Source organism: Marmota monax, unplaced genomic scaffold (genome assembly GCF_021218885.2).
Source record: "Marmota monax isolate L192 unplaced genomic scaffold, Marmota_monax_Labrador192_F-V1.1 WCK01_AAM20220418_F8-fsc00082, whole genome shotgun sequence".
NCBI classification, from domain to species: domain Eukaryota; kingdom Metazoa; phylum Chordata; class Mammalia; order Rodentia; family Sciuridae; genus Marmota; species Marmota monax.
Window position 1 is genome coordinate 732,099 of NW_026695207.1, and position 72,089 is coordinate 804,187.

General features: G+C 44.9%; 2 long non-coding RNA genes across 5 annotated transcripts; one reads left to right on the forward strand and one right to left on the reverse strand.

Annotated features, from left to right (window-relative positions):
- Nucleotides 1–31,383: 31,383 nt before the first annotated feature.
- Nucleotides 31,384–41,884, reverse strand: LOC124083654 (uncharacterized). 2 transcript variants are annotated; one of them, XR_006848855.1, is made up of 3 exons: nt 41,514–41,884; nt 32,095–32,219; nt 31,384–32,013 (listed from the first exon to the last, which is right to left on the reverse strand). It is a non-coding gene; the product is annotated as an uncharacterized LOC124083654 (long non-coding RNA). The 2 variants fall into 2 exon arrangements; XR_006848854.1 differs by lacking the exon at nt 41,514–41,884 and adding an exon at nt 35,563–35,937.
- LOC124083653 (uncharacterized) lies at nt 36,037–39,359 on the forward strand. 3 transcript variants are annotated; one of them, XR_006848852.2, is made up of 4 exons: nt 36,037–36,216; nt 37,543–37,680; nt 37,766–38,235; nt 38,933–39,359. It is a non-coding gene; the product is annotated as an uncharacterized LOC124083653 (long non-coding RNA). The 3 variants fall into 3 exon arrangements; XR_006848853.2 differs by having other exon boundaries at nt 37,766–38,195; XR_006848851.2 differs by having other exon boundaries at nt 36,038–36,216; nt 37,766–39,359.
- Nucleotides 41,885–72,089: the final 30,205 nt, after the last annotated feature.

The following is a 72,089-nucleotide window of genomic DNA, read 5'->3' on the forward strand; positions in this document are numbered from 1 at the left end:
TAGGGGTCTGCGTTTCAGAACTGGGTTTTGCAAAACAGAGGCGCTGCGTGACTGTGACGAGGGTCTCTCGAGGGCAGTGGAGGAATCTGGGGAGTGGGTTGGGGGAGTGTTTTTAGGAGATAATCCGAGGAGGGGAGTTAAGAAGAGTTAACCCAAGTCTTGTCGTTCCAGGAGGATTGCTATAGAGGGGCAGAGAACTGGGTAGCTGTTGGGTGGCAAGGGCCAACCTTATTTTCCACCGTAAGACGACACGGCTAACTGTGATCTCTATGCGGATGGGGACAATCTTGTAGAAAGCCAGGAAGCTGATGGTGCAGGGGATGTCGGGGCCCTTGAGTTACTCCAGAGGCACGTGGGACACAGAGAGGTGGGCCATCACAGGAACGTGGGTTTCTCTGTAGCAGCGACTGTAGACTTGAGCGTGTGTCAGAAGTCACTGGAGGACGAGCAGGTGGGAGGCAGAAGGTGTGGACACAGCCGCTGGCCAGAGTGGGCGGAGTGGGTGGGAGTTCTCCATGTGCCCCTCTTCCCCCATCAAGTGGAAAGTGAGTCGTCACCTGAACGAGGGGGCTGGGGCTGGCGAGGAAGGAGAAAGATGGAGGGAAGGGAGCAGGAAGACCAGGGCTCCACGGTCTGTCAGGCTGGCGTTGCTAACGGCTCTCTCGGGTCTCTCGGCCAAGAGCTTAAAGGGGTTCCATCAGTGAATGTCTTGTTCTTTCCCGGCTGCATTCAGCTGGTAGAGAGCTGAATTTCAAGGTGATAGTTTTGCCAGGCACATGTGACAAATCAGGAGGGTCAAGACATTCCAGGGCATAGAAAACGTAAACCTACCCAGGCCTGGAGAGGAGTGGGCTGGGAGGGAGGATGCGCAGGGCAGGGGGCAGGAGGAGAGGTCCTGAGTCAGGTGGCTGAGGACCACAGCAGGGGTGCAGGAGAGCAAGGCTGCCCAGGAAATGCCAGGGGAAGGCCCTGTGGGTTTCAGCCATGAGTCACGTGATCTGGGCTGTGCCCCCTGGCTGGCACGCAGGCAGGGTGAGGCCACGCTCCATAGGTGCCACCGTTCCCTTGCTTAAGCCCTTCAACAGCTCCGTCATGTAGCTGAGTAAACCGGGGCGCAGAGCTCGGACGTGCCTGGTGAGTGGCAGAGGAGGGACTGGAGGCTCAGCAGCAGGTGGGGTGCTCTGTTTGGGGCAAGACCTGGAGAGCTCAGGTGGAGCAGGAAGCAGGAGAGTGGGCCCAGGATATGGTCTCCAGGCCAGGCTGGCAGGATGTGGTGCGCTAGGGGCAAGGGGTAAAGAGGGCATGCAGGAAGACCCCTAGACCTGGGGCAGTGCAGTAGGTGATGTGTCACCGGCCAAGCTGGGAAGATGGATGGACAAAGCAGGATTGGAGGAGGACATAAGTTGTAGACGACTTCCAGAAACTTCCGTGGCTCTGTAGGGTCACCAGCTGGGTGCACTCAGTGAGGCTATGGAGAGGCTGTGGCTAGGGAAGTGAATTGGCCCCATGTGTGTGGGGGGGTGCTGAGGGCCATGACAGGGAGAGGGAAGTGGGGAGGGAAGAGGGCGGAGGCCGGAGTCGGAGGCTTGCCAACCTCAGCAGGTGATTAGAGGATGAGCCTCCAGTGAAGGACCAAGAGGAGCAGGAGGAAACCAAGAGCGGATTCTGCAGGCTCCTCACCAGGACCAGCTTCACGGGAGGCAGGCGTGAAGCCCCCGTGGGCCTTAGCCTGTCCACAGCCTGCATGTCAGCCCAACCCAGGCACCACTTCCCAGCTGTTGTCTGAACTTACAAACGAAAGGGAGTGGCCTTTGATCTGAGTCAACCCTGCAGTGCGTAGGGTTGTGCAAGACGATAGAAAACCCAGACTCACCCACACACAGGCAGTGGTGGGGACCCACGGCCTCGCTCACCCTCAGCCTCGCTCACCTCCGGCCTCACTCTCCTGACTCAGTCTTTGGTGCACAGATGTGTCCTGGGGACACATGGGCTGGAGGGGGACATGGATCCGGATCACAACGCTGTCAGGGATTATGAGACCCATCTGGCCAAGTGGCTTGGGGATTCAGAGCTGCCCTGGGCAGGGGTCCTGCCTGTGGGGACACGGATGTCATGGCTGGTTCTTTCAGCCTTCTTCCAGCATTTCTTTTTGTTTCCCAAAGCAGAGCCTGAAATCTGGTCTAATTTTGATCCTCAGCCAACTTTAAAATTTTAAAAATATTCTAGATCCCTCTGTCTTACATGTTTTGGCTTCCCATCTGATTTTGAATTTGAAGTAAGCATCTGTAAACATTTATTTAACATCTTTCTGCATTAAAATATTAAACACCTACATACTCAGTATTGCCTACCTTTGTTGAAGGCTTTCAATGACAAAATTGAAATATTCTATCATGTTTCTTTTTCTGGATGGATGATAATAATTTACTTTATAAAACACCCTACAAGATCTTTGGCTTTTTTCCTGTATGGCTGCATAAAATTTAACTCTTTTATTTGGAGACCTAATGATGAATAAATCTGAAAAGGCTGAGTAGCATCCTGGCCATGAATAACCAGCCCACAATGATCACAGAACCCAGAAAGGAGAAACGCAGTTCAGAGGAAATATAATGGAATGGAGTGAAAGCCTATTTCTTATTGCCTTAGGCCACCTATATTGTGTATTTGACACATTGATGCTTTTCTCTGGGGGTAATCTAGTCTATGTCCTTGTGGGATGTGAAAACACAGTTTTAACGATATGCTCTAAATTTATTCCTGGGCACTGATGTGAAAATCTGCTATAGAATGAGGTGCTGGATCGTTTATTCTTGTATTAGGTCTTCCATTATTTTCATCTCTGTGTGTCTTGCTGCTTGTGTTTCTGCCACCATGATGAAGCATCTCTTCAACTCCTTCCATGCCAGCTGGCTCCAGCCAAGGGAGAGGCATCGCCTGCTTTTGGACAGACGTCCCACATGGTGCAAGGGGCTGAAGACCAACAGTGTGCTTGCAATATTCCCATATATGTGGGAAAGCAGCAGTTGAAATGCTAATCTGGAATGAGCCTTTCTCAATTTTACTTTTAATTAACACAATTGTACACATATATGGGATACGGTGCAGTATTTCAATATAGGTGTGCAGTGTATGATAATCACTCAGCAGAATCACATTTCCATCACCTCCAATGCTCATTTCTTTGTATTGGGAGCATTCATAATCCTCTCTTCTAGCTACTGTAAAGTGTTTGATAAATCGCTCTAAGCTATTTTCATCTGCCTCAGCACATTAGAACTTGTTCTTCTTTTCCTGTTATATTTTTGTACCCATCATCCAATTTCTCTCCTACCCTTCCCAGCCCTTAGCAACCAACCAGCCTTCCACTCTGTGACTCTAAGACATCAACATTTCCGGCTTCCATATGAGTGAGGGCACGTGCGACTTGTCTTCCTGAGCCTGGTTTATTTCACTTAACATAATGTCCTGCAGGCTCATCTGTGTTGCTGCAAAGAGCATGATTTCATCCTTCTTATGGTAGCATGGAATTTTTTTGATAGATCACTGGCTAGTTTCATTGCACATGTTCAGATCTGGCTCGTAGTTATTCATAGCTCCTTTGTGGTAGAGTTGGGTTTGTCATTTAAGATACATTATTTTATTTAATACCATCCTATCGCAGAGGCATATATTATTTTATCTGATGTTCAGAAGAGAGTGTGAATGTGTCTCTGTCAATATAGGAATATGCAATAGTTTTAGGCAAAGTCAATGCCGTTCTAAGCCTTGTGATGGGCACTGTGCTTGTTTTTATTTAAACAGTATTTGGACTATTTTATTATTATAAAAGAGACATATGCTCAGTGCAGAAAAATTCTAATAGCATCATTGTGTTGCTATCACCCAGGGAACCAATATTAACTTTTTTTTATTGACTTTCAGTATTTGTGTGTGTGTGTGTGCGTGCATGCATGTGCGTGCGTGCGTGTGTGTGTGTGTTTGACTTCAACATAATTTGGTCAGATTGTAAATAAATTTTATATTCTGCTTTTTATCACTTGATATTGTATTATGACATGTTCCCAAGTTGTTAAATTTTCTCCAAACACAGTTTTTACAAGTAATCACATGACCAGGCCATGATTTATTTAATTGTTCCCTTGAGATGGCTGTTTATGTGGTTGGCAATTTCTTAATCTGATTTTTAAAAGGTGCCCTAAACAACTCGATTCATAAATCTTGGCTGAGATCTCTGGCTTTTGCTTTAGGCCAGGCCTTTACAACTGCGACTGCCGACTCCGGAGCCTGGTGCTTCTGACACTCCTCAAGAAGCAGTTTGCCCTGCAACATGCTTCTCCAGAATAGGACGGAGAGGCTGTGACCACTCAGGGCTCGCCTGGCTTCCCCCGGCTGGTGACTTGCGTGGATTCTTACACATGCGAGTGAACACATTCTGATTCTTCTCAGAGTTCCCATTTTCTGAGCTGCAGTGTCTTCTATATTGAAGCTACATGCTGACCAACCATGAGTCTTAGTTTGTTCAAAGTATTTTAGTTTTAATAGACATCTTACAGGTATTTTAATGAGATGTTGGGAGCCGCTCAAAAATTCTAGCCAGACATCAAATTAAAAGGCTTCTGCCCAACAAACAATTAAAGGTGTGAAGAAGGAGCCTGAGGAATGGGAGAAGATCTTTGTCAGCTACTCCTCTGTTGGGGAATGCCCGTAATATATAAAGAACTCAAAGGGCTTAACACCAAAAAAAGAAAGGAATAAAAAAAATCAATAAATGGGCAAAAGGCCCAGATATTTCTCAAAAGAAGACATACAAATGGCCAACAAATAAATGAAAAAAAATTTCATCATTCCTAGCAATCAGGGGAAATACAAATCAAAACAACGTTGAGATTTCATCTCACTCCAGTCAGAATGGCAATCATCAAGAATACAAATAATAACAAATCCTGGGGAGGATGTGGGTGAAAAGATACACATTGTTGATCAGCTGCAAATTAGTACTATCACTTTCAAAGGCAGGATGGAGATTCCTCAGAAGACCAGGAACACAACCATCTTATTACTCAGCTGTTCCCGTCCTTGGTGTGTATCCAGAAGAACTAAAACCAGCACACTGTAGCGATACAAGCACATCAATGTTTATAGCAGCACATTTCACAATAGTCGAGTTGTGGACCAGTCCAGATGCCCATCAACAGATGAACGGATAAAGAAATGTGGGCTGTGTTCACAATGGAGTTTTGCTCAGCCATAAAAAATTAAATTATGATATGTGCTGGTAAGTGGATACAATGGAGAACATCATGCTCAGTGAAATAAGACAGGCCCAGGAAATCAAGGGTTGAATGTTTTCTGTCGTATGCAGAAGAAACTGGAGCAAATAAGGGAAAAAGGGGAGACATCACAAAAATAGAGGGGCGACCAGTGGAGTGAGGAGGAGACTTGAGAGGGAGAGAAGAGGGATGGGAAAAGGCAGGAACTGCAGAGTGAAATCGACCCAAATATGCTGTGTGTGAATATGAACATATTCACAGAGAATCTCATCTTTATGTATGTCGATAAAGCGCCAATTAGAACAAAAAAAAACAGAAGGAAGACTGTAAGAGAAGGGGGGGAGGGGGAGAGAGGAGGGGATGGGGAGAGGAAGTCCTGGGATGAAATGGAGCAAATCGTAGTCCATGTGCATATAGACAGGTCAAAACGAACCCACTGCGAGGTAGAACTCCAATGTCCTAGTAAAAACACTAAGGAATCATTCTATTAAAAAAAAGTTAAGGAATTCTAGTCAGAGATTATTTTGATCTTGAAAATCCCAGTCATACCAGGGCATTTTAATCTTGAAGATGCTGACTTTCAAAGATGCTTTTTGAAGTTTCATGGACCTAAGTGTTGTTGATGTATGTGACCGTCAGTAGTGAAAGGTGGCCAGAAGTGAGCTCCACGCTGGTGTGCTGATGAAGATTCCAGATGCGGAGATTACACAGCCCTCCCAGGACTGGTGACAAATGAGCATGACTTCTGCATTTCCTTTTTCACAACACACGTTTGTCCCCTGCAGACTTGAAATCGTCTCTGCTGAGGCTCCTTGCCTCTTCCTGTAGTCTGACAGTTAAACACAACATTTCCCTTTATTTTTGAAGAGAAATTCAGGGGAGATCCAAGAAGGATAAAGGCTTCGGAGGAGGCCATTTAGCTTCCCCTTCAGTCTTTTGTGTCTTCTCTTCTATCCTCTCTAAATTATGATTAGATTCTTGCATTGTTTTTCTTTCTGAATTTCTGCACACATTAACTTTTATTTCCATGTCGTTTCACTAGCTGAACAATGTTCCTGTCGATTGCTCAGGAGCACAGAGCCATCCGTTGGAAGTCTGTTTTATGTTTATTTCTTAGTTATTTTTTTTTCCTGGAAGAACCTCATGCCTCATCTTTGGGGTCTGCTTCTTTCCTGGGTGGTGGGTTCACACTGTGCCCCGCCCCACCTTCTTTCCTCACCTGCTTGTGTTCTGATCCGACTTTCCTCCCACTCTGCCCCGTGGCAGAGCAGGATTTCAGAGCTGTTCAGGTGTGGCCTGTTTATGGACTACAGCTTCTTATCCTGCGTTTCCTTTTCTAGGTTTTAATTCTGATTCAGAGTTACAGAACAAATGGTGGCCTTACTCTTTATTCCCATAGCAATACTTTCAACACCCTCCCTTTTTGCGAACTTTCTTGATTCTACTTCTTTAACTGAATTTTTAAATTCTTCAAAACCAATATTCCAAAGGTGGTCAATACAGATGTTAACTGATTAAGAGTGAAAAATTAACTAGTGCTTGTGCTTCCGTGGTTACCTTCTGTTTGAGCAACTTTATTTATTTATTTTCTCTGAAAGGACCATGGATAAAAAAAAACCTGAGGCATTTTCTCTTGTTATCTTGATGTGTGTTTGTAGGAAAGAATTCCATTGGGAGTTGCCAAAGGGACTTGTCTCTTCTTTATTTTTTGATAGGACCTCTCTGAAGTGAATCATTTGTTTCCAATTCAGGCAAAGCTTCTCATCATGGAGGAATTATTTCCTGAGTAAGGTTAGAGACAAGGAGCTCTTACAAATTGCAAATCATTCTGCATCCACAGAAGGCTATTTTTGAATGAGATTCTTTCCCCAAGTGTTGTGAACTTCTTCGCTCTTCTCTTTCTGAATTCTAACACGCAGGTGTCAAGCATAGATATGTTAGCAGCTTTTGTGTTATCTTTAAAAAATGGGGCATGAAAGGAAAAGACTCAGATCCTTGCAAATTTTCACACAGAAATCTGTTTTGGGCAAATGAAAGTTTGCAGAACAACTTACCAGGGCTGTGTTGAGACACGCTAAGATACTTAGCCACATAGTAACACACGTGTCTGTGTTGTGGTTGGGAATAAGGCATTACTGGCAACATAGTTTAGTTTGGAATGCTGTGAAATTTAATACTTTTTCCCCCTTACTGTGAAGCTAGTGATATAAACCAGGTTTTAGTAATTTTAGTAATCCAAGACTGGGTCCTTTGAATCTCCTGAAAGATACAAAAGGTGCAATATCCTGTTTTGTGTCTTTATGTGCAGAAATTCCTTTGTGCAGGTAGTTTTCTTTCTAGGGTTCTTCTGTTGCTTGGGCTGTGGAGATGAGGTCAAACAGGAAGCAGAGTTCGGAGGGGGCTAAAAACCAGCCCCTGGCAGCTGCAGCCTGCTCCTAAGGGCAGGAGTGGAGGTGGGACGTTCTTTGATTTTTCCAGCATCAGACTGGAGAGGAGGTCTTCCTGTCCCATAATGGAGGGGTGACTATGCTCGGTGGACTCCTGTGGCTTGTCCAGGACTCTTAAACAATGGTGGATGAGCTGGTGGAGAAAGCTAGTAGGGACCCACAGGGACCAACCCAACGCAGCACCCTGTAAAGACACCAGGCTTCCACTGTGCATCTCTCCTGAGGAGCCCTGGGGCTGAGGAATTTTGCCAGATTTCAGAGCTTGGAAGACTGCTTGGTTGAGCTCCACATGAAGCTGAGTTAAAATGGGCTTCATACATGAGAACTGTCTGGAGCCAGGCTGAGACGCAGTCTGCATATTCATGCCTGGTTTTATGGCAGTGATTACAGGTCGCTCAGCACCAGGGTGGCAATTACTAGCACAGCCCTTGCATTTGATGACACATTGTCAGAGACCAGACACAGAGGGTCACAGCCCATTGGCTAACTGAGCAAAGGCATTCAAAGTCCATGTAAAAATATCACAAAATAGGACAGGCAGAGTTCAGAGAAAATAACAACCAGCTATTGCTTAAGTCAAATGCATAGGTAGGAAAGAAAATGATCAAAATATCTTTTTGCAAAAGCATTAATAGACTTTTCTCTATTGTTCAAAACTTTTAAAGTGGTGTAGAGATTGAAGTCTTCTATTTTACTACTTTTGTAAAGGAACCCCAAGTCTCCATTTTCCTTTATTGAATTATACAGTATCTTTTAAAATTTTCTGACATTAATCTTAGCAATTAACATCATCTCCTATGTCAAAAACCTTTTGCCCTTTAGTATCTGACCCAACTTACTTCCTGCTTCTTATTCAGCTCCATAGAAAATAAAGAATAAAGGTTATTATTAAAAAAGTATCCATTGTACTACTCCCTGCAGAGGACCACTGATTCCTTAGTGGAAGGTTTCTTTCTCTTCAAGATTTGGCTACAACCTCCTCGGAGTGGAAAACCCATTTATTGAATTAACATTTTTATACAGTAAAAGAGCAACCCTTCTTAAGAGAGCAATTGCCTTTTTGAATGAACCTTGTGTCTTATGACATTGTAATACTCTCTTATTAGTTCCCAGGAGTTATTGGTAGTTTCTTCAAATTTTCCCACATAGACAACCATGAACACAGTTTTCTTTTATTTTTTCCAATCAGTAAAAGTTTAATTTCTTTTTCTTATCTTATTGCACTAGTTTGCATTTTCAGTATGATGTTTCATAAGAACTGAAAGAGATGGTACTTGACTTCCTTCCAGACTTTCAGTGTGATGTTACTTACATTTAAGAGAAAAATCCAAACTATTTTTTATCACACTGAGATGTTTTATCATGATAAGACTGGATCTTGTCAAATGCTTTTTCTGTAGCAATGGATATAGTCACATGATATTGCTTCTTTAGCCTATTCATTTAGTGGATAATAATTTCTTTTTGAATGTTGAAATAGCCCTAAATACCTGGAATATTTCCCTCTTGATTGTGATATAGAGTTCTTTTAGTTCAATTTTATTTGCTAATGCTTTGTTTAGAATATTAAAGTCTGTATTCATGACATATTTGTCTATGGATTTCCTATCTTGTATTTGTTTGGTGTAGATATTAGAGTATTGCTGACCTCATAAAATGTTAGGAATGATTCCCTCTACTTCTATTTTTTGGAAGGAATTGTAGAAAATGGTTATTATCTCTTCTTAATTCACCACTGAACCCATCTGAATCAGATATTTTTTTTGTTCTGGAAGGTTATTAATTATTGATTTCATTTCTTCAATACTTTCGGCTTATTCAAATTATTTTTCCTTGTATACGTTTTGACAATTTGTTTTGAGGAATTGGTCCATTTCATCCAAGGTATCATGCCGCAGTCCAGCTGCAGCAAAATAACTGGGGGGTGACGAGCAACTTGTGTACATTGATACAGCAGGAGTGGGAGCCGTTTATTGTAGAACCGGAGGGGTATATATACATTACACACAGCTTATCTTAATTAGCATAAACTAGATACAGCAGTCAACCAATAAGGAATCTCCACACTTAATGGCTCGCTGGCTTTACTTCACAAACCATTCCCTCTGGCAAAATGCCAGGCGCCATCCTGACTTGTTTACAGACTCTAACATTTCCCCCTTTTGTTTAATTTAAATAACGACCATAGTGGTTTTTACACAAACACCATAAATAATCTGCTACAAAATGCCACAATACCAAGCCAATTGATGGCTCCATGCAAGAAGCCCTTGGAAAAATTATACCAGCAATGACAACGTTAGCAAAGATACTGAGTTACAATTTGTTGTAGATTACAGTTTGTTGTCTCAGTCCAGGTAAAGCAGTGTCTCAATAGATTAACTCACAGTCCAGGTAAGTTCACAGGCATCCAGCTTAAATCACAGTCCAGGTAAGTTCTGCAGGCAGCTAGCTTGATCTGAAGTCTCGTCCAGTTTTCAGCAACACTGGAAATTCTTCCACCCTCACTCCGGTAATAATGGCTAAAGAAAAGCAGCCTCCAGGTGTGGGAGAACCGTTGTAGTTACTGGCCTTGGAAATGATCAAACTTCAGTGACGTGGGCTGTCTTCCGCCTGCATGGTCCCGGGCAGCCCCAGATGGCCCCGGAGAGAGCCGGGGAGTGTCCCGGACTCAAATTGCCACCGGGCACAGGGAGAAAGAGCCTGCGAGACTGTGCCTCCGGGTCAGGTCTGGATTTGGGCTCTCGCAGTGGCGTCCCACTCCCCAGGCGGGGGCGGGGAAGAGCCAGCTGCCGCCACTTGGAAAGTCCTTGCTGTGCCATGACCGGCTCACGGGCTCACGCACATGGCAGCCGCTGGGCCGATTCACACACCCTCCGGTAACGAAAAGTATTCAGTATAGCCTTTTGCTGAACTTTTTTCCTGATAATCCTTCCTCCTCTGAACTTTCTTCTTTCTGACTAGAGTTCCCGGGCTTCCATCAACACATGCCCTAACTATTCTTGGTTCCACTGGGGTGCCTCTTTCCTTAGTAATTTACTTAACACCCCTTCCATATTTTCGTCACAAAGACAATACAACATTTCAAGACAAAACAAGACACAAACATACTGTATCAATCTTCTTCATTTTCTCGAAATGGCCATTTTTCCTCTCGCCCTATCTGCCTAGGGACGAGCAGATTTGCTTCCGTCCTATCTAAGGACAGGCAGCTTTTGTTTTCGTCACTTACCCCCGAGTGTCCCGGGGCTCCCCGATGGGCCATCATCTGCCACAGTCCGGCTGCAGCAAAATAACCGGGGGGTGACGAGCAACTTGTGTACATTGATACAGCAGGAGTGGGAGCCGTTTATTGTAGGACAGGAGGGGTATATGTACATTACACACAACTTATCTTAATTAACATAAACTAGATACAGCAGTCAACCAATAAGGAATCTCCACACTTAATGGCTCGCTGGCGTTACTTCACAAACCACTCCCTCTGGCAAAATGCCAGGTGCCATCCTGACTTGTTTACAGACTCTAACATTATCAAGTTTGTAGGCATAGCACTGTAGATAGTATCCATTATCAAGTTTGTAGGCATAGCACTGTAGATAGTATCCTTCATTTCATGTCCATGGGATGAGTAGTGAAGACCCTTATTTTATTTCTGATATTGGTAATTTGTGATTCCCTGACCCCCACTGCTGTTCCTTAGTGTGGTAAGAGGATTTCTAAGTTGACTTTTCCTTTCAAACAATCAGATTTTGGTTTCAGTTTCTCTAAGCCATTGATGATGAAGAAGGAAGTGAAAGGCCAGAAGAGCAGGTTGAGGGACCTGCCAGTTGCCTCACACTGTTCACTGTGGACCGTGCAGCGCTCCAGGTCTTACACGGAGCATGAGGATCCAAGCACCACTGTGTACTGTTACTACCACATTAAACACAGTGACAACTTGGCTCACTTTCAACATCATTGAAATGACTGTACATGACTGTCACTTGAAGGCAGTAATAGTGTACCACTTACTGGAAAACCCAAGACCTATGTAATCATCTTAACTGATTTTTGTTCAAGGGAGAAAAAACACACACTAAGGATTTTCAAACTTTGGTTTATTTAGGAATAATCAAAAAATTATTTAAAGTTCAGATTCCTGGGTCCTACCCACATTCAAGTTGTGTCTGTGAAGAGGACTAGAAATTTATTTATTGTACAAGCATCCCAGGTGAATAGAGTACATGGTCCTGGTAACTTTTTACTGGCAACATTTACACTGACCATGGGGCTGAAAAGGCCCTGAGAGCATCCATCCTCACCCTGCATTTTATGAATGCAACCCAGGACCTCAAAGTTGGCCAATGTCAGTACTAGAAACAGCCCATAATTGCAGCCTCTAATACAATGCTATGATGTTACAACAGACTGATGATAATTGTCCAGCTTGATCATGCGGTTTACTTAGCTAAACTTTGTGTTCCAACAATTATAAAAATTAAAACTGAAGCAGTGAATGTTTATAATTATTTTGGGTACTTCAAAGCTCATGAAACAGATACGATATTTCATCAATAGGATCCATAGGATTAGAGAACGGGGTTACTCCCATAGGCTTTGACAGTTTCAAAAGCAGAGGCTTGAGGAATCTATGAAGAGTTATATGGTTGTTGTTCTATGTTCCAGGCATATATGCTTAAATCAGTGCCCTCATTAATTAATTAATTAATTTTATATCATTTTATTTTATACTTACGTTATTTGTTGGTATGAAGGTTATGGTTTTACCGTTTGAAAATTTTTCTTTATTAGTTTGGAAATCCCAGTGGGACACCAGTACCTGTGTGACAAACTGTGTTGCTGGGCCAGTGGCCCTCATGGGTAAGTGCATAAGCCTGAGTGTGTTTCTCCTTGACTCTCAGTCTAAGTTCCAAGTGGCCATGGAGCTTGAATAGTGCAGGGACTCTGTTGGTCTTCTTTCTTTTCCCTGATTTGGTGTCTTCTTCTCATGGGTGTTAACTTACGCCCATGGGAGGCAGTGACGTACGGTTTACTGATGTCTGTGGGGGTGAGAGTGATCTAGTCTCTGTTGATGAGACACAACAGATAATTTGTTCTTTCAGTCCTTCTTGCTTGTTGGTCCAAGCTCTGAAGAATTAGGACTTTCTGGGAAGGAAAAGAGCTCTTTGAGAACTGGCCCAGAGCTTTGGTGTGTCTGTGTTCACTGTTCACCTGGGCCGAGGCGTGGCACTGAGGCTGTAGGTTCTCTGTGAGGCCTGCTGTCTCTGTGCCCCATCACAGAGTGTGGGTCCCATCTCCAGGGGATTCTTTTAAACCAGGGCCTTGCACATGCTAAACAAGCCCTCTACCGCTGAGCCACACCCCAGCCCTTCCAGAGGATATGGATAAGTTAGATAGTTTCATCTCTTAAGTTGAAGGAGCTCAGTTCTGATTGTTGATAGAAATAAATACACAAATAAATTGAATATCCTTAGAGCTTCCACAAAGTAATGAAATTGAATTTCAAATAAATTCACATAGAAAATACTCAGTTTGGACTTCCCAAAATTACATGGATTTTGTGGTTAAGGTTTATAATAGCTGCATGTGAAAAGAAGGCAGAAAGTCAGTTAAATTTTCACTGTTTGTTCATCTTCGACGGGACTATTTCCTTGGCTTATAGATTAATGCTTCATTTGTAAGATGCAAAGTGATTCTTTCCTTTTTGTAAAACCTGTTTAGGTAGCAGAGGACCTGTACCTGCCAGAACAACTGTGCTTTATGTGTGTGCTTCATGTTGACTTTATTATGTCCTTGATTGTTAAAAGAATCCAAAAGACAATTCTTTGCAAATGCATTACCTTTTATGTTGATTTCAGATTTTTTTTCTTCTTTGATTAAATAGATCATCATGCACTTGGCTCTCAGACACGTATGATCTGATCAGAATCAAATGTTCAAAATCTCCTCTGACAACTCTTTTGACTTTGCCTTACCAAGATTGAATTCTATATTTAGAAAAAAGTAAATAAAAATGACAGGATATCTTTTCCACCTAGAACTATTTTTGAGATTCCTCAAAGGCCCCAGAGCAATTGCAAAGATTTATTTTCTACTGTATAAAAAGACAAGCACTAGAAATAATTAAGTTTGTTTAATGTGCTATATATTTCTTAGATTAATTCAAGGATATTGCAAGAGTTATATGGTAAGAGTCATCACATTAGAAAAGGGGCTTTTCCTTTGAGAGTCTGTTCAGGTAAGATGCTATGAATATAAGTGCTTCAGAAAACATATACCTTATTAGAAGATGCTAGGGATTTAGACATCTTATCTCAAAGCAAGCACTGATCAAACCCTTATGAAATAATTATGCTTTATATTCCAGTGGGGAATTAATGCTCCTGCATTCTGATGTTGTTGATGATGCTCATAAATTGACCATAACCATTAAGTCTTTGTCACCACAGATAATTTTTGCTCTACTCTGATGTTTCTCTGAAGGTTCTGCCACATGGTACAGGCCACCAGCCCAGCTTCTAGTCTTTGATGTCATGGAGAGGACCATTCCAGGCACTGTGGCCCCCGAAGCTCCCCAATGAAGACTCTTGAATACAGGCTTCTGACCTAACATCGGTTCAATGCTGTTAGACTGCACCCTGGCTGGGGCACCAGCTCCGGGGCTCTGCTTAGACTGGAAGCACACAGCCTCATGAACTAGGTGGACGACTCACCATCTAGCAGAACAAGAGACAAAATGAACCTGTGAGGGGGTGTTCTGATTTGACATTTGATGCTTGGAACTTAGTTATTCTTTTTAATGTGTGTATTATGAAACCCTTTCTTAGTCTTTCTGAAGCATTGCTGTCACTCAGTTAAGTAGACCCTGCTTTTGTAAAGGAATGAGAACACTATTAAATCAGCCCAATTCTCACTAATTCCTGAGAAGTCGTGGGCCCCTACTGAGTCTCCCTCTTTTTGTTATAATGGCAGTACAGCTAGTTACATAGATCTGATACAAATCTGTCCAACTATTTACCAGAACACAGCTGAATTATGTGACTAAGACCATGCAAGGACTGTAATACTTGAGAAGAATTCTTATTTACTCAGGAATGACCTGCTGCTTTAAGAAAACAGTGTAAACTCAGGTTAACCCCGCTTAGGGTCTTGGCCTTACAGCCAGTGAGGCAGGCCACCTCCTGGTAAGACAAGAATCTTTGTAAATTTTAGGGAATTTGAGAAGAGAGGAATTCATTAGATTTATTGGTACTATGAGGACCAATAAAATTCTCCAGTAGAGATTTTTAGACTTGATTTCCTAATCTCTGGATAGCAAATAATAGCGGCTTTAAAAATAAAATTCAATCTCCTTAGAAAAACTTCCAAGCAGAAGTTAATTCTGTGGCCTTATTAGTAACTCAGTACTGCATGGTTCTCAATTTACAAAGCAAATATGTGGTTAATTAACATTCTTGTAGCACCCATGGAAATAAGCAGACCAAATCTAATGAGACCAACCACTTTATGACCATGCATAGAATTGGGAGATAGTATTTATGATCCCCAGGTGAGCTTGTAGGAAAAAATCTGAAAGACTCTGAAATTGGCAAAGGATTACAGGCGGCTCTTTTAGTAGAATTCTGGGAGCAATCTACCAGATCCTCCAGCCTTATCCAATCCCATAGGGGTCTGCCTCTTGGATTGTCTTTGACTAGACTGTTACCGCTGTAAATTCTAGAAAATTGGTAGAAGTAAAAGTGACTCTTTTCTATAGAAATGCAAATGAATTTCATCTGTACACACACAATTGATTTCTCCCCTGTGGAAAAGGTGATCCCAGCATCTTACCGAGATGATGTTTGGGACTGCTTCTGCATCTACTGGCAGATCTGCATCAGCTTTTGTGATGGGGTGTGTGTGTGTGTGTGTGTGTGTGTGTGTGTGAATTATATATCTATATCTATCTATCTCTATCATCTATCTGATAGAGAGAGAAAGGTATGCAAGAATGAATGCATAAGATAGATATCTATACAATCTTCAGATTCTTCTTTGAATTAGTTAAATATGTTCGTTTTATATTTGTACAACTTATGATTTTGTGAATTTGAGAATGATTCTCTGGAGAAATCATCCTTTATAAGTAAACCTGATCCTATAGGTAGAAGGATGGATTACCCTGGGAATCAGAGTCAAGGCCTGAAAACCCTGGTGTCCAAAACCATAACAGGTTTGGTCTGGTTCCTGTTGTGCCTCAGAACCAAGCCACTGATTCAATCTGCTGCCGAGTCCACACTTAGGAAAGTCTTCCAATAGTTCAGCTTTCAGGCTTAGCAGAGTTGGGGTAATGAACCATAAATAATGGAACTGACCTATTTGACCAATTCCATGTCTCCTCCAAAGAAACCTAAGGTGGAAGTTATAGGAAAACCACACTAGAGCAGATTTTTACAGATGACATCTTAGCTCAAAACCCCCAGGTGGGAGTTCTTTATTCAGGCACAAAAGCAGTGTGTGGACCAGCAAAGAACATGAGCAGTCAACTGATGTTTGGGACAGGGGGAGGAGGAAGTCCAGGAAAGCAGTTTTGGGGAGCTTGGGGTGGAGCAAAGGCATGTCAAACAGTCCATCCACCTGCACTCTGGGGTACAGACCCTTTGTGCTTCCTCCTCCCATGGCCAAGGCCAGTGGTAGCTGGATTACCTGCTCTTTGAAGAATCTGCACTTTCAACCTCTCTCTTCAGCCTAAAGATATATATATATATATTCAACCTCACCCCAAATGCACTGTGAAAATGCCAAGATGGAAAGGGTTCCTAACGTAACACAAAACTTGAAAGATCTCGTCTCTGATGTAAGGTGCTGGTCATGGTGTGAGTCATTTCCGATCTTCTCCCCCTTTCTTTGTTCCATGGGAAGCCACCAACCGTAATGTTCTGCCATCCTAAACTTTCCCAGATGGGCTTATGTGTGCAAATCAGAGGTGGGAGAAATGAAGACTTCGTGAGATCATGTGCAGAGTGCTCCAACGTATTTAATGGACAATTAGCCCAGGACTCAATTAGAATTCAAGCAAGACTGAGCCTGTGGCTAATTAAGGCATTGGGCAGTGACACTGAGAGCGAGTGGCTGAGGTACCTCAGGACATTTAAGTCAGAAAATTTGGTCCATTAAGAGTTGCTCATCACCATTTTAAAGTTTATTCTTTGGACATGAGTTTGTGCAGAACAATTACTAGTTATTGAAATAGGGATTTTAGGATCTTGGTTCAAAGTTGAGTGGTTTAAACTGTGTCCTCTAATTCCATTTGGAGGAAATTGTTGTCCACTTCTTCTTTCGCATAGAGTTTCTGAGAGTAAAGTGGAAATACAAAAGGCAAAGCAGGAGAGGCACTCATGACTTCTGTAAAATGGAAAAGGAAACAGAAATGATCATGTATAGCAGATGTTTCTCTGGCCTTCTGCAAATGGCATATTCAAAAATTAGGGAAAATAAAATCCACATTCACATTGCATGCCTTTATTGAGCACTAGTTTGCATGCTATCTCTGCACTAAGACAGTTTCATGATTTTATGAGAATATATGCTCTGTGCTCCTCAGACCCATGAGTTTACCAGAATTGGCCTTAGAACTGTCAGTGTTGAACCTGGAAGAATCAAATGACATTCTTCAACCCCATTGTTCTAGCCTTTTGGGGAGTAAGGGATGTTTTATTTGTCTTATTTTAACCTATAAAGACTTTCCTTAGAACACACACAAAGTTTGCAGTTTGAGAAGATCTCATGAGATATAGCTATATATCACAGGTTAAAAACCCTTGACTCAGTGACCTCAGTAGATATGTCAGGCAGCAGAATCAGAGCTGTGAGCAAGGACATCAGCTTCTTCTTGGGCGTGCCTGCCTGGGGACCCCTGACTCCGGCTCATCCTGCATTGCTGAGTATTTCTGGGCTGGTCAGGGTGGGGTAATACATCTATCTCTGTCTGGTTGTTTTAACCAATCCCACAGTATTTAAAGATAACATTGTATTTCTGCCCCTTCCACGACAGTTGTGCAATACCTCTTTGAGAACTATCCCCAGCTTCTGTATGTGAGGACCCAGCCAATCAATACTGCGAGCCGTCTGTGACTTGCCCCTCTTATCCTTCTAAAGAGCTATTGCTTTCTGCTACCTTTCCTATCCTCAACTATCCCCCCTCCCCTCCCCTCCCATCTTCTCTCTCTACCCGATCTACTGTAATTCATTTCTCTCCTTGTTTATTTTCCCATTCCCCTCACAACCTCTTATATGTAATTTTGCTACATCTGTATTTGGGGTAAAATTCGGAGTTCATAACCAACTTGAATCTAATGCATGAAATATGATATGTCAAGAGCTTTGTAATGTTTTGAACAACCAATAAAAAATAAATAAAATTAAAAAAAAGAGAGAGGAAAAAAAAAAAGAGCTATTGCTTAATCTTCTCTAACCGGAGAGGAAACAGCTATCTCAACCTTTTGCCAATGTGAGGGTTAATTTGATAATTTTGTATTTGATCATGCTTTAGGAAGAACGCTACCTCTCTGCAATTATCCCAAAGAGGAATTTTGCTGAGGTATGTATCACTTCTAATGAAGAAAATGGCAAAATGACTGACTGGTCTCTCTATAATTGCCAAGTAAATCATGATACATCTTTTGCTGGGCCTCTGTGATGGACTTCTAGTCTCTACCAATATCTGATTCTCCTTTCTCCTGGGAAATGGAGAGGATTGAACTTTCCAGTTCTGTTGTAGTTAAACAGGGCCTGTAACTAATTCCACTCAGTGATTTCAAGTGAAATGCTGTTGGCTACTTCCAGGGAAAAGCATTGTGAATGTAGGTAATGGGGTGGGGGACACAGACCAAGTTCTGAGTTTGCAAAGGTGTGAGTGAGCTGGGTTTTAAGAAAGGAACACAGACGGTGGTCAAGTTGATGCTGGTAACAGTGAGGGGTCTTATGGTAGTGCATTGGCTTGAAAAGGCAGGGGAGGGGCAGCCATGAGGAGAGAGAGAGAGAGAGAGAGAGAGAGAGAGAGAGAGAGAGAGAGAATCTCCACCTCAGAGGGAGCTGTCCTCCCATCCCACCCTTTACTGGCATCGCGCCCTTCCCTTGCTGGCCTTTGGTGGATGCAGTCAGCCACCATGTTCCCACAGAGAGTGGGTGGAAGGACCACACCCAGAACTCACTGAGCGTCTGCTCCCCAGAGCTTCTGCCCTCCACAGTCCTGCTGCTTCACCCCAGTGGTCACATCCCATGAGGTGACAGAGGACCAGAGAGCTCATCTGTGTGCTCCACCCAAATCAGCCTCCTGTGCCCTGGAGCATGCTGGAGAAAGCAGGTTGGGGGTGAGGACCTCCCGAGGGGCCAGCAGGATGTCTGGCAGGAAACCCTCCAATGCTGTCTTCTCCTCGGTGGCCATTATGGATGCCTGTGACGGGCTGGAGGGGACACAGTTTCAGCCAGCCTCGGAGGCCAAGCCACTGCTTACAGGACATTGTCCCTAAGGGTTCCTGGATCCACAGATAACTTTGCAGGAGCAGGAAATGATTCTGGTGTATAAAGCCAGGGAGATTTTGTTGTTGTTTGTGCTTGACCGATAAGACCACTCTGAACTTTGTAAGGAAGGGTTTTGATGCTTATCTTGTTCATGGGCAATGAGAATAATCTCTTCAGCACTTAGATGGAGGACCAAAATGCATCTACTCATTTCCTTGTGCATTTGCTAAGTTTTATGAGCCCACAGGGGGATTTTGTTATTGGCTTAACCCAATCCCCAGTCTCCAGTGAGTCATGCAGCTGGTCTTCGGGCTCATTCCTCTTGGAATCTTTCAGTATCTGGAGACTCAATGCCTAATATGTGCATACGACATACATGATCAATAATTCAAATTTTGTACTAGCACCAGACACAGCACTGTGCCACGGTCAATATTTCAGAGTTATTGATCACCCTTTTATCCACTTAACCTCTTTCCTTCTTTGGAGGCAGCCCTCAGCATTTAAGATCTTTACTCCAATGGGGATGGCTACACTGGGCCATTGTCCAACGTTGACATCACATTCAACAAGGGCAGCTCCTGGCTGACTGACGGGAAGATTGAGCCAAAGCTGGTGGTGTGCGTTTCTTTCTGCCTGTCCATTCTTTTTGTCTTCTTCCTGTCCTCAGAGTAAAATCTGCTGTTTGCCAAACCTGTTCCTGGATCTTTCGTGGCACAAACTTTGAATCTGGAGAATGAATGGAGAGAATAAAGCCCAAGGAAAAGAAGGAAAGAAAGGGATGTAGCTCCACAGCTTCATTATTTTCTTCCCCATAGAGAGGTGGGGAGCAGGGAATGGGAAAGAGAAGGTGGGAAAGCGAGGCAGGCCATGGGTGGAAGAGCATCTTCAGCGTTGCCGCGGCTCTGGAAAAGCTCCGAGAGTGGGAGATTTGTCGAAGAGTAGAAGGGGGTTGAGAACTCTTTCTGGGTATTAAGGATGTATTTTTCCTTAACATTGAGCATTAAATAGAATTGCAATCACTTTTTAAACTACTTTAAATCTCTGAATTATGGTTTTGTAAATTCAAACCTATGCTGAGCTAGGAACACTCGAGAATCTTGGATTTATTCATATTAAACTTTGATTTAAATGCTAGAATGCCTCTCTTTTCAAAATTGGGTTTTCAGGTAAATTCATCTTCTACTTAACAGAGGAGTTAAAAGACAGCAGATGGCAATTTCCTCCATCAAGATGAAAAACTCAACAGCAACCTCCGTGCAGGCATTTCCTCACCCTCCCGTGATGGAGAAGACACTCCGGTTCTGTCTTCTCTAGCCCACCCCTCCACATCTGTCCAGCCCAGCTCCTCGGGGACCTCAAGGCGCTAGCTGTCTCCTTGCTGACTTAAGTCCTCAAATATCTTGTCTCTCCTTGACTCTTAGCATTTCTTTCTTAAAAAACAAACAAACAAACAAACAAACAAGAAGACACAATTTTCTACCATTCCATTTGTGCTTCTGTTTTTAAGTAAGATTTCTTGAGACAGGTGCCCCACTTTCCCCCTCATTTTCTTACCTTGGACTCTTACCCAGAGCCCTTCTTCACACCCTCCAGGCTGGTCTCAGAGCTAACTGTTCCGTAGACATTCTCGTCAGCGGGTGGCATGACATTCCCAACGCATGCTCCAATGCCCACCCTTCCAACTTGCCTTGTCCTGCAGTATCTGGCACTTTGGATGATACCCACCAGCTTGAAGTTGTTTGTGAGCTATTGTGACACTAAGTTCTCCTGGTTTTCTTTCTCTCTGGCCTTGACCTTAGTCTCCTTTGTAGATTTTTCTTTTTTACCATCCCTTAAAAATGGGATTCCTCAAAGATTTTAATTCTCGGTCCTAAATTCACACACCTACCTGGTGTGTTGCCATATTTAATCACTTCTGTTTGCATTCATCTGTTGATGACTCCCAAATCTCTGTTTCTAACAAAACTTCTTCTTGATCGTCAGATTGAGATATCCATTCATTTATTCTTATCTCCCATAATTACTTATCTCCTTCCTAGTTACAAACACATGTCCAAATCAGGACTCATGATCTTATGCTCAGCCATAATGTACTCATACCCAACCATAACATCTCAGGCTTTGCACTTTATTGAATAGTTGTCATGTACTCTGTCTGTCCAAGCCCATATTTCTAATCCCCGTTCACTCTTTCTCTCATTCCCCAGTCGTCTCTAACTTCTCTTAATATAACTCCTAACCCTCCCTTCTCTTCATCATTGCCCTCTATCCCACTGCCAAGCTGCAAGGTCAGGCCCTTGTAGTTCTTGCTGTTGTTAACCACTTCCTGCCTGGTCTGCCCACAGTCCTTTTGGACCAGTTCATTCTCTACACCTCACCTGCAGGGAATTTGCATAAGCATAAAATCATGCCAATAGCTTTGTGTGACTTAAACTTTGTTAGATGAAGTTCCAAACTTTTCTTGCTTCAGCTTTATCTCTCAAACAGAAAGCTCTATTTTGAACTTTGAACAGGTGGATTTATCCTTGACCTAGTATAGTTACAGATTTCAGAGGTTTTCTGAAACTTCACCATGATATTGTACACATATTGAAAATACCTAATCCTCGGTCAAAATGGAGAATATAAATCAGATGACACTTTCTGGAACCTGCAACTGGGGTTCTGTGCCCTGTTTCCTCTGGCACTAACCCAGTGTGGGCCCAGTTCCAGGGATCAGGATGGGGTATATTTGGGGGGCTGTTATTCTTCCTATAACTGCACCATGAACAAACCAGAAAAAAACTCCCCTCCCTCACGGATCTCAAATGTAGTGGTACCGTGTGAGACTCACCAGCTGCTCACTGTAGATCTGTGCTAACAGAGAATAATCTCTTTGATGAAGAAGGCATTTCCCAACCCCCACTGCCAAGTTTTAATGAGCACACCATCCGGTTTTTGGTGTAGGGATGTTCCTGCTCTCACACTGCTGAAAAAAAAAATTAGCCAGTGTCATCCAATATTTTTCCATGCCATCTTATTTTCTACAGAAATAAGACATGCCCATTGAATTCAATATTTTCCTTAGAGATGAGGAGTGCCTATGACCTCTCAGCCTGAGATTGGACTGTGGGGGGTAGAAGGCTTGCAGAGAATGGCAATTCCAAAGGAATAATTAAGGCAAGCACCACAAACCTGGTAGCCATGAGCTTCAGAAGTGCCCAGTGTGTGCATTCCAAGGCCTGACTTCAGAAGTTCAAAGCAGGGGAGAGCCATGTGGCTTGTGTAGGTCCTGGGCAGAGGGGCGTGGGGGATGCAGGCAGCGGGAGCAGTGCTGGTCTAACCTATCAAGCAGGAGTGGCCCAGGAGAGTGGGGGATGCAAACAGATGCATGTGGCTATAAACTGTTGCTATTTTAAAAACATTTTCTTTTGAAATTATATTCCATTTAGAAAACGCAAAAACGAAATTTCATGTTCTAAACATAAAAATGTGCTAACAATTTAACGTATTTTCAAATCAGTTCCAAACAGAACATCCCCCCTCACCTGCCTTCAGACACATCTTTCTGAAGCTGAATCAGAATAGCAACTTAGACTGGGTGAGAGATCTTAAGACCCACGGGAAGCAAGTGCCAAGCCCATGTGGGGTACAGTGGGTGACACTGCTTAGGTACCGTGAAATACTCATAGTTATGCAATTTCGTGTTGTATAATCCACACTCGTTTATATTTCCGTGACTTCCTGGTAATGACACTAATTATGTCGTTGGCAGAGAGGCGTGAAGTGACAGTTATGATGATTTTGTCAACAGTGGGGCGTTTGATTGTAAACTGTTTCCATCAAAAAATCCTCCAAGTTAATTTATTTTTTCCCTTATTGCCTGTAGAAAAGAATAGCACTGCTCAACTGAGACTGTGAGACTCAGAAATCTCTCCACTTTATTAGCATTTGGAGGGGAATCCTGAGAGGGAGAAGAGAGAAAAGGGAGTTGTCTCTGGCACTCGTTAATGGTAAAGAGGACGGCGGTGGGTGTATTAGTCTGGAACTGTTGCTCGCACAGTCTTTCTGGAGAAGTCTGGTGGGAGGAACTGGAAGGGAGATGAGCTCTGGGCATCTTTCAGCCCTATCTTTGGTGTGTCACCAAGTGTTTGAGTTTGTGCTTCTGACTGGCCTCCCGTGGGTGGGGCCTTATTTTTGCTTACGATGCAGCTCAGGGCTCAGGTATCCCTTGTCCTTGAAGTTCTCTGACTCTCTTCCTCACCGATGTCTTCTTTTCGGGTTCAGGTCTAATCTAAGCTTTGTTTGCTTGTTTTTGGGTTCCCTCCTCCCCTGCTGCTGTGGGCTCCAGGCAGCATCTCTTGTGAATGGCACTGAACAGGACGCAGCCAGCCCCACCTGCCTGATGAAACGTCCCTTCTCCATGGCACCTGTGGTGACCAACGTGGCACATGTAACAGCAGGAAGTTAATGTAACATGGCACATGTAACAGCAGTTAAAATGAAATCTCTCTATTGGGATGGGGGGGGGGTGGGTAAAAAACCCAAGAATTCTCTTTTGTAAGAAAATCAATACTAAATCTTGCATTGTTTTTCATAGATCTTTAATAAGATATAAAAACAAGGAAAAGAGGATGAGGAGGAGGTCAAATTCAAAGATATTTTGACCTTCTGAAATGTTTTTCCCCCCAAAACTGTTTCCATGTGGCTGGGGAAATAGGCAAATGTCATGTTGGAGAGACTGAGCTGAAGTGTGCTATTCCAGGGGGGAGGCTATGTGGCTGGGTCACCCACGAGTGTTTTGCCTGATGCCTCAGGAACAGGGTTCAGGTATAATTTTTTTTTTTATTCCCAGAAGCTTCAGGAGGCTGCTTCTCAGCGGGTGAGTGAAGCAGGGTGTGGGGGGTGGAGAGGCTCCCAGTGTCTCTCTGTTCTTTGGAAATCCTGTTAACAAAACCTTGGGAGAGCAGTAGGAGATCTGGTGTTTAAACTTCTGTTTGCCCTGCCACAGGTTCTACTGAGAGGGGAGAGAGCTCTGGGGAAAGTGAGGGTTAGGATCCAGAGCAATTAAAGATGGAGGCAGGGGAACAGAAAGTGAGCTCTTGGAACTGGAAGAGTTGAGGGTTCAGTGGTCACTTCCCCTCTGCCTGCTGGCCAGCCTGCTTCATAGAGGTGAGGACTGAGGATACACTGGGCACCCAGGGCCTGGAAGAACAGCCGAGAACCCAGCTCTCTCACCTGCTGTAGGTGCCCATCAACTCATAGAGCCACTTTCCAACGATGACCGGACACCGCTCATTTGATTTCCTTGTGAATCTTTCCTTTGGTAATTTTCCAAGAACTCACAAATTGCCTCATTTTAATGCATTCCAGATCAACTTTTGCCACCAGGGATATTTGTCATTCTAGGGAAGAAGTGAGTGTTTTGCTGTAGATGAGTGACCCAGAGCATCTGGGATCCATGGGGGACTGAGGAGCACTGGTTTCCATGGGGCACTCACAGTATCTCCAGGTAGAAAATGTCCTCAAGTAAGAGACAGGAGGTGCAGATCCCGTGATCAGCTGTGGATCTTGAGCAAATCTATGGAGGTAGACGGATCTCAGTCTCTGTGATTCCCTTCTGACTTTCAAGTTCTGAGTCTGAGTTGGACTGATTTCACAGTTCTGATCTCAGAAGAAGAGCATGATTGTTTTGTGGCCACCCTCTGGGACTTCACATTAGCAGTGATTTGTGGGTAAATGATATAATGATCCTACCCAAGTGGCAGAGCTGGTTGATGAAGAATGGCAAGGGAAGGGAAATATCCAATTCCTGTTCAGGATTTAATGAGAGGTTGCTTTGGGGCTAAGCTCTGTTTATAATAAGTCCCACCTGGGACTGATTGTCTTGTTAATAGATGTCTTTGAGTTCCTCTGCTGCCACCAGGATGCATCAAAAGAACTAATTACTCAGATTTTTGTTTAATGGTGCTTATCTAAATAACTTAGGAGCTTTTGAGTGAAAACAATAAAAATGCAAATGATTATGGTGTGGTGCAGTGTAATAAGGATATTTTCATAATCACAAGTGAAAGAGTTGCAAACTGGGAGCAGCCTGGCTCCTGGGTGTTGCATGAATTTTGACAGATTCCAGGCTCTGGGGACCTAAGCTAATGGAGCCTGTCTCTGTCCTCCCTTGGTTTCTGCCCCTCTACCCCTCCTGCTCTGAAATGCTTGGGTACTCCCAAACTCTGGGAAGGAAACGGTGACAAGTTCCACTGGACATCACAGTACATGAAAAAATTTCACAGTTCAGTGGTTGTTGATTTCCAGTGTGAATTTGTCTTTAGATTTCTATAATTTGTTAGTTTTGAAATTCTTAAGGAAGTGCATTAGGCAAGTACACCATGGTGCTCAGAATCATTGAAAAATGATTCATGAAAGAGTGCAGGGTGGTAGAATTAGAGGGAGACCTAGAGGACCCATACTGTGCCCTGGCTTTATTACTTCTAAGCTGGGTTTGGGGGGCAAATCGTGCGATCTCTTCAAACTTCCCTTTTCTCTGCAACATTTCTATTTGCCTATAATCAGTACTAGGACAAAGGTTTAGTGACAAATAAATGTGGGAAATCCTAGCGACTGACATATCCTCTTGACAAATACATGATTTCTGTGGAGGTATAAAAAGGCTCTAGGGAAACTTGACACAACATTTCGCAAACTTTCTCAATGTGGAAAACTTTTGGTTAAATTTTATCACTAAGGAGCACCCCGGGGGAATACGGGGCTAGGCGACCCCTATGATTCTTGCCACTACTTATAAAATGCAGCATTATTTTATGTACTTGTAAGAAAAACTGCTGCTAGTAAAACTCTGGCTCAGCTTGAATTGTAAAACGCATCCTGACTTAGAGATAGTCTTCATTTTCTGAGTTCAAGTTCTACTTCTGGGTTCTGAGAGAGGGATGCTTTTCCACCAGGCCTTGAGAGAAGTGTGTTAGAAAGAGATTTTAAGCATTAAAAGGGCTTTATGTGAGAATATCTTAATAAATATAATGTTTTCACAGATCACTTTTACCATAACTCTAAGAAATCACTTGCATCTTACTCACCTTTCATGGATTAAATAATGAAGATGTGACCAGGTTGTGCATCTCTAGGGATGATGGAGTGAATTCCAGCAGCTTTCTGGATGTGGTGTGAGTTTGCATGACACGTTACAATTGTGACTACCGTAAAAGTATCATTTCTCATTAGTCGTTAGTTTTGATAATTCCATTTCCAAATAAAAGAATGCAGGATATAATTTGTGTCTCCTACTGCCTAACAAATGGCCCCTCCAGACAGATGAGGCAGTGCCTCCTGGGCACTGTTGACAAGGTCTAGGCAAGGTGACGGGGGACCAGACTCACTGTCCACCGTGAGGAGCTACAACTTCAACAGAAAAAGTGCCACGGGGGAAGTTGAATGGAACTGAACTTGTGGCAGTGAGGAGCCACGTAACCTGCAGCCAGTGGGGTCTCCTGGGAGGAGAACTTCATGATGTGGCCACATTCCTGCTGTTCAAGCCGCTGAAGTCTGCCTTTCATGTTTCTCGTTTCCAGAGAGATTCTTCTAGAAATAGGCAGGCAATGGAGAAATTTTGTTTTGTTTTGTTTTTGATTTATTTTCAAACTGAGTTAAAATAGCCAGAAAGATGGTAGATTGACTTTTTCCAGCAGCTTGAAAAAAAAAAAAAAGGAGAAGAAATTCAACCCAGACAGTGACGATGATACATAGGGAGGGAGCTGCCTGTGGAATATTCCTGAATTGCCTGAAGACCCCCTGCTGCAGAACCTGCATCTCCACACATCTCCTCAGCCTTCTGTCTGTGGACATTTGGATTGTTTATCATTTCTGTAGGGCAGGACAGTAAACGCTGGGTGTCAATGCAGAGCTGTATGTCACCATGGGAAAAAGGTGCGACTTATGCAGTCGTGGGGGAGAAACAAGAATGTTCATGTGCTTCTGCCCCTTTCAATGCTTTATTCACTCAAATCACTCAATACAATTTCACTCTATAGATTCTTTTTTTAAAAAAAAATACCTTTATTTCACTTATTTATTTTTATGTGGTGCTGAAGATCAAAACCAGGGTCTCGCACATGCAAGGCGAGCGCTCTACCGCTGAGCCGCAACCCCAGCCCCACTCTATAGGTTCTTAATCAGAAAATGGCAATCCTTAATGCTAGGTCCTGCAATAGACATAATCAACCCACAGCAAACAATTCTAGATTAATTCTAAACCCTACGACAAACTGACAAACTTAATCATGACAGGCTCATGACAGACATTCCCTCTGCAGGCTAAGCTCAGGTGTCAGATCAGAAGTCTCAACCTTAGGCTCTAAGTCCAGCAGATGCCCACTCACTCAGACCGAGGTGATCAGGACAGGAACCAAGGCAGGCTTCTCCTGGGGTGGCGCTGACGGCTGGCTGAGGAGGCGGTCAGAGGGAGAAGTCCTTTTCTCACCAGGGTCAAGAGGCTGCTGTAGAGTTTGAGAATGGTGAGAACAATGCAGAGCACCAGGCAGAGGAGAAGAGTTGGGATGTCAGTCCAGGTCCTCATCAGGCTCTCAGCGTGAGGGCATTGGTGTCGGCTGGCTGAGTATCTCTTCATTTGCTCCTTCATTTATACTACATTTTGGGGCTTCTGACCGTCCCTTCAATCCCTATCAGCTGCTACTGGATTTTTCAGTGACGTCATTGTCCTGAGATTAAAGCATCTGGTCTGTGGTCCCCACCCTGATTTTCTTGCTTCTTTCAGGGTGAGGGCAACATGCCAGAGTGGGGAGAAGTGACTTGTTGGTGCCTGAGGGCCACACTGGAAGGCTCTTGGTGTGCCTGGTGAGGCTGCAGGCTTCAAACTGGAGTTTTAAAGTGGAGTTCCTTGGGCTAAGGCCTAAGGCCATACTTACATGGTATCATAAGGACACCAAGATAATTCGTTCCTGTCACTGGTCATCAGCCAGCACAGTGGTCACCCATTAGTGCCTAGGAGAAGTAGAAATAGGTGGCACACTGAAATAGTGTGCTAATCGTTGCTAGATTGGCTAGTGACAGGAATCATACAAAGGTGTGATTCTTAGAGTCTTGCTGGTGCCTTTTGGGACCCAAGTCAGGAATGGCTTTAGCTTCAGGACTGGGAGCCCAGTAGGACCCCGTTCACTCTGGGTACCTTTCCCTCATCTGCTTCCTCCAATGTGTGGGTCTGCCTGTCAGGAAAGTGACAGCTAGCAGCTCCTAGTCCTGCCACTCACATCCCCCGGCACTCAGAGGCCATTGCTCACTTCTGGCAGTGGCCAAGAGTGGACCCCTGTGGATCAGGTCTTGGACTTACAGACCCCGAGAATGGGGTGGTCATAGTCTCTGAAGCAGCTGTCATTTTGGAGAAATAAATAAAACACAGTACGCAGCTGGACCCCAAAGAGAAACACCTGCAGTGGGAGAGCAGTGGACCAACTTGCCCAAGCTCCTTCAGCTAATGAGGAGTGACACCGTCGAGTTGGCCAGAGGCTGGACCCCTCGACACCACGCTGGCTTCCTTCGGGACCTCTGCCTCCATTGTTAATGGGAAACGAAAGGAGTGTGGGTCCCTGCGGGGGGCTAGGTTGTGCACCCCCAGAACACAGGGAGCAGTGGAGACCTGGCTGCCACTCACAGTGGTGTAGGTTGCTCCCTGTCCCAGTGAGCTATGCCTTTATTTACCCATTTGAATGACCCCGATGACAATTCTAGGACAATGAAAAAGGCTGGAAGCCATAGCTGCAGAAGTCGGCCTCGGTCTCCAGGCAGGAGTGGAGAGAGCTGACGAGGAGCCAGTGTGGGCGGTCTGAGGAAGCTGCGGGGAGAGGTCTGGCTGGGGACAGCAGGCGCTTCTGGCAGTCTCCACCTGTGGCCTTGCAGGGCTTCTCGAGACTTCCTATAGCTGTCACTTCCCCTGCAGGGTGACAGGCGTAGGTCTCTCTGCTGGGCTGAAGTAGCTGCAGACCTGATGGGGGACTTGGGACTGAAGAGGGGGAAGTTCAAAGGGCCTGACCTCACAGGAGGGGAGGTGGGACGTGACCTAGTTTAGATCCTGAGACAAGGGTTTGAACCCAAGTACTGTACTTGGGAGTCATCCCAGGAAGCACCAGGCAGGACGTGGGTGTTTCTAGGCACAGCGTGTGTGTGTGTGGGGGGGAGCCTGCATCACCTAAAGTCACCTCTGTGGTCCCTGGAGCAAGCCCCACTGGGGACTCTGGGCAATGGTGCAGAACGGGCACCTGAGAAGTCCCTGGGAAGGGCAAGGCAGCCTCAGCGCTGATCCGCACCCTCAGCCCAGGGGCGTGAATTCCAGGCCCCTCCTGGTCTGGGGCACTCCAGCGGCAAAGCCAGGGAAGCTGGCAATCCAGGGAGAAGAGAGGGGCCCGGTCCCCGTGGCATCTGTGCGAGACACTGTGGGGAGAGTGGAATGTACAACTGCTGTAGTGTAAAGCTGCGCATTCCGCGCACTTCAGGAAACAGTTCTAAACAGCTGAGTGAAAACGCAGAGAGCAGCAGGAGGAGCTGCGTGGCCCACGCTGGGCCGAGAAGCCAAGGAAGCAGGTGTCTGCAGATGGGGCGGGTGGAGCCTGCTCACGGGAGGCCAAGGAAGAGGATGCAGGGTCCCCACTGCCTCTGTCTTCTCTGTCACCCACTGGAGGGACAGGAACAAATGTCAGGGGTCTCTGTGCTGAGCACAGTGGCCGGAACACTGCAGTTAAAACATTAGGTGGGTAGGGAGGGGAGCATGGGAGGGATAGAGGAACTCTGGATAAGGCAGAGGGGTGGGAGGGGCAGGGAGGGGGCAGGGGGTTAGCAAGGACAGTGGAATGTGATGGACATCATTATCCAAAGTACAGCTATGAAGACACGGATTGGTGCCACATACTTTATATACAACCAGAGATATGAAAAACTGTGCTCTATGTGTGTAATAAGAATTGTAGGCTGGGGATGTGGCTCAAGCTGTAGCGCGCTCATCTGGCATGTGTGGGGTGCTGGGTTCATTCCTCAGCATCACATAAAAATAAGAAATAAAGATGTTGTGTCCACTGAGACTGAAAAATAAATATTAAAATATTCTCTCTCTCTCTTAAAAAAAAAAGAATTGTGATGCATTCCACTATCATGTATTTAAAAAATAAAAACAATTAAAAAGTAAAACATTAGGTGCCCAAATAAAAATAAATATGTTCAGTTGAGTCAAGAGGACTGTAACTATATAATTTTTTTTAAATTTGTAGCACTTTTCTGATTTTTATTCTTTTTAGACACACATGACAGTAGACTGTACTCTGACGTACATCATGGAGCATAACTTATTCCAACTAGGATCCCATTCTGTGGTTGCCCATGATGAGGAGCTTCCTATTCATTCTACTGTCTTTTCTCTTCCCATCTCCCCTCCCTTCCCTTCATTCCCTTTTGTCTGGTCCAATGAACTCCTATTCTCCCCCAACACACACTTATTGTGTGTTAGCATCCACATATAAGAGAGAACATTTGGTCTTTGTTTTTTTTGGGATTGGTTTATTTAGCTTAGCACGAGAGGCACCTGTCCCATTATTTACCAGCAAATGCCATGTTTTCATTCTTCTTTAAGGCTGAGTAATAGTCCATTGTGTATACATACCCCATTTTCTTTATCCATTCATTGGTTGAAGGACACCTAGGTTGGTTTCATGGCTTGGCTATTGTGAATTGAGCTGCTATAAACATTGATGTGGCTGCATCACCACAGTATCCTGATTTTAAATCCTTTGGGTATATGCTGAGGAGTGGGATAACTGAATCAAATCTTGATCCATTTCTGAGGAATCTCCTAACTGTTTTCTATAATGGTTGCACCAATTTGCAGTCCCACCAGCAATGTATGAGTGAAACTTTCCCCCTACATCCTTGCCAACAGTTTTTGTTATCTGAAAGTTGGGGACATAGCTTTGTGCAGTGGAGGGGGTTGTGGTTGTGGAGTTAAGGAGGCAGGGCTGGAGGTCCCTGTTGTCTTGATTTTTCGTCCCAAACCCAAGATAAAACCATATGCACCTTTTAGGAATACTGTAGGGATTACAGGGGATTTTGTATATTAAGTACTTAACACAGCACTTCATAAACAGTAAGGGTAGAATCCTGTTAGGTCAGTTGTCAAAGTTAATTTTATTTGATCAGACATTATGGGGTGGCAAGATTTTTTTCATCTCTTGTAAAGATCAATTTTATTTTGCCTTATCTCTATGATATCACATATTTTCTTGCATGTTAAAAATAAATCTTAAAGGTTATTAAAAGAACTTACAAATTTTCCTATCAATCAGTACTCAAAATAAGTTCTCAGGCCAACATGACTTGTTTCAGATGGGGGTTACGGGAGTCAGGTCAGCCAGGCGTTTTCCCAAAAAAGAAAAGGGGGTGGGTTTCCACGGAGAAGACAAAATATTTCAAGATGCCGAGTGGTAGGCGAAACTCAGACACCGTCGTGCAGGGAAAAGGCTTCATATGGTTTAAACTTCACAACACACTCCTTTCAGGAAGCAGCAGTGCAGTATCTGAAGGGTTTGTTCCCCAGCAGGAGGTGAGGATGAGGTGCCCAACCCAAGCCGTGGCTACTTGCTCTGCTACACAAGTCTGTGGCCTGTGACGTTGGCTCCCTGGTGCTCTTTCCTTGCACCTACCTGCTGCTGCGTCCTCCGTGGGAGATTCATTGAGAGCTCAGCCTTACGTTCTGGAGACGCCAAGCTTCCATTTTTGAGCAATGAGGTAACAGTTATCTGAAGCCAAATGCAAGCGTTTTAGGTTTCCTTCCCCCCATAATACCTCCGGGCGTGTTCGACTGTTCTCTCCATACTTACCCGGCTCTTCCTCGACTTCAGATCTGATGACTGTGATGAAGCCTGAGTCTCTTCTGTGGGCTCTGGCAGCTGCCTTGCTGGGGGACTCCACAAAGGGAGTCGAGCCAGGTCTCCACCGACATTTTCTGCAAAGCACCAGACAGTGATCATCTTATCCGTCCCAACTACTCACCTCTGCAGTGGTCACACTCAAGCAGCCACAGACAATGCACAGATGAGCAGGTGCATCTGAGTTCCAATAAACTTTATTCTCAACACCCAGCAGTGGGCAGGATTTGGCCTCTGCACAGTAGTTTGCCAACCCTCAGTTATATCATGGGTAAAGGTCTAACAGTTTCCTTTGAACTATTATTTGGAGTTGTGAGGGTTATTTGTGTGTGTGTGTGTGTGTGTGTGTGTGTGAACTTTCTATAGGATCCACTTACGTAATTGAACACTAATCTAGGTGATGCAGAGAAGGTAATTTGTAGATGTGGTTAACATCTGAAAACACTAGGTGGTAAATAAAAGAGATTGCCCTCAGTATTGTGGGCTCAAGACAAACAAGACAAAACAAAACAACAACAACAAAAAATAAGGTTTTCCTGGGAAGAAACAATTTGACCTTAACTGAGCACTATCAAGTCTTGCCTGGTTTCCATCTTCCTAGCCTGCCTATAACCAGCTGATCTCTAAGACAAACCTCTCCACACCTATCTTTTTGGTTTGATGTCTGTGGAGTACTCTTGACTAGGTCAGAAGTCTTGTGCCTTAGGAATATTTCTCACCCTAAAGGCTCAGCCTTCTTTAGCATATTGTCTTTCTACGTCAATTTGCTGATCTGTCCATCCACTCCTCCATTCTTCCCAGTCTTTCCCATCTCATAAATGGTGTCCTCAATGTCCTCTACTGTGACCAGCGTCCCTGAAGTCACTTCAGCCTCCTGCTTTGCCTGAGACGCGTTTCTTCCCCCACCCACCCTGTTTCCGTGGCTCCCTGCTGTTCCCAGGCCCACCTGCCACAGCTGCCTGCACTCCCCTCGTTCCCTTCTCCTAAGGTCCACCCAGAGAGCACAGAAACCTCAGCTCACGCCTTGCTGCTCTGTGAGGCCCCGTCAGGACTCCCATTCACTCAGACGCACATGCAGACCTTTCCTCCCTTGCTGGTCTCTGCCCATCTTCCCAACATGTCACAGGCGACTGTTTCCTTCCTTGCTCCGGGAACACTGGCCTCTGGGCACATCCCTAAAGGCCGCCCTTACCCCTGCCCTGGGGCCTCACGGCCTCCCATCAAAGTCTGGAACAGTCTTCCGGGCTCCAGTCCCTCCTCATCTCAGACCTCTGTTCTCCTATCACGGGTTTCAATGGTTCTCTGCCAACAACGTCTCCCATCCCCACCACAGCATCCCTGGGTGTTGGGCCTCAGAGTCTCTCGTCGCTGGTCATTTGCTATCTGTCTCTTGCACTAAGAAGCACGCTGTGAGGACGGAGGCTCGCTGGCTAGTTCACAGCTCAGGCCAGAGCTTAGCACAGAGTCAACCACAACCCAGAGAATGAGACGGGGCGAGCTAGATGTCAGCGGCTGAGCCAAGTGAGCTTAAGGGGTTCACAGAGCAGGTGGGTCCTGCCTAAGGAAAGCTTCTGGTCTCCTGGGAGACACTGGCCACTGAAAAACAGTACAACTAAGAGAAAAATCAAAATCACCCAAGCCCAGCAAAGAGACACACCGAGATGGTGTGGTGGAAGCCAGACCTTTCCAGGGCGGAGGAACACTTTCCCGAGGAAGTGCAGCTCAGCTGGACTTGAGAGGTGAGCGCCAGAGCCCTGGAGCAGCACCCAGGAAGAGGAAACGGCAGGTGTGCAGATACCGGGCACATTCAAGGCACAGATGGTCCGCGAGGCGCAAGAGCAGAGGGGCGGGTGGTGTGGGGAGGAAGGACAGGCCTGGAAGCCAGGAGGTGTGGGCCACCTGGAACATGTCAGTCCCCACCAGAAGAGCAAAGGGGGAGGCAGGGGGCTGAGGAAGATGCTGTCATCCAGTTCACGTCCCTGTGACGAGTCTGCTGCATTGTGGGGACAGATGCACACGGGGGTGGGGGTGGAGACAGAGGGGTCAGTGAGGAGGTCTGGTGAGACACAGTGTAACTTCGAGTGGAGGGAAGTGGGGAGAGAGGAGCCGTCAGACTAAGAGGAGCAGCAGGGCTTGGGCAGGCACTGGCTGCAGCAGTGTGGCGGGCAGGGCTGGGCTCCTGGTTAGCCCCATGGTGGGTGGTGCAGCTACCTGGCCATGCCTGGGGGCAGGGTCCAGTTAGTGCCTGTGTCATCTGGGCTGCCACAGCATCTCATGTGGGGTCCAGCCTCCTGAGACTCAGAAGAGAAGAGAGCCCCATGTCTTGGGGTCCTGGGACAGCACACCTCCCACTGCACCCAGATGCTTTGGCAGGTGCCTGTTGTCCCCGGAGCCGCTGCTGCACCCCTGGTGGTCCTGGACCCATGGTGGCTTAGCTGCCTGAATTTGCTTTGTAGCCATGTGTAACCCACATTTAGTATCAAACTTTCTGCTCTATTTTCATAAGATCATCTTGTAAAGATAAGGCTTTTGTTTCAATTTTGCTATATTCAAAAGCAAAGTATAAGTATCTCCCCTGGGCCCCCTTGCTAAACCACCATCAGAGTCCAAGAGATGCCAGCCGTGGAGAAGCCGAACCTTGGGAGAAAGGGCCCAAGGATTTCCCTCCTGCTTCCACCTGAGCCTCCTTTTCATGTTCACAGTGACATGTGTTAAAACCACCCTTAGGTCTTTTGAAAAATGGAGACAGAAAAAAAAAAAAACCACGAGGAAGAAGATCAACTGCTGTGCTGTAGCCTCTGATTTTATATGTGCTGTAGCCTCTGATTTTATATGGGTGTAATGAACAGCACTTTTTATAACCATAAAAATGAGGGGGCTGTGGGTGTAGCTCAGCGGCAGAGCACTTGCTAGTATGTGTGAGACCCTGGCTTCGATCCTCAGCAAAGCAAAACAAACAGCAACAACCAAACCAAAAATAAACCATAAAAAACGAGCAGTTGATGCTCATATATTTATACGCTCTGGATTTCTATGCCCAGAACTTCTGAATTCTTGCCTCCTTTACCCACCTGCCCATCATTTAACATTTGGCACAGTGATGTTATGCAAAATTATAGGAAATATGTGAGAAAAAAGAGGGAATAAAAAGCTTAGTTCTCGATGAACTGTAACTCAAAACAGGATGCACTCTGCTCCTCAGTGGACGGGTCACTGAACTGACCCACTTATTGGCAGATGCACTTGCTCTCTCTGTCAAGTGTGTCATTAAGGATGAAAGGGTTAATGAGGCTCTGAACTAATAGGCAGCTGATCAGTAATCACTGACCTTTGGAAAGAATTTCTAGTCAAAGGCAGACATCAAAACAGCATTTAAAGCAAAGCATGTGCCGAGTTGCTAAGTGCTGTCTTTGGTTTTACCTGTGCCTGCTCTGAGGGTCTCTGTCCTATTAAGAAAGGGACTTTCACCCTCTTTGGGTTTCTGGAATCTTCTTCTAACTTGTCGAACATGATTCCGAGGTACGGAGGGCGCTGGTAGGTAGTTGGTCACGAGGAGGTGTGTCCAGGAGTGAACAGGTACCCAGCTCAGAGGCCAGGTGTGTCCAGTGTGGTCAGAAGGCAGACATTGAAGGCAACCTCGAGGGTTGCTTCTGCCAAGCTGCCAAGCTGTCGGGAGGCAGAACCAGGCCTGGGGATGATGGGACACAAACCCCGAGTGCCAGCCAAGGTGCAGCTCCACTGAGTGACAGCTGGAGGACAGGGTCAGCTACGTGGAGAACAGAGTCCTCTGCCTGCCAGCACCCCTCCCCCCACCCAGGGCAGAGCATGCTGAGAGTGACCAGCCTGCGTCACCCGGCCCTGCTCCTCCCCACAGTGGCCGCCCCTAAGGAGGATGTGTCCTCTGTGCAGCCTTCTCTCTTGCCGTCCCCGTAGCCACCTCCTGCCAAACACAGGAACACACAAGGCCTAACTGGCTCGTGGGTCAGTCAACCCCGCGTCCATGTGGGCTCTACCTCCCAGTGTGAGTTTATACGAAATGGGATTAAAGGGCGAGGATCAGAAGGGAAGACAGAGGTAGGTGAGCCTCTGTGGCCAGGTAAATGCTGATGTTCTTCCCGCCAGTCCTTGAAGGGAGCCCCGGGCTGGTCCAGTGGGTACACAGGGACCTATTTCCTGCTTGCTTTCGTCAGCTTCCTCATCCTCAATGGGAGGTCTCTGCTGGGCCTCCATTTTCCTGGCCAGGCAGTGTTTGGATCCTTCCTTCTCCAGGTACCAGGTGTCCTCCACGTTGCCAGATGTGCCACTCAGAGCTGGCCCAGAGGAAGGAAGAGGAGGAGAGCTTCACTTACCAAGGGCTGCTGGCCCTCTGATTCCCCTCTCCCTGCTCCCCAGACGCTGCCATTATTCATTAACTGTTTACATCCACACCCGTGGGCCACCCTGGTAGGGCAAGCTTCTACAAATTTGGAGAAATCAGACTTTTGAAAACTTGACTTCTTGGAAGCTGATTCCCAGAGTCCCAACCTTCTCCACCTTGATGTTTGCAAATACAAGACACCGGGTGGTGTTCTTCCCAGGGGATGGCGGTGGAGAGGGAAGTTAGACTTTTTGGTTCAAAGTACTTGGATTTTTAAGTAGTGAAAACATTATGTAAACAGGATGTTGTACTCAAATTTTGTTTGCTTCCTTAGTTTTGAAATGTCTCAGTTATAAAAACACTGAAGGCTGTGCTAAACATTAGATCTGACGCAGCTTCATGTATATATTGCAGGCCGTATAGTTTTACTAGCATAGGGATGAATTTCAGTCTGCACCATCTCTGTGCACAAGAAATATTTTCCTTTATAATTTAACTTTGGGATCAAGGTCCCTTGGGGTGGTGGAAGTGAAGTCTGCCCATCTGGGGTTTTCCAGCCCTTCTGGGGTTGTACTTAATCTCAGGGGGAAGATGGAGGGCTTGCTCAGTGCTTGCGACTTGGATGTCTGTTCAGAATTCTGATGCTCTAGGCTTTGCTTTCCAGGCCTCTCAGGTCTCCTTGTCTCCCTGCCCATTTCTTGACCTGTCTGTGGACCGAGTCACTGCTCCATATCTGTACCCAGTGTTCATTCTGCCCCTTCCCTCCACACTCACTGGACGGGGGCAACCCCATGAGGCTGGGAGTGAGGACACCCAAGTGCTCCGCTGTTACTGCACCCCACAGGGACCCTGGGAGCACTGCAAGGCTGCCGTGGGACTTTATCCACACGGGCATGTCAACTTCGGGTCTTGCTATTTCTCTTTCTCTCTCTGACACACACACACACACACACACACACACACACCAGGGATTAAACCCAGGGACACTTAACCACAGAGCCTCACCCCCAGCCTTTTTAAATTTTTTATTTATTTTGAGACAGGGTGTCCCTCAGTTGCAGAGACTGGCTTTGAACTTGCGATCCTCCTGCCTCAGCTTCGTGCTGGGATTAAAGGTGTGCTCCACCTGGCTGGTTATTGCCATCTCTGGAGGCTCCACCTGTGGCTTGGCCTGGGTCCAGGTTGGTGCCCAATTCCATTATTTGCTCAGAGTCTCTCTTTATCTGAGTCCCCACCTTTTAACTCTGAGTTTCCTCCTCTCTCCAGTTGGAAGACCACTTTTCCTCCCAGGGGCACAGGAGTTAGAAGGCTTCCACTTGGAACCTAGACCTGGGCGTCTCTGAAGCACTTCCTCTGCTGTGTGCTGCAACGTTGCTCACCTGAGCTCGTGGGTTCTGCTCTTTCTGGTTTCTCAGATGAAGGAAAGCAACAAAATGTCCCAACAAATATGGACGGGCAATGCCAGTCAACTCTGAAGAGTGTTACCTGAAGCAAGTCACGTTCTTTTACATGAACTCTGCTTACTAAATGATTACCAGCTGCATGCGTACCTCTTGGACCTTACGGGACAAAATGTCTGTAACACACCTTATCTCCTTAAGGCCTAGCAATTTAAGAACAAAGAGATTTTTAAAATGACCTGCCTGTGAGTGAAGAGCTTGATCACTGTCTGCAAACCAAGCCCCTGTCAATGCAGGTGAGAGGACACGCTGTCCGAGCATGGGGGTGTTTCTCAGGTAGGTTTGGTGCTGTGTTCTGGGATCCGTGTCCAGAGTTCAAAATTACTACTTTACCTCTGACAGAAAGTAATGGAGTCATGATTTCCCAAGGGGTTGGCCACCCCAAGTTCAGATCCTATTTTAAATGGCAAATCATGGTTTATATGCAAACCTCATTCATAGATAAACCAGTGTGGAAAGGGGTCTTCCATAGAAGGTGCTGATTAGCACTTTATTATCCAAAAAAAAAAAAAAAGTATCTGGATGAGGCTCACCGTTCAGCCCCTCTCAGGAAGTCCCAGAATTGAATTTGGATGATTCGTGAGAGATTAAGCCCACTAGGTTCTGGGATCCCATTGCCAGTTGATTCCTGGGCTCAAGTTATAGCTTTGCTCATCCCTTCCCTCCAGAGTCCCCTCTATCACCACGTCCACAACCTTCTGCAGGCAGATCAAAGACTCAGGTGCCAGGTGACTGCTGGTTACCATGCACGGGAAGCAGAGACTCACTTTGTTCGAAATGGGCTGCCTAACAAGAGGCCTCCCCTCCTCCCAGGGTTTAATGTACAGCTTTGCTGGATTCTGTAATTCTGGACTGATTGATTTTTATCATTTCTACTAGAAAATATTACAATGCAATCAGTATTTTTTTCCTTAAATTGTAAATTTGTTTGAGAGAACATTACTCCAAATCCATCTTCCCACTCCATCCACAGGGTCCAGGCATGTGGCTGGTCATGGATATGCCCCCAGGCCATATCAACAGAGAGTCTTGCTTGCAAATCTCCCTCAAGGAAAATTCATGTTGGTTGCAGAGATGACATCACCCTGTACTCGGCTTGACTTTGTGATCCCAGAGACTTGTCAGCTATCACTTGTATTCTGTGCAACAACATAATTTACCTCAAGGCTTAGCAGAAAAAGCTTTATCTTATTGCTAGATTTGCTTAAGAACAATATACGGTCTGCATTTGTAGTCCATACATGGTAGTGTAGGATTTAAAATAGAGTTGTTCTTGGAAATAACAGTTGGGGAAAATGTCTTTTAACATGTTAATAAACTTATGTTCTATTTCATTGCAGAAGGAGAGGTAAAGTGGCTTAAAAATACGCTACTTCAACATAATAAACATTTGAGCAATATCTAACAGGCATTTTCAAGAAGCCGAATAAAGGGCCAAGGGTCTGAAGTTAGCAGGGCTGAGTGGCAGCCTTTGTTGTTGGTGGGAGGTGGACCACAAATTTGGTTCTGGGACTAATGTGGCCAGAACATTAGATGCAAATGAAATTCACCCGAGTTGCATCTTGATAAGGCGTTTGCTGGTCAGTTTCTCAGGAAACATGTATCCCACCCATGTTGGGAGAGGAACGATTTTCTCCTTGAGTCGTCTCTGGGAACCTTTCTATAGAGAATGAGTGAACTCGCAGCCAGCTCTGAACAGGAGAAATGCCAAGGCATGTTCCCTGTTCCACAGACCACAAGTCAGCAAGGAACAGCAGGGCAGAGCAAAGAGAGAGCACCCTGCTTAGTCTTGGTGACGATTCCCGCGTCAGGGACTGCTCCTTTTTTTCTGTACCCATGGATCCAGTGTAGAAGCTTGTCCCAGGATCCAGCCAGCAAATTGCAGATGGGACTCAGCCCCCAGCAAAGTGATTCCAACCAGTGAGACAAACAGCTGGAGAGCCTTCGGGGCACAGCTCCCAGGGCCAGCTGCAGTGCGGTGGGCAGTGCATCCCTGCCCTAAAGGCTGCCCAGCAGGCTGCCACCTCACCTGGGCAGTCAAGCTGGGAATTTCCCCTCTCCTGGGACGTGCATGCGGCAGTGTCCTAGGGAAAGAAGCCCTGGGAAGAGAAGAGGGCGTGTACAGTATTTTCCTGGCCGATCCCTGGAGAAGAGGATGCAGGACTGGAGGTCTGTCTCATCTCTTCAATTTTGTGGTCCCCTGTTTGTCGGGGCCACCCTGCACACGAGCTGAGCACACCCCCTTAGCCTTGAGTAGGGAGGGTATTGGACCAGCATTGCACGTGGTGCGAAGCAAGTGGGCTTTACCTTTGCTCGTCAAGGAAGTGCAGCTCTGGGCCTGGGCGTCACCCAATGGGGTTGGACTACACCCCCTGATTCTTGTAACAGTCTCTTGCCTTATTTGGGTGGAATATTCTATCGAATGTCTTTTCCCTAATAAACACAGAGGTTCCGGGTGCGCTTTCCCTCTTGCCTCTCTTGCTCTTCTTGCCCTTCAGCATAGGAGCTGACCCCTGAGGTCACAGAGCTGTCCCTGACCCCCGAAAAGGTATTTCCGCATTTGTGTGGTCTTTTCCTTGCCAGCCCAATTCTCGCAGAGTGACCCTGAATCCATCACCCGGGTGGGACCCGGTTCATAAAATACCTGTTCATAAAATTGTGCTGTTGGGCTTGGGTGACATGCTGCAAAGATGAGTAATAAGATTTTGTCCTTGAGTCCACAGTTACCAATGCTCTCTCCCCTCTAAGGGATGACAAGCCTATACAAATTAAATGGTAGAATCCTGGTGCCTTAGAGCTGTAGGTTTGGACAGAGAGCAGGCACTGTCTTCATGGCAACAACAGAGAGTCATCAATACTCTTCCCCAGATTCAAGAAATTGAAAAATGTCAATTCATCTGCAAGCTGGATCGGCAAGCTTGGAACCCTGGTGCAGCAGATGGTGGCTTGCTCCCAGATGCCAAGGGGACTCTGGGCTGAAACGCTCTGTGCTGACTCCTGACCTCCATCCTGTGTTCATTTGGTCCATCTGCCTCCAAGGCAGGTTGCCCGTGTAAGAACTGGACAATCACTGTGGCTGCAGTTTGTCAAGCAGCTTCCTGGTGGCAGGCTGTGCTGCCTGGCCATTTTGCAACCTGAATGACCACCTCTGTGAGGCAGTACAGGCAAAGCAGAGCTGGTGGCAGCTGCCTAGGGCTTCATCTGAAGTGACAGTGTCGGGCAAATTCCAAGAGCAATTATTCAGCCTTGGCACCAGCCTGGGCTGGGGATAGGCTCGCTCAAGTGCTTTTGACATTCTAAATACCAGGAGGTCTTTTTCCATAGAAAGCTGAGACGGCTGTGCAAGGCATCGGTACCACAGACAATCACTCAGGCAGTGGAGAGGAAGAAGGTGGAACTAGAGGTACTGAATACAAGTAAAAGGGGATTTCTGCTTTTTTACTCTGCAAATTTGAGGATTCTAAAGGTTAGTGTCTCACTCTGTTGGGTGCCGCTGTCATGAAATAGCTGAAGCAGGTTAACATAATAAATAAAAGAGGTTTATTTTGACTCACAGTTTTAGAGGTCTCAGTCCAAGTGTCCATACCGTGATGGCTTTCTTGCTGGAAGTCTCGAGGCAGTGCAAGGCATCCCCTGGCAAGAGTTGGGGGTGGCGGACACAAATGCATGTATCTCCTCTGTTTCTCTCTCCCTCTTTTTATAAAGGCACCAGATTCAACCCTGGGATTCCATCCTGATGGATTTAGCTGATCCTGACCAAGGGCCCCACCTCTTAACAAAATCCTCTCTGGGTTCAGGGACTCCCAGGCCCTCTGGAGGTTATAGTCCAGGTCTCAGCTAAAGGGACCCAAGCTGGGGGATCCTCTCAGCAGCACTTGGTTCCTCCCTGGCTGTTGATCTGAGCCTTCATCCTCCTTAATTCCTTGACCCTTGAGTTCCCAAATTGACAGCTTGTTTTATCATAGCAAGCAGGGGTGAAGGGAGTACAGGAAGGAAGTCAGTCTTTCACAGCCTCATCTCATAAATGGTGAGTTATTGGTCCAGCCCCCCACGAGGAAGTGGGGATTACGTGGGAGAAGGGTCCTTGGGAGCTACTGTAGAAGCTCCCAGCACAGAAACTAATCGATATTTGACTGTGACTATTATTATTCCTTACCTAGAATTATTTGGAATAAATTGAAGATAGTATAGCAATAAAATAGAAATTGATTTTTTTTTTCCTGAAAAACACCATGCTTGTGATACTTTATTGAAATAAACTATTGGGCTTATTGGACAAACTTAAATAATATCACATTTGCTTCTTTAATGTCTTCTTCCCCAGTTTCCAGGACAGGAGAAGTCCTATCACCAGTTAAAGATCTCCATTAACTGGAAATACTCACTATCGCTGGAATTGCCAGCTAAAAATTTTCAACAATAAATTGAAATAGAAGATGAGCCAGAAAGAGGAAAACACAGCTACCCTCCAAAGGGTGAGGGTGACCCCTTGGGCTGGGTATTTTTTAAAACATTGCGTTTATCTGGTGCCTACTGTGAGTTAGTCAAGACTCGGGAACTTGGCATTGTCTTTGTTTCCTCTTACATAACCCCACGAGCCTGGGATGGCCACATTCCACAGATGGAGGTGCCATTGTGGGAGGGTTGACAGAGCAGACCTGTGGCACAGCCCAGGCCAGAGCCCGGACTCGAACTGTGAGCCTCACAACCCTCCTTCTTTCTAGGTTCAGAATGTGCTTTCATAGGTTGTTTCTCTGGGCAGTTTAAAAATGCATGTAAAAATGTAAGCGTCTTTGGATCAGATTTATTATTCTTCACAAGAATCCCCACAGAGATACTTTCAGGAAAGCTCCTCTGCACTTTGCTGGTATCAACTCTGCTCCTACCCAGTGAGAGAGTTTTTCAACAAAGCCTGAGTTGGTCTACGTATGGGAGCAGGCTACCAGTTGGCAAGGGAAACGTCATCTACTCCTGGTCCCCAGCGTCTCCCTGTGGCAGGTAGGACGTGCACTGCTGTGGCCCAGCTGAGCATCCAAACCATCGTGCTCTGGATTCCGGGCATCGCAGCAGCAACTGCGCCTGCTGAAGGGAATGTGGGAGAACAGCGTTAAGAGGAAGGGTGCAGGGAGCCGGGGAGCTCCCCAGTGCAGCGAGAGTCTCCTGAGGCTCCCCAGAAATACCAGAGCGTGTGGGGGGATCTGACCTTAGAGAGGTGGAGCTTCTGGCCTTTGGTCCAGAGGTAGGAGGCCTTCTAAAGTCCCCCAGTCCACTTTTCCAGGTGGACTGTTTGTCCCTCTTTCCTCCCTGACAGCTGTCCTTACTGCCCCCCCCCCATCATTGATGTCCCCCTCTCTTTCCCAGGGCACCTGTGTGCTTCTGCTGTCATGTCAGTTGCGATGTCTCTCACCAGGGGCAGGGTGAGACAGGGTCACGTTTTCGTGCAGGTTTACTTCTGGGAGCTCCAGCCTCACCCCTCCCTGGGGCCACGCTCCTCATAAGTCTCTGCAGGCCTTACAACGGCAGATGGAGGGCCTTTCCTGCCCCTCGACTCTGGGCTTGATCCTGTGATTTTCTTTGGCCAAATGACTGTGAGTAGAAACACCAGGGACCCAGTTCTGAGCTTAGGCCTTCAGAGGCAGCAAATATTGACATTTGTTCTTCTGCTGCTGCCATCACCTTGAGAATGCATCCCAGTCCGCATTCCAGGGGAAGAGAGGCCCAGGGAGCAGGCTGCACCTCACCTGCAGCTTAGAACCATGTCCAGCAACGTCCAACCCAGGTCAGCTGAAGGCTGCCCACCACAGGTGCATGGGAGAAAGTGCCCATGTCCAAAGCCACCAAGGTCATGCTGCTACTGGACAGCAAGGACTAAATGACGTCCTCATGTCTGTCAAGTGTTAAGGACCAACTGTCTGCCTATCTATCCAGCTTGTGGTATTTGGAGCCATAGAAATGGAATGATATTCTCAGGAAAAGGATGTTTAGTAAGACTAGATCCGAGTGAAGAACCTTGGCATTCTCTTGCATGTAAAGGATGAGCAGGAGAAGGAAAGGAGAGGAGGGAAGGGTGAGAGAAGAGGGCGTGAGGTGAGAAGGGAGGAGCCATAGAGGCCAAGAAGTGCTGAGTGTTAAGAGAGAGCAAGGCCCAGAGTCCAGAGCAGGGCACTCCCCTCCCTGGGATCTGCCGTTGAGGAGGGCTGGGGCTCTGCTGCATCAGGTTTCCATGGAGGAGAGGAGACGCAGGCCTGGCAGCTGAACTGCAGGGTAGACAGGAGGGAGGGTCCGAGCACAGTGGAGTCTGAAAGCCATTGATACTGCTAGGTTTTTCTTTGCAGCAACTTCAAATTTATAAATGTTGCAAAAATAAAAATAGTGCAAAAAAACATCCTTATACTCTTCATCCAGATTTACTTGCTTTTAGCCTCTTTGCTGAATCATAGAGCTCTCTCTCTCTCTCTCTGGATGGAGGTGCACACACACACTTTTCTGTGAATCATTTGAGAATAAGTCGTACATATCCATCATTGCTTTCTAGTGCACTATTAAACACTTCAGACGTATTTCACATGGAGTACGGAGTGTCTTTTACAACCAGAGTGCATGTCTACATCCCTGATTCACATTTACACCGATGCAGTACCTTTCACTAATCCACTGTCCACATTCTAATTGTGTCAGTCGACCTAAAAATAAAATCCTTGACAACATTTTCCTTCCAGTTCAGCGTCCAGTTGTCATGTTTGGTTTAGTTTCTTTGGTTTCCTTTAATCTGGAACAATTCCACAGCTTTTCTCTGCTCTTTATGGCATTGAATTTTTTGAAGAAACCGTCCCCTTCACTTTTAAATAGAATGCTTCTCACTTCATGCTTGTCTGAGGTTTCTTTAGGTTTTGTTGGAGGTGTGTTTTCGTGCAGGGTGCCCCATGGTGGTGGGGTCTTAGGCACAGGTCTGAAATGTTCACAGAGGGGGTGTTAATATTTTGTCACCTAATCAGAGGGCTGCCTAACTTGTTCACTGTCATAAATGACTGTTGTTCTTTCTAGCAGCAAAGTTGGTGGGGAGACATGGTAAAATTGTGTGGATAGCCTGCTCCTCGTCAGAAGTCCCCCTCGAGTAAGCACCGTTGATGACGGAACCCCGATGGCTTGGCCTGATCCAGTCCACATCAGGTTGAAAAACGATGATTCTCCTGCTCAGAGACGTCCCTCACTGGTCTGCCCTCAGCCTCAGCTCTGAGCAGAAGCACTCTTCTTCTTGCTTCATTCATTCATTTATGCACTATGGCCACGTTCAGTTGTTTCCAGTGGATTCTAATTCATTATGTCCTTAATTATTTTTGTGTTCAAATTGCCCATATCAGGCTAGAGGGAGCATGTTCAGGTGATCCCTGTGTCCTGGTGACACCAACTTCCCACCATTTTTTTTTTCTGTAGCCTTTCTTTATGACCTGATTAGCACAAAATACCCAAGGCTCATCTTGCACCTGCTCTGCCTCCAACCTGGACTTAGCACATCTGTATGAGCTGGTTGCTTCTAGTGGGGAATGTTGTTAGGGACCAAACTCTGTGAAGCAGGTACTCAATGATATAAGGGAATCCTTGGCTCTTTCACTGGATGGAACCCAGAGAGACATGCGTGTTTACATATACATACACTCACACATAGTGTGTATACCGTGCATATATTTAGGTGCGTGTAAGGTTGCATATGTGCATACAGGCACACATTTTTTAAAACGTGAGTTCGACACTAATGCTTCCTATTCCCACCCATCCCATGGTTTTGTGTTTTTTTTTTTTAACCTCCTCTCCCCCATACATAGAAGTTTCTTCTTCCACAGTGAGGACCCTGACTTCTAAAATCATCCACACATGTTGCTCATTAGCTCATTCCTATAATACATTTTAAATAGTGTTGAAACTCTTCTCCACACATCTCTGCAATCATGAAACCTACCAAAATGGGATTTTCCCCCAATTCTTCTCTGCACCCTTGTTTCTCTCCAGCACGACCCAAGACCTGGAGCAAAGGGCCAAATGCTGTGTTCGTTTGTTACTTGGATCAGGTCTTTCTTCTTTCTCCTTTCACTGTGCTCACGGCATTCATTTGAAATAACACGAGGATCATTTGTTCATCTGCTTTTCATTTTAGGCTTCCCACCTTCCCAGTCTTCCTGCCTTAATTTTATTTTTTGAACATTTGGATTATGGACCCTTTTGAAAGTTAAACCAATCTGAGAGTTAGACTTTTACTGTACACCAGGTTATCAGAGAGGTCATGCCTTTTTTCTTCCATTATGAATACTTTATTTATTTTTTTATATCCCTGATCCATTTGGCGTTTGCTTTTACAGTTTGATGAGTGGATCCACTTTTATCTTTTTCCAAATGGAGATTTCCTGTTTTTCATCTTTTCCTTGACATTTTGTTCTGTCCCTTTGATGTGTCAGTCTCTTCGGGGGCCAGTGCCACTCTGGCTTAATTGTGGAGGATTTGCGCTGTGTCTTAATATCTGGTGGGGCGCATCTGCCGCCTTGAGCTCTTTTTATTGTTTTCCTTGCTGTTCTTGTGTGTGATTTTCTAATTTGTCTATCTCCATAAACGAGTTCTTAGAATTTTTATTGGGCTTGCATTACCTTTATAAATTAACGTGGGGTGAACAGACAGCTTGATCACATCGAGACATCAAATCAAGAACATTTGTTCAAGTCTCCTCTGGTGTTTCAGCAGGATCCTTATTTTCCTCCTTCGCTGCTCATTTCTGAGGGTGCCACAGCTTTTCTTCAGGCCAGTGCCTCTCCATATCTGTGGGTTCTACATCCATGGATTCAACCAACCATGGATCAAGGAGAGTCACAAAGAAATACTGCATGTGTACTGAATATTTTTTCCTTGTCATTATCCCCTAAATAGTACAGATGACAACTGTTTGCCTAGCACTTAAAGTGTATTAGGCATTTTAAATAATCTAAAGATGACTCAAGTACACATGAGGATGTGCATAAGTTACATGCAAACACCATCCATGTTCTATAAGAAACTTCAGCGGCCTTGGAGTTCAATGTCTATGAGGGAACCAGTCCCCAAGAGCACTGAGCATCAGGCTTGATTCTCCCCCTCCAGCAACACCTCCAGTGCCTTCCCCACTACAAGGCTTCAGCTCCTGACTGGTTGTGTTAGTCAGTTCTGCATTTCTGTAACCAAACACCCACCCCAAACAACTTGGAGGTGGAAAAGCCTATTTTGGCTCATGGTTTCAGAGGTTCAGTCCCTGGGGGGCCGACTCCATTGTTCTGAGCCCAAGGTGAGGCAGGACATCATGGCGGAAGGCTATGGTGGAGAAGCACTGTTCACCTTATGTGGTGGGGGAGCGGAGAGGGGAATGGGGAAGGGGCACCCTCCCAGGGCACTCCCCCAGTGACCCCCCTCCTCTAGCTACGTCCCACCTGCCCACAGTGCCCTCCAGTCAGTCCATTCACACTGGGAGGGACTGTCCAACCAGTCCACCTCCATGTTCCTGCGTCAACCCAGGCGCTTTCGGAGGGCGCCTCAGCCCCAAATCATGACACTGGTGTTTGGAGCCCTCCCCGTCATGGGCGAGGTGGATTGGTCTTGGCTTCCTTTCTGCTCTCTGCTCCCTTGGGTCTTTTTCGTAGCTTGGCCCTGCCTCCTCTGGCGGCTCCGAGGAGCAGGGTGCGGTGGCGGAAGCTGCGGAATCTGTTGCTTCTTCCTCTACTTTCAGGCAACTCCAGTGTTGGGCCCTTTCTGTCACCTGGTCCTGCTGAAGGCATGGATTCAGTGTGGTTTTATCTATTTTCCTTTCCGATTTCATGGCTGTTGGGGGGGTGGAAGCCGAGGTTCAGAGTCAGCCCCGAGCTGTTCTCCAAATCCCGAAGACCGTATTTTCAAAGTCTGACTTCTGGGGAAATCTAAGGCTCCTTTCACATCAAAAGTTGTCCTTCTCTCCACGTTAGAGAAATGCTTTTGCATGATAACAGCCCGCATTGTAAAGGACAGGTATAATTTCCGCTGATGGGGAAATTCTTATGCTAGAGAAAGAGGCTTGTACAGGAAAACGCTGAGGGCAAAAAATGAGGAACCCATGGATTGCATGTTTGAGTGATTAGGAGGAATAGTAACGAGGCAAGACTCATAAACACAGGCTTGGTGGACATCTGGGTTGATTCAATCTGGTTGTGTTCCATGTGGCTTTGTCCCTCTGTGAGATGATAATTTGCGCAGCCGAGTTAGGTTGCACTGAAATGAATGAGATGGTCACAAATAGCCGGGACTGAGTTGAGGGAGACTTCTCTCCTTCCCCACCCACCGCGCCTCATTTCTGACCATTAGGCACATTGAGTGTGCCCCTGCTATTCGGAGGCTGCTGTAGCAGGAGAACGGCATGTAACTGGGTTGTCGTGCCCCCTGAACTCTAAAGCATACAAATGGCTTGATTTTTCTCCTGCTTATATTTGCACTCTTGCTCCGTTGGATTTCTTTTCCTGCTTTTTGAAGACATTTTGGGAAGTCCCAAGCTGCCCTGAGGCTCTGGCTCATTTTGGAGAAGGGTTCCGCTGCCAAGATGGATTAAAGCTTCAACCTCCCCTCAGGCCAAAGCTGCTCTCCTCCCAGCGTGGGCCTCATTTCCTCTCCCCACCTCTCCAGGGCAGGGGTAGGAGAATGCGCACTGGAGGAAAGGGCCATGTCTACTGTGCTAAGATGCCATTACAGTGCCCCTGCTCCCTGGAGTGTGACTGGTCCCCAGAGGCAGCGCTCCCTTGGGAGCAGCTGTGTGCTATTTGGGTGTCTACTGCAGGTCGACCAGGGAGCTGGGGGGGTGGAGCTTTTGTAACCCTCCTCTGATTTGGCTTCCACTGGTGTTCCCAGAGACCCCAGGCTGGGACCTCTCTGCCCTTGGCTGCAGAAATGATGGCTGGGTCCAAACTGCCTGTTCTGACCCCTGTTCGGAGTCAGCCTCCCGTCTTCAGAACTCTCCAGGAGAGAAGTAGGCAACAGCTTCTGCTTCGAGACACCCCACATTCCTGGGGATACACTTCTGGCTCTCCCCAGAGCTTCCTCTCACTGGGCTCTGTGGGTAGGGTAGCAGATGTAAGTGTCAATCTTTGGTTTCTTCTGCTATCTCCTCCCAGAGCCTCCTTTCCTTAGCCTGAGAGGTAGGCAAGCACTCTCCTCCCCTCCCCCAACAGGGACGATTCTCGGCAATCACCCCGTGGGCTGGCTCATCTTGTTTTGGCTCATTCTCTTTAGTGAACTCCTTCATTCTTATATGCATATGTGCATAGACATATATAATATAAATATTAACATAGACATACATAATCTAAAAATATAGCCATGTAGACACAAGTTGCATATTGCTTGTAAACTACACAGCTTGATTGCTTGTCTGACCCTGCAAACTTTGAGCAGGTCCTAAAGGAATGTGTATCCCTATACTTCAGAAGGTGAGGGGCTTCTCAGTTTGAAGGTTCAGCCAGGATCCTGAACCCACAAGAAGGGGGTCCACCATATTCCACTAAAAACACTCTACTGTTTTCTATCGTCTCTTCTATGCCTATTCCAATTACTTGAATGTCTTGTGTATCATTTCCATGCTGATCCTCCAAAGAGATTTTGACCCACCTCCTGCAGAGGGGCCTATTGGAGGTCAGTGCCTTGCTTGAGGCCAGTTCTGGATGTGGACGCGGCTTCATGTGATTACATAGCTTGTGCTCTTTGCTTCGTCACAGGATCTGATGGCTAGATAACATCAGGTGCAACTGTGAAACTGAAACAGACTTCGTGCTCCCTAAAGTGCTGATTTAAAAGTTCATCTGGGAACTTGTGTGTGTTATCCTGAATGCTGGTGTGGATAAATGCTATATTCCCTGGAAACCATGGAGAAATTATCTGTATCCTTCTAAAGATGCAATATCTAGTAAAGATCACTATTCCTGCCCCACAGGGAGGAAAATCAGTTAACCTGCCATTAGGGATCTGTTCAGATTTGTGGTGTCTCGATGGATGTTGCTTTTTGACATAAAGCCGTTTATGCACATGAAGAAGATACTATAGGAGGCGTTTGGATACAAGTGTGGCGTGCAAGGCTCTGTGCTAGGTGAGAAAGGCATTGTGTAGATCTGTCAAAGAGCAGAATGAGCTGCCACTGTTGCTTTTATACATTGACGTGAAAATATCACTCTTTTGGCCTTAAATGAAATACGTTTTCAACAAATAATACATCTGCAATAGAGGCACAAAAGGAATTTTATTCATTGATTTGTTAATTGCCTCATCTTTTAGTGGCAATACGCCAGCCTTTAGTCTTTAGCTGAAACAGACATTTAGCCACAAACTGCTGGCCAGAAGAATCATAAGAGATCACTTTCCCCTGTTATCTTAACTCCCTCATCTCTCCTAACGGTACCACGTGCGTGTTTCCTCTCTGACCTTCCAACACATTCCCGGCTTTCATGAGCTTTGTACTTCAGTTATTAAATTACAAAAGAAATGGAGCAAAAGAACTAAAATATATTTCTCAGAAGTACAGCTGTGCTGGTAACGGGCGCCGCATGTGAAATATGTCTCTTATCCCACTCTCCTCATCACATTTCGGCAAATAAATCCGACTCTCGGTGGAACAATTTTGGTGTTAGCACAAAGTAATTCAAAACAGTGGGGGGTGGGAGACGCATAATTATGACCAGCAGAAGACACGCTTGCAAAAGCTGTGCATGAAATGATTTACTTGGGAAAAAGCTTTGCCAGAAGCTCAGAAAATCCTTGTTTCCCCCTAAATTACCAAGCATTTATTCTAGTCTATAGTGATTTACATGATAATTCTATAAAGCTCCTTTTGTTCAAGATTATTCTGTTTGTCCTCCTCAGTAATAATATGTTAGGACTCATCCATTTATTTATTCATTCAGCTGAATAAGATGCAGCTCCTGCTCTGGCAGGCCCCATAAAGGAGGTCATTATGTTCTGATAGAGTGCTGAATGGAGAGCGGCTGAGGGAGTGGGCATCACCAAGGAGGACTGTATACCCATCTGCATGGCCATGTGGAGCTTTCTAGAAACGGTGATGGTTGAGAGGAGCTGGGGCAAGATGGAGCTGGAAGGGAGAGTCAGGTCTAAGACCAAGGGCATGACCAAGAGCAAGAACCCAGGGCATGGACCAAGGACACCATCAAGAGTGTTGACCAAGGGCATGAACCCAGGGCATGACCAGGGACATTAGCTAAGGACACGTACCAAGGACATAACCAAAGGCATGAACCAAAGCATTACAAGGAAAAGACCAAGGGAATGAACCGTGGACATGAGCCATGGACATGACAAAGGACATGACCTTAGGGCTTGGCCAGAGATATGACCAAGGGCATGAACCAAGGTCATTAACTAAGGACATGTACCAAGGACATGACCAAGGTCATGAACCAAGGTGTGAACAAAGGGCATGACCAAGGTCATGAACCAAGGTGTGAACAAAGAGCATTACCAAGGTCATGAACCAAGGGACATGAACCAAGGACATGAACCAAGGGCATGAACCAAGGGCATGACCAAAGGCATGGAACAAGGCAGACAAGAGAGAAATCGGCAGTATGAGGGAGGTGGGGGCGTGTATTAGTCAAGATTCTTCAGAATCCAGGAGAGAAAGAGTACTTGCTGGTGACATGTATTTATTTTAAGGAACCAAGTCACATGATATGGGGACTTGGACAATTCAACACCACTGAACAAGCCAAAAACTGACTGAAAATTCAGGTAAAAGCTGATGTGGTAGTCTTGAGTCTGAATTCCACGTGGCAGCCAGGCAGCTCGAAACCATATTTGTTAGTCAACATTTCATGACTGTGACCAAAATGTCTGAAAAGAACAATTTAGAGCAGGAAAAGTTTATTTGGGGTTTATAGTTTCAGAGGTCTCAGGGCATGGTCAGCTGGCTACATTGCTCTGAGCCTGGGGTGGGGGAGAACCTCGTGGAGGAAGAGTGGGGCAGAGGGAAGTTGCTCATTCATGGCAGACAGCGGGGAGATAAAGAGAGGGAGTGGACATGTGGAGTCGGGGACATGATAGAGTCCAAAGGCACACCCCCTGTGACCTACTTCCTTCGGCCATGCCCTACCTGCCTGCAGTTACCACCTGGTAGTTCCTCCACATTATTAATTCTTCAAGTGGATTAATCTACTGATGAGGTTACTCTCTCATGATCCAATCTTTTCATCTCTGAACACTGCTATATTGCCGAAAGGAACACTAAGGATCCAAATCATAATGCCAAGGTAGCAGTCATGAGGAAAAAAAAAAAAGACTATTTTGTGGCAAAGCCCTAATGTAGATGGTATGTGAAATGTCTCAGAGACACTTTTAATCAACGTGCGTGTGAAAGTTGGACAGTAAGAAATTCTATGGCTTTATGATTACATGATTCTTCTTTTACTTTCTTTTTACACTTTCTGTGTTTCTTTATATGGTGATTTTTCCCTTAAAGAAAATGGTATCTTCACTTTTGAAAAAAATAAAAACTATGCAGGAGAGATGAAGATTAAGTGAAAAAAATCGAATCTGCTATGTGGCAAAGCATCTCAAGGGTTCTTATTTGAGAACCCAAACAAATTGACAGTGAGCAGCCAGGCAGGCTCTCTGCACCGTGCGCTCACTCCCATTTCAGCTGAGGAGTCTGACAGCCTCAAAGCATCTGCTGGTCAGTTAATTTCATTTGAAGCATATTCTATGGGCCCTTCTTTTATTTCTCTTTGGGCTTTGAAGTTTATTTCAGTTTTCTCGGCTGCCTTCAAATGATGGTATACTCTGGCTTGGAGCTGGTACCATAAAGGCGGACTATTTATGGTCAAGCTCTTTCTGTTCTCTCACTTTTATTAAACAGCAGAGACGAAGCTTCAAGCTGGGCCCTACGAGTGAGCTCAGCCAGCAGCCATGATCAGCAGAAGCCCCGGGGCGGAAGGTAGACGGCTGGTAATGAGAAGCCCCGAGCAAATGGTGTCTCTGGAACCAACGCACACCACAGAGATCTCTGTGGGACCCTGCCAGATCCTATGCGATAATAACCTTAGTTAATTTGCATCACTTTCTTCCCTGAATTATACCAGAACATTCCAGAGTATTCTAGTGGTTCCAGAATGTTCCACAGCACAACACCTGCAGGGAGGCCTTAGGTCAAGAGCTGCAGAGGCAGCTGGGATCCTTCCCTTAGCTGGGTTGTTCCTTCAGGGAAAATGTTCCCCGGTCTCTTAGGACTGCTCTGCTGTGGACATTTGTGAGGCCATGTAGGGTTCCGGACAAGGACAGACGAGCCTGGCCACTCTTCCTTCCCAAGGGTTTGGGGTGATTTAGGTACTGAAGGCTGTGGACATGTGGATCTCCATATTCTCCTCATCTTCCTGCCCCTTGTTGCTGCCCCCTGCTCTCCCACCAAGCAGACGGAGTCCGACACGCCCCTCCCATGCGGGGTTGGCTGCTTTGTCTCAGCCTGAAGTCTTCTCTCGGCTGCGGTTGCTGCTAGAAATCAGGAATTTAAAGAACTTAGGAACTTCCTTCCTGCCCCATCTCCCACCCCACAACATGGAGGTAATGTAAGCAAAGCCACTAACACATACCTGGTTGCAGAGGAGGTTTGGAGAAGAGGAGAGAAAAGTGAAGAGAAAACATCGACACACCCACAAATAGAGTTTCCTCTCTCAGCACATCCCCTGCTTCCTCCAGCCCTGCCGCCAGGGTGCACACTATTGTCCTTGATTCTTGCTGGCCTTGCTGAGCAGGATGTGCCAAGGTGTGCCCCTCCCCCACCTTGCCTGGACACTGTTTGCTCTCCGCCTAGGACACGGGGTGAGTCTGGAGCACTCGCACAGGCTCCCAGCTCTGTTTCCCTGATGGTGCTGCCCAAGCTGGTGTGGACTTGCCGCGTGGACTTCCCATCTGACTCACCAGCCGGGTGTCCCCCGTGCTTTGGGTTTTGCTCAAATACAACAGAGCAGCTGAGTCTGTGAATGACACACTGTGGCCTCTGTGACTTCTGCAGGGCTTAGAGGTCCCCATCCATCCACCGAAGGGTCCCTCCTGTGTCTGTCTTGGCCCTCGTGCAGTCTGGGGGTCACCAAGATTTATATTGTTGGTCTTGAGGACCAGGCCAGTTCTGCTGACCCAGTTCTGCTGACCTTTGCTCTGCTTTGTCCCTCCCACCCTGTCCCCAGGTAGACTCAGCTTTCCCTAAAGCTACGGTCAGTACATTCTAATTTTTGCCATACAACGGTGCTATTTTGTAATGGTAGACCCAGAATTAACTGTGGGTTTCAGAAAGGTTTAAAAGATAACACCCATCAAACATCAAAACGTCACATTTATTTCTAATACAGCTCAATTTGGAGAACACAGCTAGGCGTGAAGGCCAAAGGGACTGTTTCCTTTTTTTCTCAGGTTCATACTGGACCTTTAAAAAGGGGAAATTGGTCATTGTAGAGGAAACTCACCCCTGTCCCTATCTCTACTGGGTCTAGGGGGGTGACACCTTGTCCCTGGGTGCCCAGGTCTGTAAACTGAACATACCAGAAACCGCTCAGCACCAGACTCCCCAGGAGAGCTGATCACCCCAGGCTCAGTACTGAGTTAACCAAAGCAGATTTAAGGGGGAGAGGAGTCTGTCTACCTTTCACCATGCACAAAACCCAACTCAAAGTGGATCAAGGACCTAGGAATTAGAACAGGGACACTGTACCTAATAGAGGAAAAAGTAGGCCCAACTCTTCATCATGTCGGATTAGGCCCCAACTTCCTTAACAAGACTCCTAAAGAAATAGAATCAAGAATTAATAAATGATAATTAATTAATGGGATGGACTCAAACTAAAAATCTTCTCAGAAAAAGAAATAATCAATAAGGTGAAGAGAGAACCTACATTTTGGGAGCAAATTTTTGCCACATGCATCTCCAGGATATATAAAGAACTCAAAAAACTTAACACCAAAAGACCAACCAACCAACCCAATCAACAAATGGGCTAAGGAGCTGAACAGACACTTCTCACAAGAAAATACATGTTTAATCAACAAATATGAAAAAATGTTCAACATCTCTAGTAATTAGAGAAATGCAAATCAAAACTACTCTAAGATTTCATCTCACTACAGTCAGAATGGCAGTTATCAAGAATACAGACAATAAATGTTGGTGAGGATGTGGGGGGAAAGGCACACTCATATTGCTAGTGGGCCTGCAAATTGTTACAACCACTCTGGAAAGCAGTATGGAGATTCCTTAGAAAACTTGGAAGGCAACCACCATTTTACCCAGATATCCCACTCCTTGGTTTATACCTGAAGGACTTAAAATCAGCATAGTACAGTGACACAGCCACATCAATGCTTATAGCAGCTCAACTCACAAACTACAGCTAAACTGTAGAAGCAATCTAGATGCCCTTCAATAGATTAATGGATAAAGAAACTGTGATATATATATATATATATATATATATATATATATATATATATATATATATATATATACAACAGAATATTACTCAGCATTAAAAGAAAATAAAATTACGGCATTTGCAGTTAAATGGATGGAGCTGGAGAATATCATGCTAAGTGAAGTAAGCCAATCCCCAAAAACCAAGGCTGAATGGTCTCTCTGATATGTAGATTCTGAGCCATAATGGGGGTGAGGGGGTGGCATGGGAAAAATAGAGAAAATTTGAGTGGCCAAAGGGGAAGGAGGGGTGGGGAGAGTGCATGGGGGCAGGAAAGATGGTGGAATGAGATGGACATTGTTACCCTAGGTATGTGTATGACTGACTGCACATATGGTGTGACGATACATCATGTACAACCAGAGAAATTAAAAGTTGTGCTGCAATTGTGTACAATGAATTGAAATGCATTCTGCTGCCATATACACCTAATTAAAATTAATTAATTAATTAAAAATTAAAAAATTGGGGGTCTGTATAACGCAATCAATCTGAGCTAAATTTTATCTTCAGTTTGTTTTTCTGAAATAGTACAACATCATTAAATGCTTCAGTTATTAGAAAAGAAAAATGCAGGCTCAAAAAAAATTTAACAGGTTAAAGAAGCATAGTGCAAAAAATGAAAGACCCTCTTCCATTCTCACTCATCTCCTCTAACTTCTAGCTAGGGGTGGCTAGTCTTAGTAATTTCCTCATTACTTTATCAATGTTCAATGCATATCAAAGCCTTGTTCTAAACAGGCATGCATGCTCTGCAAACAATTTTTCAATCTTTTTGCTATAATTCTATTGTGAAGTTCCAGTCCTCAGAACATATCATATTTACCTATGACTTAAAAAGTAGTGTCTGTAGTTTTCTTCCCAAGAAAACAACATCCAGTTTGAAACTAGTGCATAAGTAGCTTGTGTTTAATTTTCTATTACACATTATCCTACAGTGAGTAAATTTATAAACTCATCTATGCACTTAGACCTGCTGGATAAATTGCTAAAAGTAATAATGTGGGTATGTCCATTTTATATTCTGATAGTTACTTCCAAATTTTCCCTGAAGAAGTTTGTACCAATTTACATTCTTATTAACAGTGCGGGAAGATGTCTGTTTCCCAGTTCTCCTGTCCACCTTGAATATCATCCAACTTCTTGATCTTTGGCAATCTGATAGGGAAATGAGAATCTAGAATCATGAGCATTTTTGTTATATTAGAGTGAACCTCAGTTGTATGTTGATTGGCTGCTTTTATGTTTTTTGTGCATGTGAACTAATTTTTCTTGTTTTCTGAGCATTTTCCCTCATGTCCTTTGTAAAAGCTGCATGTTTCTGCTGCTCTAAAGAGTCCATCATTTCGGGATAGCTTTCTTGGGTTTCTGCATGAATTGCCTTTTGCTGTGCTTTGAGGGTATTAACCATATACATTTGAATACTTAACTCTCACTACAGCTCTTGAGCAGGCAGCCTGCAACTCACAGGATCTATTTCACATTACCAAATTAGATTTCTAATATCTGAAGTTGTTTCCTCTGCGGAGCTGTCACTGCAGGATGTAGATAAAGAGCATGGGTCTATAAAAAAGAAAATACTCTAGGGAGGGGTAAGTGTTTAAGGGAAGAGATTCTAGTGCAGAGATTTGGGATGAACACAGCATAACACGGAAATTAAGCTCCGGGTCCAACACTTAGGACCTGCACTAGAAGTTCCTCCCAGCTCTTTCTAGTCACCGGGAAATCACAGCCTCTCCGTTTTCGTCCCTTCACTTCTGAACCTGTCCATCAGAGTGTCGGTGAATATTCCCATTTAATCTAAATAGAACATGGTGCCGTCAAAAATTCTAGACTAGGGATTGAGGGAAAATGAATATTTTGTGTGCTTTAACTACAAATCAGCTTTATAACGTGGACCACTTTGGAATCAGTTTCCATTGCTATAAAATTGAATCTCTCAGTCTTAAAGTCTTGGTCTCACGGGATATTAGTTGTTCTCAGAGTGTGAATTCAGTTCTAGTAGCTAAAAGAGCAAATATGCTTCAACTCTGAGGAATAGGAATGAAGTCTCCTTCTACCTGTCATTCCTATCTCCTTATCCACTCAAGTGACCAGGGCAGTGGTGGGCAGGGATACACTGCTAACAAGCCCCATGTCTTCATGGGAGAGGGATGGGAGTGCGTTTCCCTTGGACCATGTTCTAAGGGGGCCACACTCTTTCTTGAGGCTCTTCTCTGCTAGATGGTGACCCCCACAGCTGCAGGGTAGGGCCACTGCAGCCCTTGAGTGGCTCCTGCTGAGTGGACTACTCTTCAGTGCATTTGTGGATGAAGCCCTTGGGCATGTGCTGTTTCCCTGTGGCTCTGGTTGCTTCCCCACTGACAGGTGCCCTGCTGTTACTGACTGGCTCCCTCAGGAGGACGGGAGTATCAGCCTCACCCAGGACACATGCTCAAAGGCCAGCTCCCAGGAGTATCAGCCTCACCCAGGACACATGCTCAAAGGCCAGCTCCCGGGGTCCAGCTTTGCTTCCTCCAAGGCGAGGCTGTTAAAGGGGGTGCACTGACCCTGGCCGCGTCTCCTTTCTGTCCTCTCTCCCTCTCCTGACTGTCCCCTTTATTCTTGGTGTACTGTCCCCATTGGCTCTCGGCCCTTGGCCTGGTCCTTCCTGGTCTGATCCCTCCATCTTCTCTGCTGGCTCCTCTGTGCCATTCCACCACCCCTCTGCCTCTGCCAGCGTCCCAGTCTCCTCTGGCTTTGTGCGATCCTTCCCGGTGCTCTCACCCACACCACCGTTTCGCCCACTGGTCTCCTCAGGTAGCCAGTTCTGTACAGCAAACCACCTCCAACCGAGTGGCTGTTCCGTTTTCCACAGTCTCGTTCCTGGTTGACAGTCGAAGCTGATGTTCTAGTCAGCTCTCCATCATTGTGACGAAAACACGTGAGACAAACAACTTTACAGGAGGAAAGACTTATTTTGGCTCACAGTTTTGGAGGCTGGAGCCCACGGCCGCGTGGCTCCACTGCTTTGGGCCTGTGACGAGGATGTCATAGTGGATGCTCACACCATGGCGGCAGGGAAGGGAAGGGGAGCCGGAGGGAGGGAGGGAGCGGATCCTCACCTGCCCTTTAAGGACTCGCCCCAATGACCCCACTTCCTTCCACTAGCTCCAAATAAAGTCCCACCACCTCAGCTGGGGACCAAGCCTTCAACATATGAGCCTTTGGGGGACATTTACAATCCGAATCATAACAGCTGGGCTCAGCTGGGTGGGTTTCTGTCCATTTTGGGGGGTGTCTCTTTTCAACTTGTGATTTTGTTATCATTAATGGCTAACGATATGACTGCAGAGACAAAGAGGAGCTCAGACTTTGATGTGTGAGCTTAATTTGGGAAAAGTTTAGCAGTACTTTAAAATATGGAATATTTAAAAATAGTCCAATGTTAAAAGCTGCTATAATAAAAATTGGAGAAAATTTTCCAGTATATGAAGGAGCCACATTACAAAATATTTTGGTGTCAATACATACATGGTGATGCTTTAAAATTAGTATGTTTTCAAATTATCATTGATTTTAATTTCTAGCTTTCAGGGCCTTCTTTTTGCACCTCAGTCTGGTTTCTCCTTGCCAGAGAAGCCGGCTCCTCCCCCTTCATCACTGCTCCCCCCGCCCCCCCCCTATACCAGGCCCCATAATAACAGGACAGTGAGAGGACTTGGAAACACCCAGTGTCCCCTTCCCACCTCCTTTTCTCTTCAGATAATGCAGTAGTCAGAGTTACCCAAGCTAGCCCACGGGAAGCTGCGTCCAGCTCGCTGCAGGCACAGGAAGAGAAGGAACTTCGTGAAAGAAGCATTCAGGGAAGAAGCAGGTGAATACCTTTGGAGGTGCCCTCTGTGCGTGTGTCCACCAGGCTCTAGTGACGGGCGCCCTTTCAGTAACAATGGCTGCCACCTGCCTGCTGGCAATGTCTTGTTTCTCAGGCCTGCTTTTAAGAGACCGGCTCAGCCACGTGCTCCCCTGTGTGCAAAGCACTGCACAAGCCCACCCTGGTCCTTCCTGCCACTGGGGCTGAGTTGGGTCCCCACCTCCTCCTCCAATTCAGGTATTGGGGTCAGGACCTGCAGCGTCTCAGAAGGCAATCTTATATGGAAATAGGGTCACTAGAGAAGCAATTAAACTAAAAATGGGGTCTTCAGGTGGGTTTTCATCCAACAGGACCTGTATCCTTTAGGAAAAAAGAGACTGTGACACCGATATCACAGAGGGAAGACCTCGTGGGGACACAGGGACAAGATGCCCCCTGAAGCCCAGCAGAGCAGCCTCAGGGGAACCTGCCCTGCCGACCCCTTGCTCTTGGATTTCTGGCCTCCAGAACTGCAAGACAACGTATTTCTATTTTTCGAGCCTCCAGTCTGTGGACCTCGATGTGGCCCCCAAACGGCATTCCAAGTCTCAAGGGGATCGTGTGCTGCAGATGGCAGTCCCTGAGCTTGACCCTCATGGTCTGTCTTTCCTTCTGCTTCCTGGCCAAGTGCATGGGTTGAAAATAAGAAAGTCGGTGAAGGCATCTCCTGGTAGGGATGGACACGTCCCCTTAATCTATGCCCGGCCTGTGACACAATTTTTCCATCACCTAAGATCATAATTTTCATTATTTGTTAAATTGGACCTATAATGGAACTAGAGTAGACACATAGCTTCCAGTCTGAGACCTCATTATTTCAAAATTGTGAACTTGATAAATGACTCCATTTTAATGTTAAGAAACAAGCTGGATACTGAATCAGGGTCATTTTTTAAATCAACTCACATAGAATCCTGATGAGAAGACAGTGATGAAAAAGATAAGAAAAATATCTCATTGTGTTCTGGATTTCACAGACTGGTTGTTTGGGTGAGTCAGAGTGAAGCTCTGTCTCCCATGTGTTGCCGTTACCATAAATACCAGAATTTCTCTGGTGTTGGTAAAGACACTGGAACAGAGTACCTGAAAAATGATGGGTTATCCTTCTCTGAAGAACTTAGGAAAAAAAATAAGCTCGATTGTTTCCTGCGAAGGGTGCAGAGTTGTGACATTTCCTTCGGTCGATGGAGTCCTCCCAGGAAAACTGTGCTAATGTTGTGTGACATTAGAGAAAATATATTATTGCTTCAAAGATGCTCTAGGCCTTTAGCTGAAAATGCCTTTGTACAGAGCAAAACAGTTCACAATCGGGAGCAGCTTTTCACAATTAAGAGAATGTAGGCTCCTAGAAGGAAGGTCAAGGTGCCAATGGGCAGTGGGATCAGGGCAGGCCAGGTTCCTGTCATCACCGTCCACGGTAGGCCCAACACAGAGTGTCCAGGAAGAGCGCCTGGTCTTCCCCAAGTAATCAGGATCTCAGGGGAAGTGAGCTCACAGAGTCACAGTTGCCAGAATGACATCACGGCACCCTGCGACTGTGTGGTTTTTGGTGATGGAATCTGACTTGGGCTTTTGATGTGGATCTCTGTTTATTGGGCATCAGGCACAACAGGGAAACAGGACTGCATAGTTGCAGCTCCTGTAAATTTTCCCCAGAGGAATGAGCTGTCCTCTGGAGTCAGAAAGCTGCCTGGCGCCACGTGAATGGGAGCATGAGAGCACGGAGGGCCCCGATGCAGGCCAGGGCGGCCCTCTGCCACTTGGATGTTGGTCCACAGAGCTAATTGCAGCTCCAACTAGGCTTACAGCACCGTCATTTAGTGTGTTTATAGTAAACGTTTCCAATCACTGTGTTTATGCTATAGCTTGTGAGCAACTGTAAACAGATCTACGCTCAGGTCTCTTGATCTATTCTCTCTGTCTTGAGTTTGCCTCTGTTGCTTTATACTGTACCATTGGCCATTCATCTTCCTGACATTCCTCATCAGATGGCTCAGGGGCACCAAGACCTGCTTTTAGCTTACTTTTTAAGCAAGCAGATCTCATTTATGGTAACAGTTCTGTTAGTATAAAGAATTGGTTTGGTTCCTTTTGGTTTTGGTTCATTCTAGTTTCACTAACCATGTTTTGGTCAACAACTGGCCACAACTATAAAAGCAGTGCCTAAATTTTAATGACTGCTGTAATCTAAAGACATCGTGGCTCCTCAGGCAGTGCAGTGCATCACCCAGGTGCTCTGTGATGCTGGTGTGAACTAGCCCACTGCATAGCCAGTGGTAAACAAGCTTAGCACATGCAATTGTGTACAGGATGTGATGTTAGCAGTGATAATGAATGTCTATGCTGCTGGTGCATGCATTTACCACAGTGTACTTCTTATTATTATTTTAGATGGAACTCCATCTACTTATTAAAAAACATTTACTGTAAAACAGTATGCCAAATGACACCTGCAGCAGCCCCATCCTGTTGCACAGAGGGGGCAAATCAAGTGTTGACTTAGCCACCTCAAGTACCGACTTACACGACCCCAAGGAGTGGTTGACTAAGATATCTCAAGTTGACTTATACCAACCAAGTATTGATTTAAACCACCTCAAGTGCTGATTTATACCATCTCAAATACTGACTTCTATGATATCCAGTGTTCACACAAACCATCTCAGGTGTTGACTTATAATACATCTCAGGTGTGGAGTTGAACCATCTCAAGTAATGACATACACCATCCCATCTCAGGCTCACTTATACCATCTCAAGTGTGACTTATACTGCCTCAAGTGTTAGCTTAAATAATCTCAAGTATTGAATTATGTCAAGAGTTGACTTATACCATTTCCAGTGCTGACTTAAAGTCAGCTCAAGTGTTGACTTGTAACACATCAAGTGTTGACTTCAATCATCTTAAGAGTTGACTTATACCATCTCAAATGTTGGTTTGAACCATCTCAAGTGTTAACTTATACCACATCAAGTGTTGACACCGACTTCCTCAAGTATTGACTTCAGCCATCTCAAGTGTTGACTTAAACCACCTCAAAGATTGACTTACACCATCTCAAGTATTCACTTAAACCATCTCAATTGCTGACTTATATCTAGGCATATGAAAGTATACTCTGTGATGTTCATGTGACAAAATCACCTAATGACTATGTTTTCAGAATGATTTCCCATTGCTAAGTTATACATGATTGCATATACTTCATAGTTTATATTTTATATGTACAAAATATTTGGAAAAAGTCTAACGAGCTTAAAACACACAGGTACAGAGAGAATGTACACAAAGTTATTACCATGAAAACATTTAGAACAATAATATTCTCTAGAAGACACAGAGACAAACCCACACATCTACAGTCATCTGATCCTTGACAAAGATGTCCAAAACATCCATTGAGAAAAGACACCTTATTTAATGAATGATGCTGGGATAACTGGTTATCCAGGTAGGGGAGAAAGAAATTAGAACCTTTGGTCTCACCCTGCACAAAAAGTCAACTCAAAATGGATCAAGACCCAGGAATTAAACCAGAAACTAGGCAACCCCTGGATGAAAATGTAGGGTCGACACTCCAGCTTTTAGGCACAGGATCCCTAAAGCTCAGAAAATAAGTCCAAGAGTTAATAAATGGGATGACATCAAATTAAAAAGCTTCAGCACAGCAAGGAAATAATTAGGAATGTAAAAAGAGAGAACCCACAGAATGGGAGAAAATCTCTCCTGTCCTCTCTTCTGATAGAGGGTTAATATCTAGAATATATAATGACCTCAAAAAACTTTATACCCCAAATCAAACAACTTAATTAATAAATGGGCAAGTGAATTAAAGTGACACTTCTTAAAATAAGAAGACAAATGGCAAAAAAATACATGAAAACAGGTCAATACCTTTATCAATTAGGGCAATGCAAATCAAAACTACACTGAGGTTTCATCTCACTCCAGTCAGAATGGCAGCCATCAAGAGCTCAAGTAATAATGAATGCTGCAGAGGATGTGGAGAAAAAGGGACACTTTTACAGTGCTGGTGGGATTGGAAATTAGAACAACTGCTATGGAAATCAGTATAGGGAATCTTAAAAAAAATAAGCATGAAACCACCATGTGGTACAGCTACACCACATCTCTGTTTTTATCCTGAAGAATTAAAGTCACGTCACTACAGTGATACATGCATGTTTATAGCAGCTCAATTCACAATAGCTAAACTATGGAACCAAACTAGTGCCCTTCAACAGATGTATGGATAAAGAAAATGTGGTACATATACACAGTGAAATATTACTTAGCCTTAAAGAAGAATGAAATTATGGCATTTGCTGTTAAATGGGTGGATCTAGAGACTGTCACGTTAAGTGAAGTAAGCCAATCTCAAAAAACCAAAGGCCAAATGCTCTCTCTGATATGTGGATGCTAACATGCAACAAGGGGTGGGGGAGGGACAAATAGAAGTTCAGTGGATTAGACAAAAGGGAATGAAGGGAAGGGGGTGGGCACAGGAAAGACAGCAGAATGAATCAGACATAGCTCTCCTATTTTCATATATGAATGTACAACCAATGAAACTCCACATGATGTACCACCACAAGAATGGGAAGTTTTACTTCACGTACGTATATAATACATCAAAATACACTCTACTGTCATGTATATATAAAAAGAATAAATAAAAATAATTTTAAAAACATAGCCAAACTATGGAACCAGCCTAGGTGTCCATCAATGAATGAATGGATGAAGAAAATGTGGTTCATATACACAATGGAGTTGTATTCAGCCATAAAGAAAAGTGAAATTAAGGCATTTGCAGAAAAATGGTTAGAATCAGAAACCATCCTGTTAAACAAAATAAGCCAAACTCAGGAGGTCAAGGGTCATGTGTTTTCTCTCATATTTTGAAGCTAGAGAGGAAAAAGAAAAACATAGGTGGGGGTGGATCTCCTAAAAATAAAGGGCGATCAGTAGGAGGCGTGGATGGAGAGGGTAGAGCTGGATGTGACATTGCCCAAAGGGTACTGCTATATTGTGTGCATGTACGAATATAATGGCAGATTCCATCAATATGTACAACTACAGTGCCCCAATAAAAAATGTGGGGAAAACACAATAAGATTCTCCTGTGGAGTTCGTCCACATCTGAGCCTTTATTTCTTGAGCTCACCAGAGTTCCACAGACTGCCTAAGGTGACATGGCCAGTGTACTGTTCCCTTTGTGGTGTGGGATTATTAAGAATTTGTCCTTGTTGTTAAAGTGGAATTGCTGACTTCTCGGGTACGTCTCTGTCCCTCCAGGATCCTTCCCTCCCCCCTTCCATGTTCTTCTGTGGAATGATGGTGTTTTGACCTTGGATGAAAGTTAAATGCAAAATTTGTCTGAAGTTTATTAGAAACAAAACACTGAAAGTTTACAGGAAGTTGATTTTTTTTTTTTTACAACCACTGAAAAACAGTAAGCAGGGTTTATATTCTAACTTTGACATGATGCTGACAACCTTTGAAAATGACATATGTGTTATTTTAAGATAATTGCTTTGGCAACCCAACATCAGTTCTTTATTTGAAGTTTATTAATACAAAATGTCTAAGCTATTTGCACAAATTTATTCTTTTGAGTTTTGCATTGTATTTTTTAAAGGCAGAGACTGGTTTATCAAGGGAGGTAGATACATGTATACGAGAGAATGGGGGGATATTGAGAGACACCCCGGGGTACAGCAAGGCACGCACATGTCAAGGGAGAAGGCTGCTTGAGTTGTTTGAAGACCTAAGGAAAGAAAACGGGCTAGGCCAGGGTTAGAATCCTGACGCCCTGTGGTTCGCTGGGGAAGACGGACACCTTACAGTGGATGTGTTTTACCTGGGAACAGAGGTTGTTGCTCCTTTGTCTTGTCAAGACCACCTTGTTTTTCACAATAGAGTTGTTTTATCAGCGAGGTTGTTCCCTGATGCCCGTGTGCTGGAACAAGACCCCACCTACTGAGTTCTCTTATATTGTTGGACATTGGTCAATGATCCCTCTGTCAACTTTCTCTCTGATTCTCAAACATTATTTAGGAATATTTCTCAGACTTTTAAGTCTATTTTTCTGCAGGTTTTAATAATTTTTGTGTTTTCCTTCTTGATACATTTCAATTTCTATTCCATATCTTAGTGTATAAACCAAAATTATATACAATCATAATAATTACAATTATTTCTAATTTTAACCAGACTACTTCCAACATTTCAAAATTCTATGTAGAAGCTGCTGGTTTACAATTTTAAAAATCATATTAAGAAAGTATTGTTTTATTTGTAGTTTATTGCACTTTCTTAAAAAAAATAGCAAATGGTATTAAAATTCATTGAACATTCTTTTAGCAAATAGCAGGATTCTTAGTTTTTCATGTTGGATCACTTAATGTACAAAGTTACATTAGTTGATTTCTTAACAGTAAACTGGTTTTGCATTAATGTGATCAATAATCCTTTGTGGGCTGGGTAATCTTTTAAGTGTAAAATCGAAGTTTTTTAACATCCACATTTCTAAGTGAAATTGGACTTGAGTTTTAATTTATTCTGTTGAATTTGTTGCTCATGAGCTTAACACTGCTCCATTAGCTTGACAAAATGAAGTGGGGGATTGTTTCTATTTTCCAATTTGGATGATTTTACATATTAGGTCTGTCTTTCAAGATTTGAAGACTTCATCTATAAAATGGTCTGCTCCAAAGTCTTTTGGGGGAGTCAAGTTTCTTTTTCTTTCTTTCCTTTCTTCTTCCTCCCTTCCTCCTTTCCTTTTCATCCAAAAACACCCCCATCTGTATCCATACATATGTGTGTATGTGTATGATTGACATTTTCTCAGAAAATCATTCAGTATGTTCAAAAGCAAACTTTCATTGTAGAATATCATGCAATGATGTTTTTGAATCTGAACAAAATCTTCATAATTTTGAGGACAGTTTTTCTTTCTTTTTCCTAGTTTTTAAAAGTTTTTTATTTCATGCCCCCCCCCCTTTTTTTTGCTTTAAGAATTGTCTGTTTTTTTTTTTTTTTTTTGACAAAGGACATCTTTAAGGTTTCACTTGAATTCAGAGGTTTGCATTGCGATTCTTCATTTCCTTTCTCCTTTCCTGCCCTCTCCCTTCTCCACTTCTCTTCTTCCTGTGTGTTCTTTTTCCATCTCTAGTTGATGGATTAGTTCATTTATCTGCTTATCTCCCTTGCGATTTTCATGGCTGTGGATTTTATTCTGATTACTTACTTTCTTATATGCTTTATTTTTTCTATGTTCCATTCTCATTTTTTACTTGCACTTTTATTTTATAACTTGTAATTTCACTTGAAACCAATAGTTGTGTAGAATGTTTTAAATTTGAAGCTTTTCCTGAAGTTGCTTAGTCTCTTGTTGATAAAGGGGACACTGGAAACGTTCCTTCACCTTGACTCCACCAGGTCACAGGAGGAACTTCACGTTTTGCTTCTCTCCTGGCAATGTAAGCACAGTTCAAACCCTTACAAGCTGGTTTTCAACTTGCTGTTTTCAGTTTTGCTCATCATTTTGTCTGCGGTGCCAGTAGCCCACGTCAACCGCTTCTCTACAGGACTTAGGGTGTCCTCTCCCTATTGTGTAGCCACTCTGTCTTCTCAGGTCTCCATCACAGTTTCTTCCCATGTGCTCTCGCGTCCCACACACCTCTTTTTCACAGACAGCTTTCTCCTTGTTTCATTTCCATTTGTTTTAGAATCAGTGCAAACTTCTTCCAAATGTCAGAAGGAGACACACAACTCTTCAAAGATATTTTATTGAAAAGGAATTAAATTGTGACAACTAAAGCCCCCAGATTGAGGGTCCTGTTACTACTGACCACAGGAAGAGCAGCAGAGGTAGCAGCCTTCTGTAAAGACGTCCACACGCTGAGCACCAGGCAGGAGTGGCCAAGCTGTTCTGCTGCCCTGCCCTGTGCCGTGGGCGCACACTCCTGCCCTTAAGGTATCAAACTAAAAGGCTTCATCACAGCAAAAGAAACAATCAAGAGTGTGAAGAGAGAGCCTACAGAGTGTGAAAAAATCTTTGTCACTTGTATCTCAGATGGAGCATTAATCTCCAGGATATACAAAGAACTCAAAAAACTCAACACCAAAATAAATAAATAAATAGCCAAATTAATAAATGGGCTAAGGAACTGAACAGACACTTCACAGAAGAAGAAATATGACCAGTCAGCAAATATGTGAAAAAATGTTCAACATCTCTAGCAATTAGAAAAATGCAAATTAAAACTACACTGAAATTCCATATCAGTCAGAATGGCAATTTTCAAGAATACAAGCAACAATGAAGGTTGGTAAGGATTTTGGGAAAGAAGTACACTCATATATTGCTGGTGGGAATGCAAATTGGTGCAACCACTCTGGAAGGCAGTATGGCTATTTCTCAGAAAACTTGGAATGGAACCACCATCTGACCCAGTTATCCCACTCCTTGGCATATACCCAAAGGACTCAAAATCAGCACACTATAGTGATGCAGCCACATCAATGTAATACCAAAACACCAAAGGCCACATGTTTTCTCTGATATGCAGATGCTGAATCACAACATGGGGGTGAGGTGGGGGGGCAGGTTCACAGGATTGCACGAGGAGTGGGACAAAGAAGAGGGGATGGGAATGGGAAAGTCAGTAGAATAAATGGGACATAACTTTCTTATATGAACACATGACCAGTATAACTCCACATCATGACAACCACAAAAATGGGACATTATACTCTACGTATGTATACTATGTCAAAATATGTTCTACTGCATGTGTAACTAAAAATAACAAATAATAACAACAACAACAAAACAAGGCATGTCTGTGTAATGACTCTCATGGAATATTAAGGATCAAGATTAAATTAGTTAAACAGGATGGAGAGAGAGTTCACGAATAGTTGTTTCAGCAGTTCAAGTTGATTTTTCCTTATGTGTCTCCTAATAATTATGCTGTAACCAATATAACTTTCTTTGGAAATAGGTTAACTTACTCAACTAGCTGTAAAACAATAAAATATAAAAGATCTAGAATTACTACCAAACTAAAAAAACATGATAGAAAGTGGCTCTTTAACATTTTCCTTTATAGATTTATAAGTAGCAAAATGAGGCCACTTCAAAGACAAACGGATGCCTATTAAAATGTTTGAAGCCAAATTAAAATTCTTTTTCTTTTTCTTTCTTTCTTTTTTTTTTTTTTGGTAGAAGTCCCAAAGAGGCTTCACCACTGAACCACATTTCCCGCCATTGCTGTTTTTATATTTCCAAGGCCTTAAGTTGCTTAGGGCCTTGCTAAGTTGCTAAAGCTGGCCTCAAACTTGAGATCCTTCTGCCTCAGCCTCCCAAGCCTTGGGGATTATAGGTACATGCCACTATACACAGCTGAAGCCAAGTTAAGAAATAAACCCGTTTTCTTATTCTTTTAAATTTACCATGGAAGGAAACAGTTTTTCCTTTGGGTTCTGTTTGATGGCCCTTAAGCTAAAGTTGAGAAGTCACTTAGGGTTCATCTCTTGTTTGATTCTCAACTGCCAAGATTCAGTTCTTTTTGATCTCATTTTAATTTCCTCTATGTCTCCCCATCACTAAAAAATGTGTTTGATTTTGTTTGTTCCAACTGTAATAATTTATCATCTGCTTTTCTTGTTGTCAACAAGTGGCAAGCATCTTTGATACTGCACTTAAAAGGGTCAATTTGTGTTTGTGTCTTCATTTTGGTGAAGGGGACCTAATTAGTTAAAGTCCTCCTTTGTGACTCACCAGGAAGCAGTTTCTGGTTCTTCCCCTGGACTGCTAAGAGCTTTGTTAAGATCAGGTGCCTCTGGGGGGAAAGGATAAAAAGCTGGTCCTTCTGATTTTACCTTTGTAATTTCTTTGAAGATACACTTGGAGGTGAGAGTTATTGAGTAATAATAGCCAGTTTAATTCTATTGAAATATATTGGGTTCTAAATTGTTGTTGAGCCTGCTAACAGCTGGCCTTGTTATTTAAACTGCTCTATAACAGCCAACACTATATACAAACCAAATAGGCCCAAGCATTCAGGAGCTGTGGCCATTGTGATACATCTTTTTTAAAAAAACAGTAATGTCATTGTCAAACTCTGGGGACAGAAGCATCGCAATAGAGATGGTGGTATTATTGAGTAAGGGCTACATGTAAGAGGAAATTCTAGAAATGTATTTCTCTGTTAAGTCTCTCTAAAAATAGACTTAAGGATGGTTTTTAAACTGTCTACAGGAAGCTGGTTTTTGTCTGTGCAATCTGTCTTCCTGTCTGACTGTCCAGGTGTATCCTAACATGTGCTTGTTTTTCACTTTGTGGATAAAGGTGGATGGTCCTCTGTTCTTGGCCATCAGTGTTTGCAGACTCCTGTGCTCCTGTCCACGGGGTCTCCCAGTGATGGGGCAGCTTTGGAAGCCCTTCTCTTGGATGGGGAGGGGGGCGGAGTCTGAGGAAAGGGCTGCGGGTTCCCAGCCACAGGTCTTCCTGCGGAGGCGTCACAAGGGTGTGCACAGTGGGGCTTAGGAGGCTGTTAGGATCAGGTAAATTCAGGGCAGAGCCTCAGGACTGCGCTCCGGTCACTTTGCAGAAGAGGAAGAAGGAGCAGAAGTGCAGACACAGGTGGGCTCCCTGTCTCTTACCAGCGCTGCCCGAGGGCTCTGCCCGGGAAGAGGTCATTGCCCACTGAGGAGTGAGCCAGGGTAGGGCTCCTTCCTTGCACCTCGCCCAGCCTGCCATGTGCTACCAGCAACGGGAAGCAGAATTAATTCAACCCAAGACTCCACAGAGATCAGCCAAATGAGAGTCCCGCAGCCTGTGTCCCAGGTGTCCTGGGTTGCTGTCACCCTCCTTGGTAAAGAGGCTTTTGAAAAAAATAACTGAGAAAATTGGAGTGAAGAAAATAAAAAGAAGAAGGCCAGGGTGAGGCTGCAGAACAGGTGAGAGCCGAGTCCCGGTCCGCGTCACACACAGCAAAGGACGCCCTGACGTGTGACCATGGTGTCCTTGAAAGTGCCTTTCAAGGATGGCAGGGCCACTTCTGCTGGGCAGCCCGACAGCTGGTCTTCTTGTCAGCTCATGAAGGTGATGTCCTGTGATGTCCCAGCGACCCACCTACAATAGTTAGTCCACAAAACAAGGAGGGGTCCCCGTCAGCCTGGGGCCGGGATTCCTGTGAACATCTTTACAGGTAAGCAAAGGAGGTGAGCAGGTGGGTGGCTCTGGTGGCCTGGCTGGCTTCCAGAATGAAAGAGTGACATCTAGAATCATTAAAATTTATAGTCATGGACTTTGTGGGGTGGTGTCTGTGAACCTCCTTAAAGTTGTCCATAAAAGTGTGACTGTGTAGTCTGTGGTTGAAAGTCCATAACCGTCAGGACCCCAGAGACTGTGCAACTCCCCACCCCACTTTTTAAGAACCATCAATCTGCACATGGGATAGTTCACACCTTCATTCCACCTTGACCAAACTATCCTATGTCCATACGTGGATACACCCCAGTGAATTTCACCTTTGTGCATTCATAAAGCACTAATTCAAAAAGGCTATAAATAAAGAGAAGAAAGCCCAGTAGTGCAGAAGAAAGCGAACAGGGAGAGGAGGAGAGGGAAAGGGGAGCACTGGGGATGAATCGAAGCAAATCATCTTCCATTCTTGCATAATTCTGTCACAGTGAATCCTAGGGTTATGTGCATGACTATTATGTGCTTGCTTGGGTCAGTTTTTTTTTTTTTTTTCTGCTGTGAACAGAAGACTCAACCAGAACACCTGTAGAGGAGGAAAAGTTAGTTTGGGGGCTCGGTTTCAGAAATCTCAATCCACAGACAGAGGCTCCATTCCTCAGGCCTCGAGGTGAGGCAGAACATGGCGGAAGAGTGTGGCCGAGGAAAGCGGCGCACATGATGATCAGGAGGTAGAGAGAGAGACTCCACGATCAGATACACATACCCTTACCCCAAAGCCACGCCCCCAATGACCCACCTCTTCCAGCCACACTCTACCTGACTTCGGGTCCCACTCAGTTAATCCCATTGGGAGATTAATTCACTGATTGGGTTAAGGCCCTCATAACCCAATCATTTCTCCTCTGAACTTCCTTGAATTGTCTCACACCTGAGTTTTTGGGGGAACACCTCACATCCAAACGAAAACAATGCTAATAAATAAAAAGAGCCACCAATCCAGAACAAGGGTGTACTGCAACTCAGCAGTCTTGTGTACAGTCCAGCTTTGGGTTTCACAGCTATGGATTCAACCAACTGCAAATGGAAAATATCCAAAAGTAGAATCTTCCGTTGTTGTGACACATGCTATGCAAGCAGCATTTCCATGGCAGTAGGTTTTATAAGTAACCTAGAGATCTCTGGAAGTCTACGGAAGGCTGTGCTTTGTCATGTGCAGATACCGACTTTTTATATGAGGAAGTTGAGCATCTTTGTGTCTTAGCACCCGCGGGGGGGAGCCTGGAGATAGTCCCCATGGACACCAAGGGACAACTGCACCCATTTCTCCCCTGGAATGATAACTGGAGCCTTGGCTGATGGGGAACTCTGGGTGTCTACAACGCGGACGTTCTTTGGCACCTGTCAAGGCAGGAATGCAAGCTGTAGCAGGGGCTAGCACGGGGGCCAGCTCAGCCAAAGCCACTGCTCCTCTTCAGATGGATGAGAGCATCACCAAGGACAGTGCTCAGTCTCCTTGAGCGTGGA